Source organism: Callorhinchus milii, unplaced genomic scaffold, assembly GCF_018977255.1.
Source record: "Callorhinchus milii isolate IMCB2004 unplaced genomic scaffold, IMCB_Cmil_1.0 Scaffold2, whole genome shotgun sequence".
Taxonomy (NCBI): domain Eukaryota; kingdom Metazoa; phylum Chordata; class Chondrichthyes; order Chimaeriformes; family Callorhinchidae; genus Callorhinchus; species Callorhinchus milii.
In genome coordinates, this window is record NW_024704743.1 from 57,421,621 (window position 1) to 57,493,709 (window position 72,089).

The window sequence follows — 72,089 nt, forward strand, 5'->3', positions numbered from 1 at the left end:
TAATTTCCCACGATTCCATGCAGCCGGTAAGTACAGGAGTAATGGAGGGTAGGGGAGCAGCATTGCAGTGGTGTAGTAGTGCAAAGAAATCTAAGTGATTTTGTTGGGAAACCAAATGGGATCTGGGATTTGTACAACTTAAGCGATTATACGATTTAAAAGATAAGACTGTACTACAAAGCATATGTTTTGTGGGCAAAAGGGGCAGCTAATTTGTGCAAACTAATAACCCACAAACAGTAATGATCAAATTTGTCATAGCTGAATGATTGGACTGATTAAAAGATGGACACAAAAATAATGTAGACCGAGCTTTAAAATAATTTTAAAAGTAAATTCTGAAAGAATAAACAGTGTGTGATATTTGGCTGCCGCATTTTCTCACAAAAACGTTAACAAAAATTCTCTTGGCAAAATTAGAAAAGAACAACTGTTTTGTAGCAGTATGAGATAATCCACATGTACTGTGTGAAATGAAAGTTTTTTTTCAGATGCAGTTTACATACTGCAGCGTGTTAATAGAAGGATTGATTGAAAGATGGGCCAGAAGAAAATACTTTTGGGCAACTAAACTATTTTCATGCTCATCTTTAAATTAGTCCATTTATTAAATTCACAGTTTCGAGTTGACTGCTCAGGATTTTAATATATTCTGCATTGGGAAAATCTTGCTGGTTTTGCCCATGGCTCAGTTGGAAGCTTTGGTCTTCCTTCTGGCAGCTACAGTTTTAATCATCATAAAAACAATCCTTGCATTTGATATATTACTTTTCACATCAGGAGGACGTCTCAAAGCACTTAACAGGATTTACTGTAAAGAATAATGTATTTTGTGAATGAATGCAGCAGCCAATTTGCAAACAACGTCACTTAAACAGTCATGAAGTGAATGCTTAATTTTATTTCTGGGATTGGTGGCCAGGACACTGGGAGAAATCCCCTTCACTTTTCAAGTAGTGCCATGAGATCTTTATCATTCACCTGAACAGCCAGGCAGGACCTCAGGTTAACGTTTAATTTGAAACAATGCATCTCAAGTGATGCTGTATTCCCCCAGAACCGTACTGGAATATTAGCCTGCACTGTGAGTTCAGAGTCCAGATGTTGGCCTTGAATCCATAACCCTTTGACTCCAAGGTGAGAATCTTACCAATCCTTACCCGGCTCCACTGGCTCCCCATCCCCCATTTCCAGAGGATTAAATTCAAGATCCTCTCCTCACTTTTAAATCCCTCCATGTTCTTGCCCCACTCTAGCTCCGCTACCTTCTTAACTCTACCAATCCGCCCATTTATTACCAACTCACTCCATGAGGCAGGCACTGGCCCTGCTTGCCCCACCATTGACGGTTGGCCTTTCAGTTTATCTGTTCCACCCTCTGGAACTCCATCACGTCCCTCCACCTCACCCCCTCCATTGCTTCCTTCAAGGCCCATCTCAGGACCTTGCTCTTCAACCATGCCTTCGATCATAGAATCATACAGCACAGAAAGAAGCCATTCGGCCCATCGTGTCTGCGCTGGCTCCGAAAAGAGCAATCGAACTTAATCCCAATGGCACGCTTTCTCTCCATAGCCCTGCAATCTTATCCTCCCAAAATACCCATCTAGTTCTCTCTTAAAAGTTGTTATTGAATCGGTTTCCACTACCCTTTCAGGTATTCCAGATCCGAACAACTTGCTGGGTCAAAAAACATTTCCTAACCTCCCTTCTGTTTCTTTTAACAACTAAATCAGTGTCCTCGGGTTACTGACCTACATGGCAGTGGAAAGTTTTTCCCGGTTCAACCTATCAAGTCCTCTCATGATCTTGAAAACCTCTATTAAATCCCCTTTTAATCTTCTCTGCTCCAGGGAGAATAATTCTAGTTTCGGTAACCTCTCCTCATAACTTAGGTCCTTCATTCCTGGTACCATCCTGGTAAACCTCCTTTGCACCCTCTCCAATGCCCTAACATCTTTCTTAAAGTGCGGTGCCCAGAACTGAACGCAGTACTCCAACTGAGGCCTAACCGGCATTTTATAAATATTCTCCTGAATTCTATGGCCCTATTTATGAAACCTAGTATCCCGTATGCTTTTCAACAGCTTTATTTACTTGTCTTGCCACCTTCATTCTGTTCATTTGTCCCCTTTAAGATTGTACCATCTAGCTTATAATGCCACTCCTCATTCTTCCTACCAAAATGCAACACTTCGCATTTCTCCACATTAAACCTCATCTGCAGCGTTTCTGCCCATTTTACCAATCTGTCTAAGTCCTCTTGGAGTCTGGGCTATCCTTGTCACCGTTAACCACTTTCCTAGCTTAGTATTGTCTGCAAATTTGGAAATTGTGCTCCCTATATCCAGGTCCAGATCATTAATATGATCAGAAACAGCAGTGGTTCCAATACTGATCCCTGAGGGGCACCACTACACAGCTCCCTCCAGTCAGAAAAGCAACCATTTACTACCACTCTCTGTTTTCTGTCTCCTAGCCAGCTGGATCCATGTTGCCACAGTCCTTTTAATACCGTGGGCTTCTATTAAGTCTCTTATGTGGCACTTTGTCAAATGCCTTTTGAAAATCTAGATAAACTATGTTTACTGCACTACCTTCATCCACCCTCTCAGTCACTTCATCAAAAAATTCTATTAGGATTGTCAGACACGATCTGCCTTTAACAAATCTGTATTGACTGTCCTTTATTAAACCATATTTTTCTAAGTGAGAATTTATATTATAATAATAATAATAATAATCCTTGCATTTGATATAGCGCTTTTCACGTCGGGAGGACATCCCAAAGCGCTTCACAGAAGTGAAGTGCAAAGTGAATTGACTGTATATTTGTATATTTGTATATTTGTGGGCGAACGCGGCAGCCAATTGCGCACAGCAATGTCCCACAAACAGTTGTAGATTGAAAATGACCAATTTATTATTGCTTTTTGTTTTGGAGGGATTATTATTTGGTGTGTGGAGTAAGGAAACTTGCCTAAGGTTTCGCCCTGCCTGGAATTGAACTCAGGTCTCTCACTTGCAAAGCGAGTGCTCTAACCACTGAGCTACAGGATTATAGTATCCATAAGTTTCCCTACAACTGATGTTAGGCTGATTGGCCTGTAGTTCTCAGGTTTATCTTTCTACCCCTTTTTATACAGGGGAGTAACATTTGCACTACTCCAGTGTCCAAAGAGGATTGAAAGATTGTGGCCAGAGCCTCTGCTATTTCCACCCATGCTTCCCTCAGTAACCTAGGTTGCATCCTGTCCGGACCAGGTGACTTATCTATTTTGAGCAGCGACATTCTTTTTAGTACCTCCTCTCCAAATGTACTTTTATCATATCCAATTTCTGTTCAAGCCCTGCGATATTGTGGTATTGATTGCATCATCTTCCCACCTCCATCCCCCTTGCCCGGTACCCATCTTCATTCCCAACAATCAACTGAAGTGCAAACCCTTCATTGTCCAGGCCTTGTGACATCCTTCTGATGTGAAAGGCGTTATATAAATGTAATTTATTGTTGTTATAATATTACAAAAGGCTGTGGTCTTCTCTTTGTCAAAGGGTTTGTAGTGTGCTATTTGCTAGCTGTAGCAACATATTTATTGTGCCTTTATAACAACAACAAAATTACATTTTTTAAAGGACCTTTCACGTCGGGTGGACGTCCCATAAATGAAATTTGTTTACATAGCAGGAAGCTGCTAAAATGTTATCTATTGGTGGTGGTGTTTCATAAAGAGAGTATCAGAATCAGCATAAAGCTCCATCTGTCCGGAAAAAAGCTGGCCTGCAAACCATCATCCGTCTTATTCTCCAACTTTTGTTTTCAGACTTTCTAGTTATTCAAAATTCACAATTAGTTAGTAAGCATATCTCTCAATTCAATATTTATAAAACAGACATTGCAATGAATGTATTGAATCTGGTTTGTGAAGATTGTAAAATAGACAGTGTAATTATACCATAGCGTGATTGATAGTTTTCTCCCTTTTATCTCCTGACAGAGAAGCAGGCTGAATCGTTCAGGGTGAATAACTGCAGCTTTATCCTTTGATGGCTGCTTCTATCTTAGAGTCTGTTGTGGGTCACCAGCCTAAGTCTTTCCTATAATACCCTGGTTACTCTCATGGTCAAGATCAATAGTCTTCTCAAAAGATACATGTGCCTTCAAAAGATGAAAGGATTGTTAAAGAATAGTCAGCTCCAAAGTGCTGTGATCTTGATTGAGGTTGAAATCCTGGTCAAATTTCAGTGCTATTTTCTGGTAGGAAAAGGTATTAGGGTAAAATCGCATCTGAAGAAGAACAGTGAATTATTCCAGCGTCCTGGTCGATATTCCTCCCTCATTCAAGTTCAGTGTAATACAGATTGAATTTGGTCACTTGTCTCATTGCTGTTGAAGGACATTGCTGCTGAAGATTAGCTGTCTTCTTTTGCCTATATAGCAACAACAACAAGATTACATTTGTATAACGCCTTTCACGTCGGGAGGACATCCCAAGGCGCTGGACAGAGTACAGCATTTCAGACCCGAGCTGGGATCAGGGGAAGGGAGGGCAGGGGAAGGGGGGTGGCCGATGGCACGATCGAAGAGGTGGGTCTTGAGGCAGGACTTGAAGGAGGCTAAGGAGGGGGCGAGGCAGATGGGATGGAATTCCAGAGGTTGGGGGTAGAGTGGCTGAAGGCTCTCCCACCAATGGTGGGGCGGGTGGGTCAGGGGACGTGGAGCAGGCCAGAGTCGGCTGAGCGGAGGGAGCAGGTGGGTTGGTAGGAATTAGGAGGTCGCAGTGGTAAGGTGGGGTGAAGCTATGGAGGGCTTTGTAGGTGAGGACCAGGATCTTGAACTGGATCCTCTGAAGGATAGGGAGCCAGTAGAGTTGGGCGAGAGTGGGGGTGATGGGGTCACGGAGTTTGGTGCGGGAGAGGACATGGGCTGCAGATTTCTGGATTATCTGCAGTCTGTGGAGGGAGGAGTTGGGAAGGCCGACAAGCAGAGAGTTTGAATAGTCGAGCCTGGAGGTGATGAAGCATGAACAAGTGTTTCAGCGGCCTGAGGGGTGAGGTAGTGGCGGAGTCGAGCGATGTTACGGAGGTGAGGGAAGGCAGAGCGGGTCATGGCTTGAATGTGGGGGAGAAAAGACAGTTGAGGGTTGAACAAGACACCTAGGTTCCTGACTGGCTTGGTGGGTTGTAGTGTGCAATCATGGAGGTTGCAATATCATTAATTTCAAAGTAACTTATTATGTGAGGCAATTTAGGTGTTTTGACATGGCACACCTATATTAAATGCTACTGCTGCAAAATTAGTATTATTAAAGATTGGTGAATTGTGTTTCTCTTTGTTGTATGTAGAGTTGTGAAGACTTGATGATCGGTACATATGGGCTGAATTTCTGGTTAGTGTTATGTGTAGTGCCTTTGGCAATGCAAAATTATTACAGAGAAAATCCCATTTGTAGCCAACATTACCAAAGGTTCTATGTATAAGGCCAACCAGAATTTCAGCTCAAAATATTTTATCTCATATACAAAATGAGATTTCTGTAGCCACACATGTGCAAGAGCTTCTTTTACTTTTTTGTGTTATTTGGAGAATGAGAACCAAGAGCATCTGTATGAATAGACTCATGCTCGTAAATCCTGGTAATGCCTGCTCATGAATCTGAGAAGTGAAACATTAATCTGTAATCTGAGTAGACACACTAGTGTGAAGCAATGGGAGGTAAAGAGGTATAGAGAACCACAGCATTGAAACAATCCTTTATAAGTAATACAAGCCACTAAAGGGCTAATTCTCTAACTGTCAGTAAATTTACTAACCTTAGCGGGTGAACACATCTGATTCTCTATTCGTCTGTGCATTTGCAACCCTGGCAGTGGGATATTATAATGGGAAAATCCCATTAAATGTCTCTGGGGATTCAAGAATAATATCAATACAGGAACAGCAGCAGACAGCATATAAGATATTTCAAAGTAGCCAAGGTCCTGCAAGCAAAAGCACCAGTGTGCTTTCATGCCTTAATTTCTACCAGATGTCCTGAGTGCATTTCACATCTTGTCAAGCAGTGACACTCTGCGAGCGCACATTGTGAGGCAACTTTCTGTTTATTTTTTTGTTAAGCAGACTCCCGTTCAGCGAACAATTTAACTAGGATTCCTGAGTCTACAATTTAATTAAAATGATTGATAAGGGACTATTCAACACTCACTGAAGGGTCTGCACACATAAAAACATCAGAAAGTTAAAAAAAAGATGAAAAACATTCATTGATACAGGCTCCAAAGACACATGCTCTCTCACCTTTATGGTTCCACAGCACTGCAATGAGTAGATTGGAATCTATTCCTAGTTTCTTTCATCTTTCAAACAAAACCGAGCACTCCATTTGACAAGTGTCAAGACAAGTTAGAACAGACAGTGTTTTGTAACAAGGTCCTGGTAATTATAGAGCCTCCCAACAGGGAGCCACTCCAGTTGTCACCAAATGTGAAGTATTCTGTTTCTCAACAAATGGTTCAGGTTTTTCTGGCATTGTTCAGTTAGTGCATAGTGGTGCTGGTCCTTGTAATTAGAAGGCTTTGGTTGGTGACATATATGGGTCACTTGGCTTCATAAAGCTGGCTGAGAAGGTTAGTGATCCTTTTCACACAAGACTTTTCTGAGCTCCTTGTAGATTTAGTGAACGTTAAAATGTGAGATCTAGAAATCATAACAAAGTGTTGAGATACATTCCTTTATATACACAAGGAATTGATTGAAAGATTAACATGAATTCTGAATTTCTCAAAGCCTCAATTTGAAGAATTTAATTCCAAATACCTACTGCTGATTTACAAACACTTAGGCACCACAAATGCTATTTAAATCTTCTCCTGTTTCAGCACAAATATGACAAGGTGCCACTGTGCCCTTATTAGCGTACACAGAGGGTCCAGAGTCATTAAAGTGCTACAAATGAAAGCAGGAGAGAGTTGTACAATGTCTGATCTGTGCCTCAGTTATAGCTTCTTGCAGATATCATAGAGAAGAGCTTGTAAGTGTGGAATATTGCCAACATGAAGCTATTGATCCATAGTAAATATCCATAGAAAAACATTTAGAAGAGTAATCATCTAAAATCTTATACAATGCTTCCTTTCTTCTCATGGATTTTGTGACAATTTCTTTAAGATAAATTAGGCCTACAAATCTCAATAACTTCCCAACAAACAGATGGCTGTATATGGCAAAATATTATTCAAAAAGCTAAATACATTACAAATTTACAAATAAAGCACCTTTCATGTTGGATGGATGACACAAGGCACTCTACAGTCCAGGGTTTGCACCGAGCTGGGATGGAAGCCGGGGCTGGTGGTGGTGGGGGGAAGATGGCCGACAACACTGTCAAATAGGAATGTCTTGAGGCGGATCTTAATGGATGGAAGGGGCGAGTTGAAGAATGTAGATGCAGAGTGTTGGCAAATATGCTGAAAGTCTGATCACCAATGGTGGGGCAAGTGGAGCAGGGGAAGTGAATCAGGCCAGTGCTCACTGAGCAGAGGGAATGACTGGGTTGGAAGGGTTTCAGGAGGTCACAGAGGTTGGGTGGGGCAAGACGATATAGGTATTTAAAGGGTAGGATGAGGAGCTTGAACTCGATCTGCTGGGGGATGGGGAGCCAGTGGAGCTGGGTGAGGATCTATTCTATCAGGGATCTCTAAAATTGCATCAAGAAAACCGTGTATGAATTAAACCTAAATTGATAATATGTCAGTCAGTCAGTGAGTCATAAATTAACTATTAAACAAAAACACATAAAATCAGCCCATTTTAAAGACTGGACTAATGACAGTAATGTACTCCTCCCATTAAAGGTGATATGTTGATTAATTAATTGTGACAAGTGTAGAAAGATCACAATAAATTTCTATGTTCCCTTCCAGTTAACTAGAGTGAAATGCTCCCTCTTGGGTAATATTAATGAATGCTGAACCATTTATCACTCATGCAGAATGAAATAGAGATTAAGCCCATCAAAGTCTTTTTTAATTGGAAGGTGTAAGGTCAATGTGTGATTTTCTGCCTCCCTGAGGTGTCTTATTGTGGCTTCTGTTTGTAGTTTGTAACCATGTTTCTTATGTTGTATTTGAATTGCAATATAAATGTGTTATATAATGTGTTGCATGTTGTTTGAATGGCATTGTTGAGAGAAATGTTTACAGTAGTATAGGTGCTGTATCATATAGGGCTGGGATTCTGAACGAGTTGGCAGTGAGCATAGCCTATGCAGGCATTTCACTTGGTACAGATGGTAGCATTTGAGGCAGTATATGTGCTGATTGCGAAACACTTACCTGGAGTTGTCAGAGAAGCATTACTTGTATAGATTGAGCCTTAAGCAAGATACGATGCCTCAATGTGCCATTTATTTGGTCCCAACCTGGAGGGTATATTGTCAATCGTCTTGAGAATTTACATCATATTAAATAACTAGCCAACAGGGTAATACAAAGCACTATTACGAGATAATATTAAATATAATACTAATTCTTGTATTTGATATTAGCACTTTTTATGTCGGGAGCATGTCTCCAAGCATTCTCAAAGTCACTACATTACAGTAAAAGTGAAGTGAAGTGCTTTGAGATGTTCTACCAAATATCAAATGTAAGGATTCTTTTAAAAAAGTAACAGAACTCTAACAGAAAAGTGCTTATGTCCATTCATCAGGAGACAGGCCTGATAGTATAATGGATGGAGCTGCATCTTACAGACCAGGAGCTCTCTGGCTTGAATTCCGATCTTTGCTGAGTTTGCTGGTTCCAGCCAGCGCTGCATTGGGAGTTAAATTGGCCAAAATAGAGAGGAGGTCTTCTTTGGTCCCTCTACAATACCCTCTCTTCTTTGGTCCCTCTACAATACCCTCCACTGGGTTTATGGCAGTCAGGAGGGTACAGGTCAGGCTTGGCGTTGATGCTTTCTACAGACTAGTGCCGGCTGACAATCGTAAGGTTTAAACATGAAAAATGGCCACTTTGGTAATCCACTGGAGGACAACTAATGCCTTATGAACCATACCCCAGCAAGAGAAAGCCAGCAGCAGAAAGGCCGGTGGGGAGATAATTAGAAAACAAATTAGACTCTCTAAGTTTTTTTTGAAATAGTCAATTTGTATGTTTTAGCAGAACCCCTTTTTCCAAAGTTGCATAAGAACCATACAAATTTACAGCAGAGAAGGCCATTTGGCCCACTGTGTCTGTGCTTGTTCTTTTAAAAGCCATCATTTCAACAGCTTACGTTTCTATAGGACCTTTAACACAGGGTACCATCTCAGAACACAGTCCCATTTACTTTCACTTTACTGATGCATCTTACTTTTTTTTTAGATATTCATGTAGTTCCCTCTAGTAGCAGAAACCCACGCTATCTGCACCCTTACACTTCATACACCATCTGCAAAGTGTTTGCTAGGAACATTGCAATTTTGTTTTGGTGACGAGTGGGAAAATCGATTATCTGTGAAACTCTTATAAATACCAACTTTATTTATTGAGCCAGCCAAGGAACTAATGGTTCCTCTTTCCATAACAGGGACATAACAGATGCCATATGGAACAAACTTCCTCAAAAAGAAAACTAATTACTTAAACCCATAAATATTCTCATGGTGCACCATATGTTAGCACACCAGACTGACTGGTGAAAGGAATACATTCTGATCATTGTTGCTTGTAGTAACTTTGGCAATGCATGTCTATAATTGGGAAAATTCAATTAGAGGCCAAGATTATCAATGCTGTTACACGAGACAGCAGTTTCCAATATTTAGGCTTCTAATGGAATTTCCCCAATTATAGTCATGCATTGTCAAAGTCCCAGTGCTGATGTATTCAATGCAGATCAACTGAAATTAAAAGATAAAGATGGTTTAAGGTTATGGATGTGATAGTGCTTACAACATCCTACAGAGTGACTTAATACAAATGGAGGAAACATAAATGTGAAAAAGTAAATCAGCCTATTAAGCCTATACCATAGACAGCCACACAAAAGCTTGTAAAGGATAGAGATATAAAAATTTACAGCATAGAAGAAGGCCATTTGTCCCATCGAGTCTGCCCTTTGCTCTCAGTCACACTGTCATGCCATATCTCTTTAACACATCAAGCCTTTATCTTATATCTTTTATCTTTTATCACTGCCTTTGATCACAGCCTTGCTCCCTCCTACATCTCCGACCTACTATCCCCCTACCTACCTGCCCGTACCCTCCGTTCCTCTGGCTCCGGTCTGCTTCACATCCCCCGCCCCAACCGCCCTACCATCGGTGGCCGGGCCTTCAGCCTCTCAGTCCCTAGGCTCTGGAACTCTATCCCCCAGTGCCTTCGCCGCCTCCTCCCTTTCCTCCTTCAAGGCCGGTCTCGAGACCTTTCTCTTTGACCGTGCCTTCAGCTCCCCTCTCGACTCTCTACCCCCTCCTCGCTCCCTCCCTCCCTTCCCTCCCCTCACCCTGACTATTTCCCCCCTGCTCAGGTCCCGACCCAACTGTACAGCACCTTGGGACATCCTCCCGACGTGAAAGGCGCTCTATAAATGGAATCTTGTTGTTGTTTGATACCATTGAGCTCAATCCACCTCCTCTCACCTCAACCTTCATGGTTCTGTCCTTGAATGGTTCTGATCCTACCTCTCACACCATCTCCACTTCATCTCCACAAAATATTTCTCCTCTAGCCCCAGAACCATCTCATGCAGGATTCCGTCCTTCAATTTCTACATGCTCCCTCTTGGTGACATCTTCCATAGACATGGGGTCAACTTCCAAATGTATGCGGATGACACCCAACTCTACCTCTCTGCCTCCACCCTTGACTCCAGGACCACTGCTGTCCTGACAGAATGTCTGTCAGACATCAAGTCCTGGATGAGAGCTAACTTTCTTCAATTGAACATCAACAAGACTGAGGCTCTCCTGATTGGCTCCCGTCAGCGCCTCTACAACTCAGGTGCTGACAGCATCACCATCCATGGTTGCACACTGTACCTTGCTAAGCCAGTCCGGAACCTTGGGGTCTTGTTTGACCCTCAACTATCCTTTCTACCCCACATCCGCGCCATGACGCGCTCTGCCTTCCCCCGCCTCCGCAACCCTGCCCAGCTCCACCACTGTCTCACACCGCAGGCCGCCGAAACTCTCTTACACCCATTTGTGACATCCAGGATTGACTATGCAAACTCCCTGCTTGTCAGCCTACCCGACTCCTCCCTCCATAGGCTACAGATCATCCAGTACTCTGCAGCCCGCATCCTATCCAGCACCATGCTCTGCGACCCTATCACCCCCATCCTCGCCCGACTCCACTGGCTTCCCATCACAGAGAGGTTACAGTTCAAGATCCTGGTCCTCACATTCAAAGCCTCCATGGCCTTGCTCCCCCCTTCCTCTGCGACATCCTAACCTTCCCTTGCCCGTTCCCTTACCTCCTTCAAGACCAGCCTCAAGACACTCCTCTTCGACCATACTTTCGGTCACCCTCCTTCCCACCCCACTACCCTCCACGATCCCGACCCCCAGCTCGGGTCTGAAACACTGATTGTCCAGCCCTTTAGGACGTCCTCCCGATGTGAAAGGTGCTATACAAATGTAATTTGGTTGTTGTTGTTTATATAACTGTCTGGTTCCCTCTTGAAACCTATAATGAACTCTGCCTCTACCAAGTCCCCAGATTGCCAAACTGTACTGTTTTACAACAGTGAATTTGCATTATTAAAGTTCATTTATTAATGTTAATTGTGAGTTGTACTCTAATACTCCAGGAGCAGGGTGCAGTTCCTAATAAACGTGCAAGCCAATGCCCTTAAGAGTCGAAACTCTGGAACTGTCTGCCTCAATCCCTCCAGCTTGCCCCCTGCTTGCCCATCTTTAGATCACATCTGAAGATCTTCCTCTTTGACATTTCTATGGTCATCTCCCCTCTCTCTCCAGCTCATCATCAAGCTCCGTCATTTTGGAATGTCCCCAAGTTCTACCCCTCGTGAATACCTCTATATAAATGCAAGTAGATGTTGTTTAAATGATGGCTTTTAAGAGAGCCATCACAGACACGATGGGCTGAATGGCCTTCTTCTGTGCTGTAAATTTCTATGGTTCTATGTAACTAGTGGAAGAGGTTCTGCTAAAAGTAGACAAATTCTTCTGCACATGTTAACCAAAAAACCTAATACAAGAAACAAACTACATAATACAAAATCCTCAATGTTCTTGCCTTTCACTCCAGACATCAATGTTCTCTTTGTTGTCTGAGATTTTTTCATATCCTGTTGAGGCCAAGGTAGTGGAAGAACTCTTAGAAGGAAAGAAATACAAGAACACTATTTGTGCCTTACATTACCTGCAGTGGCGGTCACATCAAACGTTAAGTGCTACTTGTAAATAAATCAATCCAATAAGTCATCCAAATAATCTTAGTTATTGTATTTTAAAAATCTATCCAGGTAATCCTTTTCTCTTCATACAGCTCTTGACTTTGATTAAAAAAACAGAAAGGTAGCAAAACTTTGTGGTTTATTTTTGGTCATGCTAAAAACTTTTGTATATATTCTTACAAAAACATTGTATTTCCTTGTTTTTAAACATAAATTTACTTTTCTAACTTACTCCCCATTGACATATGGATCTGCTCCTGGTCTGGACTCCTGTTGCTGGGGTGCAGTTTTGCAAGCACTGGTTGCCTTGCCATACTAACAATTGTTCATTTGTGTGCCTTGGTATCAAGGGCTGACCTGGCCATTTGATTGTAGAAGGTATCACAGCTAATCCTGACCTTTCCACAACCAGCTGCCAAACACTTCCAGTCGAAGGTGCTGCAGAGGAACTGGAAGCTGGTTTCCCCCTCCCTAACTCTGGGAAGACCGGGAGCAATGTAACCTTCCCAATGAGACCAGCAAATTCAGCATGGGATAGGATTCAAACCAATGGGGTTCTAGACTCTAAGCTGCATCTTTATCCATTATACCATTGGGGCTGTTCAAACATTTAAACTTCTTTAGTGATAACAATAATAATCCTTAAATTTGGTATAAAGCTATTCACATTAGGGGGGTGTCTCAAAGTCCTTCACAGCATATGCTACAAAGTGTAATGACTGTATTTGTAAGCAAAATGTAGCAGCTAATTTGCACGCAGCACTCTTCCCCAAACAATGATAAAGTGATCGACCATTTATTTTTATTTGAGGGATTGTTGGCTTGGCCAGTGGAGGAACTCCCTTCTCTAAATTTCTTCCTTCTTCAGTAACCTTTGTTATATTACTGTGGATGTGGGAGAATGATCCCTCAACCAATAGGGAAAAACAACATGAAGAAAGATGGTCAGAGATGTGACATAGATCTGGAAAGCCACATCAAAATATAAGCTTTAAACTGCATTGGACTAAATACTTCCTAATCCAATCGATAGTTCTAGTCAAGCTCTCAAGGTACTGGATAATAGGTTATAATTTCCTCTGTAAATGGTTACATGTATTACCAGAATGCTAAATAACGAGAATGTTGTCTCATTGGAATAAAGATGTCTCGTTGATGTAGACAATGGACACAGAGAAAGAGGAAATAAAATACTGTTAGTATTTATATGGTCAAACCAAAATAATAAACCAAATATGGTTAAAAACCACACAATGAATATCCACACTTTCATAAACTCTGCAATTTTGCATTGAGAATCATCAGACGGGCAATCTATGAATTCTTATCTCAAATGTTAATTGACAACACAAGCTTAAAGGGATTTTGTTTTATCTCCTAGCACGAGTGAAGTAAATTGTGTCGGGGTGGGGGGAAGGGGTGCGGTTGATTGAAATTTTGAATTTGTGGTTAAAAATCACCTTCTCAAGCGTAACCTCCTGACATGAAAAGTGCTATACAAATGTAATTTATTGTTGTTGTAGCAAGAAAATTGGTTCTGAGTGCATCATTTTAAAGAGGTGGTTGACATTCTTTGATCTAATATAATGTTAAATGTGTTTACTTGCTGATCAGCAACATTCCAGTCAGTCCTTCCACAGTATTAGTACAAGATTTCCCCCATACCTACAGGAGTTGAATTCGAAAAACATAGTCTGTTCTTGGAATACGGATTAATATCTACTACAAATAGTGTTTGGCGTACATGTTAACTATAAGCAATTTCCTTCTAATTTGTGTTGATAACATGTAGGGGATAATCAATAGAAGTTGATGGCTTCCTTGACTGATTATTTTCCCCAGTGTTGTGTGGGAATGATTACTAAAGAACTGTAACCATCTCAATAAGCAGCACAATAAAGGAGAGGTTCCCCAAGGGTCATTAAATATGCAGAGTTTAACAGATGTGGAAATCTTATTCTAAGCTGCCTGTATAATCACAGACCTTGTTGGTGTCAATATTTTTGTGCTGTTTTTAAATTCACTTGCAAACCACCAGCAATATATTGCAGCAAATGTTATTTTCCTCCCGCCTCCACTCCGTTATACTGAACTATCGTGACTTGGTTTTGTATTGTTTTTCCCCCCTGAAAAACATAGAAAATACATACAACATGGTCAATAGACTATTGGGGAGAAATTCCATCTGGGTCTACATTGACTCTATTTATATAGTATTTCAGAATGTTTAGAATTTAGCAAGTTCGTAAAAACAGCATTAACTGTTTTTCTGTAAGTTCTTTTAAAAAAAACCTCAGAATGCCAATTTCAAAGTTAAAACCAAAGTCAATAATTTGCTCAATTCGGGGTGGAATTTCTCCCCATATTCTTGTTAAAATACATGTAAGCATTGTAGGAGCAATATAACGATCTGAAAATAATTACTTAAATCAGTGACATTTTTAATTAATCTGCCTAAATCTGCAAACCTAATTTTGTATTGTATCTTTCACGAAAGAATATAGTTTATCATAATTACAAACAAATGTACCTCACCTCTGCTTCCCATTACATACAATGATGAAGGACTTTCAGAACTACATTAAACCCATAATTACCCCTGGGTTAAGTACAGGATGTATTACACTAAAGAATGTTTTGGTCTCGGAGGTCCTAAACTGTGTTCTTTCATGACTTCTGAAGCCAGAGCCTGACAGTGCTAATGCAGAGAAGTGGGACAACTTCAGAGAACATGAAAGCTCCTCCTAACTGGATTGACACAGAATATAGATTCACACTCCGTTTCAAATATTGGGGAAAATCAATGTGGAAAATCAATAAATCATCAGGAATCAGCTGCAGTCACCAAGGGTGGTCTGGCCTTGTATTGCACAAGGTCCAGGAGAACAGAGGCAGCCAACAGTGCATGTGTCAATCACTAGGAAAATGACCAATATAATTAACTTGAAACTTAGTTGCTTGTGAGATATTGTTGGCCTTACGGCATAACCCTCATGTCAGCCCGGCTCAGTTGGTAGCATTCTCACCTCTCAGTCAGAAAGCTGTAGATTCAAGTCCTGAGATTGGGACTTGGGGTTGAATATCTAGGCTGACATTCTAGTGCAGTGTTGGTGAAATTGTCATCTTTTGAATAAAATATTAAACCAAAGTCTCATCTGCTTGTATAGGAGATGTTAAATTTCCATGGCATAAATGGCATTATTCAAAAAAGAGGTAAATTCTTCTGGTTTCTTGGCCTAAAGTTAAATTGATCATTGACCTCCTGGCTATTTGTAGACATTGCTGTGTGCAAATTGGCTACCATGTTCACCTACAAATACACAGTTACTACACTTTACTGAAAACTTTGTGAAGAATTTTGAGACATTTCAAGGTAATAAGGAGCTATATCAAATGCAAGAATTATTACACGTATGCAACCATTGTGTTATCCCCTAACCACCTATGAGAAGAAAGATTCTTTGGGGATCAGTTGGGTGTCTGACACATGCGGAAACCCATCATCCAGAGTGCCAAACCAAGCCTGGAATTCCATGAATCCCGGCTACACACGGAAACTCTAGAACTAGATTGTTGAAATGGAATGCACATTCTCTCCCTGGAGGGACGCATCCGGCTTACCTAACTCCGGAAAGTATTCGGTGCAGTTTAGCAAGAGCTTTGTGTGCATTGGAGTCCAACCTACTAAAACCGCATAGCTTGCCCATTGAGACCACTCTCTGGCAAGCTGTCCACTGCTTGTCCAGCTAAGACCACCCTACTTGTTAGGGCTCTGTCTTGCAGGGTTAACAGGAGCTGAGTGGGATGATTCCCAGCCCCCAGTGACTGGTCTCCCCTTCCAAGTCCTGCCGGTGATGCTGTGTCCAAGATGGGGATAGGGCAGGAAATTAGAGCTAGGTCAGAAGATCAGCCATGATCTTATTGAATGGCGGGGCAGGCTCGAGGGGCCAAATGGCCTACTCCTGCTCCTAATTCATATTTTTATGTTCTTGTGCTACCCTGCATGGTTGCAAGTTGGTATCTGTTTGTGCTGGTCTAAAATGGCGGTCAGGTTTGTCTACACAATCAGTTACTAGACTTGGCACTAGTTATGTGTGAAACACTTTGATGAGGATTGATAAAAATGCAAGTTCTTTCTAGTCTAGGATATAATTTGTCATCACAAAGTTACAGGTCTAGAAATAATACAACACCACCACCTGGTGGACATATAACAGCACATCTTTTGGTAGAATGAAATCGTGATAGTTTGGTTTGAAATGCCTCACTTACAACTTGCATTTGCTTGCTCTTCATATTGGATATGTCAGAATAATATAATTGTAAGATAATATCTTCACAACAATGAAGTCAGACCCAAATAAGGGAGAAGGGAAGGGAGACAATAACCATAGGAATGGCCAAAGAGGAAAGTTTTTAGCTGGGATTTAGAGACAGGTAGAGAGAAGGGAACTAGATAACAACAACAAAATTACATTTCTATAGCACCTTTCATGTCGGGAGGATGTCCCAAAGTGCTGGACAATCAATGTTTCGGACAACAACAACTTACATTCATATAGCGCCCTTCACACGAGTTAGGGTCCCGGAGTACGAGAGGGTGAGTATGGAGTTGTGGAAGGCTGATGGTGGGGTGGAGGAGCCAGGGAATGCACAGCAAGCTTGAATTCAGCTGAGTATCTAACACAAGCAGAAACTTATCACCCTGAGGTGAATAGATATTTGTTAGGTCAGGGTATTAAGGGATACAGGGCAAGGGCGGTAATTGGATTTGAGGCACAGATTAGCCATATCTTATAGAATGGCAGAACAGGCTCGAGAGACTGAATGGCCCTGTCTCTACATTTCTGATTAAGAGTGTCTAAACCACACAGAGATCTATATATGTAACCAATTGTATGATACCCATCACCACGCTTAAAAGTACATTTAGTCACAGGAACTTGTCAACCTTAGGCCAACTAACGTGTGAAATATGCCGTCAGCTTGATTTTAGAATCTGACTTAAAAGTGGAAAGTGGTTGCATATTTAAACTGTTATGATTATGAGATTGACAATGTACTTTGATGAACCTGACCTGATTACTTTAGCTTTCATCAAACTGTCAGTGACATTGAACACATTGTATTTCAATAATAATCCTTGCATTTGATATAGCACCATATTATGTCTTTGAGACGTCTCAAAGTGCTTCACAGAATATGCTGTAAAGTGAATTCACTGTATATTTTGTGGGCAAAACACAGCAGCCAATTGCGCACAGCAGTGACCCACAAACATGGATTGAGTGACCATTTTTTTAAAGGGATTATTACCCCTGAAAAAGCAATTTGCCAATCGACTAACAACCAGGTTCCTACTTACTACGAGGTAAACAGAGGCATGTGGAGTAAGGAAACTTGCCCAACATTTCACCCTGCCCGGGATTTAGTAATATAATCCAGCATCCTGTTTTCCTTGTTATCGTTGCCACAAACTATTTTGACATGGTGAGCAATGAGTCAACTAACTCAGATCTCTCAGCTTTTCCCTTGGTAAGTTCTCTCCCATCCACGGAGCACACGTTTGCTCTTCTAGTCATAATGTGGTGTCTGTCAGCTTGAATGCAGAATGGCACAAGGCCATCTTGCTGAGTGCTCAAAGGTGTTAGAATATTATAATACTGGTCTCAAACCTCAGATGCAGTCGTGCATTGTTCAACTAATGGCCAGAGGAGGGCAGCTTCATACAGTAGTGATTTTTTTTCACAAAAGCCATCTTCTATCCAAAACAGCCACTGATTAAGGGGAGAATTTCACATTATTTGGCAACAACAAAGACGCAAAATATCAAATTGCACATAGAAGTGTCCCACAAACAGTCGAGGATTGAGTGACCATTTTTTTTTGGTATTATTACCCCCGGAAAACAAATCTGCCAATCAACTAAGCACCAGGTTCGTACTTACTACTAGGTAAACGGAAGAGTGTGGAATAAGGAAACTTGCCTAATGTTTTGCCACACATTTTTTTTTGTTTCTTGGCTAAGCAAGGATTCATTAAAGGAGATTGTGTGAAGCACAGGGAATAGAGCAACTCGGTGTCATTGTGTAAAGATAACTGGAGGCAATGTGGTAAGTAACTAATCCCCAAAATTTACCTCAGTTAGAATGAAAAGAAATGAGCACAGGATGGCAACAGGGAGCAAAGCACAAGTCGAGAGATAACCATGCAAACAAATTTAAAGATATTTCTCTTTTAGAGTTAAAAATGAAGACATTTCAGAATAAAGGAGAAAATGTTTAAATGGGAATTACAAGTAAAGGCAGCATTCTAATTATAAATTAATTCCTCAATATCCATTACCAATGCTATTAGTTTTAAAACATGTTTAAAGGGGAAAGTAAGTCTGAGGAATGGGAGGAAAATGTTTCCCACTTTAAGGAAGCAGGTTTTTCTTCAGAAAAGCCAGGCTTTTCTTCAGATCAACCTGGGGCCAATCTAAATCTAACCCTGTCGGAAAAAGACAAGTTTACAGCCAACCTCAGTTGAGCTCTACTGTATCTAGCTGATAGGTGATGCTGGATTGGCCCAAGGTCATTTGGAATCACTGCCTACTGTTAATATTAATTAGACCACGCCAGGTTAAAATAACCCTTGTATTTAATCTTGCCTCTGTCTTGTCAGGAGGAAGTCTTGAAGCCCTTCACAGGATTTACTGTAAAGGGTAGCGACTGTATTTTGTTGGTAAACGCAGCAGACGATTTGTACACAATACGTCCCAAAGCCAGCCATGAAGTGAATGAGCAATTTTATCCAGGAGTTGCTGGTCACTACACCTGGAGTAACCCACTTCTCTTTAAATAGTGCCATGGGACCTTCAAAGTCTACCTGATCAGACAGACAGGTCCTCGGTTTATTATCTCAACCAAAGGACAGCAATGCTCCACTAGGACGACAATGAAATATCTGCCTAGACTGTGAGTTTGAAGTGCCAAAGTCAGACTGGACAGGATGCATACAGGCCAGCCCCACAACCCTCTGTAAGAGCAGACACAAAACATTCTAATGAAAGTTAAAATCAGTTATTCAGTACCAGCGAGTTTTTTCCCTTTAATAAACCAAAGTTGGGGAGCTGCTTTGTACAGAAAGTACTGGAATTCTTACACACACCCTTGTACTTTCCCTTTTCTTTAGAGAATTAATCAAACACACCAACAAGGAGCAATGAGGTAATCACATGTAGCAATCATTGCAGTGCCAGACTATAGGTGGAAAGTTCAACATGACACGTTTTCCTGCTTAAGTATCATCTTTAAATGACTAGCAACAGCAGAGTAACATTTACTGGAGTCATTGAATGATAGAAAATAATGAGATCAAAGTGCATGATATAGGATATACTGCACATAAATGCAGAGCACCCCAGGGTGTGTTTATTTTATTAAGAATGTCAGGGTTAAAATACTTATCTTGCTTTGATTCCATGTTCCAATGCAATGAGTAACTGGATTGAGCCATTCAAGTTAAATGGCAATGCATATTATATGATGAAAAGAATATTTTAATTATGTATATACATATTTTAATTATGTAAATACTGGTGTTAATTATAGTAATCCTGGTGATTACATTCATAAAAGGATTTTAATGTAGTTACAAGCATCAAAATGCTTAGATGTAACTAGAGTCTGAGACACTACCTTGTGTGGAGGGCGCTATCTAAGTTGTTGTCGAGCCCACAATGCAACTCCAAACAAGGGAGTTTCTTCCACTCTCCTGGCCAACAATTCTCCAGAAGAGGAACATGCATGAAAAGATCACCAACATTATAGAGAAGATTTAACTGGCAAATATAAAATGCGACAGTAAATGTATGCCCAAACTTACTTTAATTCAATGGGGAAGGAGAAATTAAGTACACAGAGCGAATAAAATCAAACAAAGAATTTTAAAGATATTATTTATTCATCATGCACATGAGAACTACATTTAAATCACAAATCAGGTTATTGCATTACAAGAAATGCCTATGAATTAGACAAGATATCTGGTTGTCTAATTACATAAAGTAATTCTATTTGCATTCTACTGTATTAGAAACTTTCTACTATATTAGAAACTTGACGGTTCACACCCTTGAATTCCATTTTATCCCCCGGTAATTGCACTCACACTCATTAATAAAAACTCAGGTTACAGCAGAGAAATGATTGTAAAAACAGCTGTGTTGGAGTCAGGAGCACAAGGACAAAGATGCACGCTGGCTTTACAGACAGATGCTCTTTTCTCAATCTTGGATCTTTCTTGAAATGCATTTCCCCCATTTCTGAATAATTGCTCTGGGATTAGTAACTGCTTCTCCAGATATCAGGGAGAAACAAAATGGGAAAAACATGACAGATTCAAGCACACAATGGGGGGAGGAAGTGAGAAAAAGATGGCAAACAAAGAGGAAGTATAGAACAAGGTGTGCGCGCACACATATTCGAGTTTCAAAATTCGTGTTCTGAATACCATACAATTTTAATGTCAGAACACTATTGTTTGACTTAACACTAAAAGTTGCATTTTGCAATGAGAATTAAGGTTCCGATGAAAAAAAGTGTAAATGTTCAGTTCTTAGGTAGTATTGTGACAAAAAAAATCTATTCAGTTTGACCAGAATTACATTTAGTAAAATGTAAATACTTATTTACTTAAATACTAATTTACATTGACAATTTGTCCCTTTTTAATATAATATTTTGTTATGTTATAGGAATACCAGAATATCCAAACAAATGAAAACATTTAACATTTATTGGAGGAAAATAAAACCACCTAAAAACTCAAGCACAAGTTATTAAGGATCCCAGTTGTTAAAAAATATTTAATGACAGAAGCAAGTCAAATATCCATTTTCAAAACTTCACTTGGAACTTAAAAGCCAACCACTGCCATGTAAAGTGTACTGACAAATATATAGGCTGCAATACATGATTGTTGTGAGAGTTTTAAACTATTTGCTTGATGAAAAGTTGCCAGCTATACACAAAAACAACCTCTGTGCAATGAACCATTGATGCGTGAATTGGCAATTGTATTCCTCAAAAATTAAAATATGAATTAGTGTGTTAATAGGTCTTTTCTTGAACTATGAAAATAAATTTCTGAGTTTAGTTGAAGCTTTTCATAAACAAATTAGTGTTTTCAGTTTGCAAAAGTAAATAAGCAATGACAAAATATGACACGTTTACTTTTAACATACAAAAGATTACAAAATAGTTTGTGAAGTTGAATACAAAACTACAACTAGCGAACAGAGTTTTAAACACTTATATCTTGAAACAGAAATGTTTCACTCATTTCCATTAAGCAAAATAGCACAAAGTGGAGAAAGCAAACACAGAATTGGTTTCAAGTAAGAAAACCACCTCAACATAGCAAAAAAACAAGCCATTGAATAAACTCATTGCCATACTCTTCAGTACTATTACACTTAACCATCTACAACTAAATCCACCAAAATTATTAAGGCTGGTTTAATTTATTTTGCAGTTCACTAATTTGCAATGCAATCAGTTTTGTTCAGTTTCATTGGAGATGGGATTTACCAATGGGATATGACTTTTCCACTTCTAGGATCCCACAACTTAAATTCATACTTTAAAGTGCAAAATAGCCAAATGTTTTTGAATATTGAATTATATAGGGTGTTACCCACACAAACAGAATTCAGTGACCAGTTCCTGCAGTCCACCTCTAATCAGAGTATCGAAACAAGGTTAATTTTCAGAACAAAAACATTTTAACACATTTAGTAGAAATCACAATTTCCCATCCCTTAGTTGCACTCAATGACTGTTGAATAAATTAGTTACATAAAGCTAGATAAGAGTCCAGCTACTATAATATTGCACATTTTTCTACTTTTAGCAAATGTTAACTGAATAGTGGAATGCAGGGCATGTTTTTAAACCTGTTTTCTGATGCTTAAACAATCATATCAACTCCAATGCTGTACTGCATTAATATTACTTTAGCACAAAAAACAATTTCCAGCATATACAGGTAGAACCAACAGGCTTGGATAAATTGCAACGTTTTTGACAAACTGAGCTCAGGGACCACAGTGTGAACATTTGGATTGTAATTATTTTAATTTTCATCAGTTAGTTCAGGGTGTCAAATAAGAATTTGTGGCAAATTGCTACAAATAGTTAGTTAGGGACCTGTAATTCAGACAACAGAATATCTAGACAATATTATGCAGATTACTATTGCATGGAATCCATGCATTAAGACATTACCACACTCTTAAAAGCGCCCAAAAATGTACAAGGATGTCTCAACCTTAAAATTGAAAGCTAATTCTTCAGTCAGACTTAAAATGTAACCTCTGGTTAACAATTGGTGATCCCATGCTTCATGTGCATTGAACTAATACACCCCAATAGCTGTTCAATTTTACGGTTCCATTAATACTTAAGAGTTCTAGTCAAAACATCTATTATGCCAAATAGATTTTTTTCAGCAGGTGAAGGATTAATACAAAAAAGCCCAGCTCACCCAATAAGAATCTGATCTGTTGTCCACTTGAAATCTACCTGTTCAGGTTAACTTTCATCAGAACATGGGGTAAAGTAACCATTGGTTGACTACTACCTTGAAATCATCCCGGGACATTGAATGTCTGTACAATTACAGTAGTGGTTATTCCAATACATTTTTACATGTACCATTTGTCATTTCTTGCAAGACCTTCATATCAATGGTTTGTCAGTTACTAACTGCTCTAGTGCTCAGCATTGACAGGAGAGTGATGCAGCTGTCCAAGGTTTAGAAATTCTGATCTTCCAAAATGGTAGGTTGTGTTTCCTCCACAATCCACATACTGGTATCTTTCAAGGGAAACTTGCTCTGTATGTCCAAAGTAAGTTGATGTTACAGTTGCTCTGAAAAGGAAAAGTAATAATTGGTGCACAAAAAAGTTATTGTTCAAAGATAAAAATGAGTTCTGCACTAATTTTAGTTTTCATAAATTTAAGATTGTAAGGACAATTAAAGCAATCCATTAGATTTGCAGACCTCATGTTGTACTCAGCTGGCAAGTATCAGTTCAAGACTTTATAATTGAATGAGATAGTAAGGCCAAGTACCATCATGAATTCAATCAATGATTGAAACAATAACATTCTAAATGACTGACCGCTGTACTTCAAATACACTACAAATATACAGCATACCAGATACAGAGCTGTGAAGTGAACGAGCAATAATTCATGAGTTTCTGAATATTTAACAATCATACAGCCTATGACTTTTATATCTAGCTAGTAAATTGCTCAATATTGCACTTATAACCTCACATACTTACTGCATCATAATCACAATGTTATGCACTTTGATAGATGTCAATGTACAGAAGTCACTGTAATAATGAAAAAAAATCAAAAGTTTAGGACTTGATGAACCAAAACTTTGTTAATATCTTTGCAAAACATTAATTAAGTCAATTGGTCATAAACACATTACATTCAAAACCGATGCATGGACAGTTCTTCTTCAGAGATCCAATTAAACGACATTGCCTTCAAATTAGTGGGCCAACATAAAACCTAAATTAGCTTAGATTTCCAACTTGTGTTTGAATCCGAGACCATGTCATTTAAACTCACTCACTTTATCAGAGCAAGTTCCATTAGTTTTATAGTGTGAAGTCTTATAGCTTAAGATATTTGCACTGGAATGATGTGCTAAGTGTTAACTGATTTGAAGGGAGTAATGCAGTACATTATGCGTTAAGAGAGAGTGTAAAGGCAATTTCCATTTGGCAGTATTGTGAGTACGGACTTTAAATTATTTATTTTACCCAAATGTACTTTACTATACAAGAAACACCAATGTATCTACAGTCCACCAAGTTAATTCAGTATGCTGCAGAAATATTGCAAATCCATAGGACACATAGGTACAGAAAACTGACTGACTGCAGAGACCAGTGGGGTCTCCAGCAACTGCCATTGCCTGAGAGGAGAGGCTGACTAGCCAATTTTCTACACACAGTGCAACTGGACTTGCTGACTTATGGGGGACTAAACACTGGGAATGCTGACACCAGCCACAACACAGGGTTTCATTTTGTCCACCAAACTGTCAGGCCAGACTATCCAAGTAATATGCAACTAATCACTCAACCAGTTCTGTACACTGCAAGCCTTGAAGTATTAAAAGCTACTTACTTTATTAGTTAGCTTTAGATAAACATAATGGTGGATATAAGACTTGAGGAACTTTGTGTGCCTCATACAAGATATTTTCTTTCACGATTGCAGAATGTACATCTAATTGCAGAAATATCCTGTTCAAATTCACTGTCAAGATGGGAAAATGCACAAAAAGATTTTAAAGAACATGAAATGCTACTCACTACATGTAGTTCATTTGATCCCCAATGACTGTATGAACAGAGTAGTCAATCTGCAGAGAAGACATTTTAATCAGGAGATCACAAAGCAATTGCAAAAAAATGTAACAGAATTCTAAATCAGGAAAAACTGTTTAAGTTTGTGATTAATCACCTTTGCAATTTGTCTCAACAATAAGCTTAAATGAACGGTTTCTAGTACCTGTTTCAGAGAATTATATTGGATGCTTCAACAACAAAATTACATTTATAGAGCGCCTTTCACGTCGGGAGGACTTCCCAAGGTGCTGAAGCACTGTCCAAGAGCAGAACCACTATCCTTTAACCTCTGTATTGCCTAGATGGCCCACCACCAAATGAAACAATTCCTGAACAGACACTCACATTCCTTATTTAAAGAAAATCATTTGTGCATTACTGATGTGGCCCCGTATTCTGGAAATGTTATTGGGACCCTCACTTCAAGGATGCATTTGGAAGCCATTCAAGAAGTACACTGACGGTTCAGAATGGGGATAGAATGACATTTTGATAGAGTTTCAATAAGGAAGGAAAATCATTCAGTCCATTGTGCTCATGCTGCACTAACCTACTCATTAATGCTGCACTAACCTACTCATTAATACCTACTCAAACTGCTCATTAATTAATTTTCCCCTTTCCTAATAATATCCTCTGATTTTTAAGCAATTTATGTTCTGCCAATATTTATAGTAACAATTTTAACAAAATCTACACTAGCTTTTGTTCAACGATGATTTGAATCTCTGCTGACATGAAAGATCCTTCAAACTGAGTTTCCAATCATCCAGAGGTATATTCCTAAAAATCAAAATTACCTGTTTCATATCTAGCGGTCTAATATTTGTGATGTTGCTGAGGCGAGTCTTTCCAATAACAGTTTTTGAAAACTGTACTTGAGCACTGATATTTGCCACATCAACAGAGTAGAAGTTGTTGTTTGTAATGTTTAAAGTGCTCTGCAAAAGACAGTAGTGGGAATAATAAAATACATTAAAATACAACATTTCCAGAAAAGCTTGCAATTGTTGCAACAGAATTCTGCACTGTTAACAAAACACTTGAATTAGATAAGACATCTTTTCAAAATGTTAACCATTTTGTAATGCAGTTTGCCAAACACAAAAAAATAAAACTTCCAAAGTTTACAAGACAGCACCCTCTGCATGATTTGACATAGCACAAAAAGTAATAGAACTTAAACGTAAATGTCAACAGCCACTACGTCCTATAAGCAGGGTCTTCTTGGAGCTGAACTGGCACCAAGGCAACATGCCTGGCAAAGGAATGTCAGAATTGAGCCAGCCCTCTGTGGCAGTCTCAGCAGTGTGGTTCCTGAGCCAGGTGGGTCCGCAATATTCCAGGGCTTTGCTGAAGACAGCACTGCCACCCTGGTTCATCGGCAGGACCTGGAAGGAAGGGCAGACCAGTCACTGGGGGCAGGAAGTCATCCCACTCAGCTCCTGTTGACCCTGCAAGCCAAAGCCATAAAGGGTAGGGTGATCCTAGCTGGACAAGCAGCAGGAAAGCTTGCCAGACAGCAGTCAATGGCAATCAATGCGGTTTTAGCTGGTTTGACTCCAGCAGTACCCCAACGCGCACTCTGGGGTCCCCAAGCCTTGGCTTCAGCCAATCTGCACCTAATACTTTCCAGAATTAGGTAAGCAGGAGGTATATCCCTCCAGGGAGAGAGAGTATGCATTCCATTCCAATAATTTATCTCTGGAATTTCCACGTGTAGGTGGGATGCATGAAAATCTCATCTTGGTTAAGCACGGTGATGGGTTTCTGCTGGCGTCAGATATCCGGCTGACCAAAAAAAAGCCCTGAAGGTTTGAAACTCTCTCCCTCAATTCCTCTGCCTTGCCTCCTCCTCCTTCCCCTCTTTTAGATCACGATTGAAGATCTTCCACTTTGATTGGTCATCACCACCCCCCACTGCTCCAAGTAGTAAGCCCTCAAGGGGTCCTGTGGTTAAAGCACTCGCCTCGCAAGTGAGAGACCTGGGTTTGATTCCCAGGCAGTGCGAAATGTTGGGCAAGTTTCCTTACTCCACACAACTCTGTTTACCTAGCATTAAGTAGGAACACTGAAATAGTAGTTTTCTTCAGACTTGAAACAGTCATGAATGGAAGCCACATCAGCAGGGACTACTGCTCATGACTTGCTAATTCAACCCAAGAGCCTGAAGCCCGAGGATAGTGAAGCAAGCAGGAAACAGGGATTGTCCCCTCAGTTTGTTTATCATAAATGAATTTTTATTAATTAATAATTATTAATCTGTTGTGTTATGTTACACAAACAATCAACGTGTACGAAAGTTTTTAAACAAAGATTTGAACCACCCACCATTGTTAGGCTACATTATTTACAAAACCACTTATTCGACAATTTGCAGAGCTTACCGTGATATTGAGATAAACCACCCGATTAATCTGGTCATAACTGACATAAACTGACTTTACACCAACGTAGCTCACATCAATGGAACGTGGGAACAGAAAGAATACAGCCAGTCCACAAAGCAGCAAACAAAGAATGACCGATGAAGTCACATATAGTTTCCTAGAAAAAGAAATTGAGAACACGGTTAACCCTGTAAAATATTTGAAGTCATATTAAACAAAGCTATCAGGCTACCACATACTAATCTCTAGTAAAGGTATTTATAAAATGCATGCTGGAAATCAATGTTGGTACAGCAATCAATTCAAATCTGAATTGAAACCACAGCACTTTTCATGCTGAATAGTGAATCTCCAGTAAGTGTCAGTTCTCCAATGATGGATGTTGCATACACAATTTCTGTTATTTGTATGTCTGTAAGGAACAATAGTTTCTGGGCAACTAAAAAATAAATGATCAAATGAGATTTAACAAAGAGGATTGCTACAAAGTAGTTGACAAACTATGATAAATTCAAAGTAATTTCTGCATTTTATAATCATCTGCACACTTAAAGCAATTTTAGAAAACAATAGTATACACTTTCAAAAGTAAAAGCCCTCTGGCATCTACCCCAAAACTGACATGTGAAGATTTCAATTTTCTTTCAAGCATACATGGTGGGACATGATTAGCTTCGAGGTCAAATACATAAGACAGTATAGTATTCTATAGGTCTGGGGCTCAAAGTACGGCACACAATTAGCTGTGGTACTCATTCCCCCAAGGCTCAGCAGCCAAGACTTGAAAGCACAAGAGTTGCCAACAGTTTTAGAACTGCTTGCAGTAAAAATAAACCAGCTAATGATACACGATAAACTCAAAATATGGATCCCTCACGTCTATTAACTAGATGTGCAGAGAACTGATTAAACATTTAATGCCTCATTATTCCCTTCTCTACAATCCTACAGCACTATCTTTCTGCCTCAGCTGGTTTTAAAACTGGTCTCCAGCTGATGGACAAGAGAATAAATGAAAATAATTTCTTGGCACTCAGTCGCAGGCAACACAAATCAGTGGTAAATACAGCTACAGAGAATAGCAATGCATGAACTCCCTCTCCCTCACTTGTTCAACAGTGAAAATCTAACCTAAAACTTGCATTTACATAACACCCCTAACACAGAGCAACACATTACAATGACAGTGCTGCACTGGTGGCGGGGAAAGAGGAGAGAAAGAGTAAACCAAGTGGATAATTCAGAGATAACAATCAGAAGAGTGAGGCTGGAGAGGGTCAGAGATAGGGAGGAGTAAGGCATAAAAGAATTTGTAAGAGAATGTCATGTCCACCTGCCGTTAAGAGTCAGTAAAACCTGGAGAAGTTTGTGCAGATAGTGATCCAGGCAGCAGAGTTTTGAACGAGCTGGAAATTGCGATACTATCAAGGAGCCAATTCAAAAAGTGGAGTCTAAAGGTGACAAAGGCTGGAATGCAGATTTTGGCAGTACTGGGGGTGAGATAGGAAAATTACTGGAAACATAAGGTGGATCAACATCCCTTCAAATGTAGTTAATTATATGGTTGTTTTAATGAATAGAATGGAAGATTAGATGGTCAACCAAACATTAAAAAATTTTTAAAAGAGAAATCAAGCCTCAAAGCAATTTTTTTTGTAAAAGTGTAGCGCATATTTGTAGGAAAACCTGGCAGCTAATTTCTGGCACAGCAATGTACCATAAAACATCCATAAAGTGACTGAACTTTTTTTTCTCTCTGGAGGATTGTTGTTCATGACATTGGGAGAAACATTTTGAATAGTACCATGGGATCTTTAACATTTACCTGAACAGGAAGATGGCATGTCTCATCCGAAGGACATGGCGATAATGTTATCAACTGAACCAAGCTAACGTCGCAGGTTAAATAAATTGGAATAAATTTGTTCTAACCTTAACTACTGGGAAATGCACTGCAGCTCAAAGCCATTGCATTTGTAAAGCAATGCACTGGCTCAAAGGTCATCTGGTTATGTTTCTTAATGCGACAGTGACAGCAAGGCTCCAGTCACCGATAGAACAAGGACTTCTCAAAACACAATGCCTTCAATTAATACCTTTTAAGAGTCAAAAATTAAAGGATTATGCTTAATTTTCTTCTGGTTTTCTCGCTTTGTCGTGGCTAACTAATCTTTGCTTAAAAGTAGTGCACCGATGTGAGAATAGGCTTATAAACTTTTCCCAGTTTGATGCAACACAATTAACATATAAGCTTATAAAATGTTGAATTACCATCTCTATTGATGTTTAATTTAGCTCTCACACAGTTGAGCTCAATCTCTCATACAAACCAGATGCCCCAATGAGATCATTAGCATTTACTATCATTAGCAAGACTGCCTGGTGAACCCAATGTGAAAAGATAGTGAAGTTATCTGACACATTAGAATAAAGAACAATCTGATTTAATATTCTTGATATTATATTTCACATTCCCCAACAAGGTTCATGCCACAATGTTTCATCGTGCAAAGCCAATTTAATTTAGCCATAACAAACATAACTAGGTCTGCAAAATCAATCATTCAAATAAATTCGCTCCTTGACCATTTGAATAATCTTACAAACCATGTAAATTAACTGCCAAATCTAACATACTAAAACAATCACTATATTTAGCAGCAATTACCTATGAAGTGTTTTAAGATTTTTTGAAATGGACACTATAGCACAAACACAATTTGCCAAAACGGCTTTAAAAAGTGAATTAAACAAATACTTGAAAAATATAAAAAGGTTAAGTGGAAAGGGCAGGGGAGGAAGACTAAATAAATTTACTTCTTTTAGAAAGGCCCAGTGGACACAAGGATCAAACGGCTGTGTGGGCTGCACAATTCTATGCTTTATTGCTTGTTATCAACTACTATAATAGACACTGCCAAGAGGAACAAAAGTGCAAATGGTTAAAAAACAATTGTGGAATCTTGTTACAACTCTGGCTTCACGCGCTCAGAGGCTAACCTATAAACAAAGCCAGAAAGCTGTCTGATTTCTAGTTCCCCAGGTCGTCAGTAACATATCCTGTGCACAATGCACACAAAGCCCCAATGATGTAATTTGTGGCATCAGTGGCATTCCCATTATGCTTAAGTCAGCCATCTTACAGTCCCAGAAACCGGGAGTGCCGAACTTCTGTTTAACACGATTCATTGGTCTCCAGCATTATAAGCGAGGCAGGACTATCCTGGGGCTGGTGGTGAGGAGTGTGTGTGTGTGGGGGGAGAAAAGAGATTTAATGTGCTTCTATAAGCACAGGAACAAGTTTCCGGGTTCACTTGACAGCAATGAAATGCCTGAGCTCAGTGAGATCAGAGTACAGTAAACCCTAGCATAATAAAAATGACTCAAACGTTAGGAAAAATATTCATCCCTACTTATGGAAATATACGACTATAACTAGGACATAGCTAATGCCTAATCTCTTTCCAGCCTATCTCTAATACTCTCCAAAACAGGGTAAGCAAGACACATCTTTCCAGAGAGAGAATCCACATTTCATTACAAACGTGGGAATATCCATATGAAACATGCATGGAACTCAGTCTTGTTTGGAGACTCTTAAACAAGACACAGAGCAGAACCCAAAAATCAAAATCTTCTACAGGTTACAACATTATATTTGTATAGCGCCTTTCATGTTAAAAGGATGTCCCAAGGCACTGGACAATCAATGTTTCGGACTCGAGCTGGGGGTCAGGATCAAGGAGGGTGGAGGGGGGGAAGCAGGGAGATCGAAGGCATGGTCGAAGGTGGGTCTTGAGATGGGTCTTGAAGGAAGCAAGGGAGAGGGTGAGATGGAGGGATTGTGGGATGAAGTTCCAGAGGGTGGGGGCAGAGTGGAAGAATGCCCACCCGCCAATGCTGGGGCAGGCAAGGCGGGGAATGTGAAGCAGGCCGGAGCACACTAAGCTGAGGGCAGGTTCATAGGGGGATAGAAGGTCGTAAAAGTAGGGGGGAGCAAGGCCATGAAGAGTTTTGAAGGCGAGGACCACGATCTTGAACTGTATCCTCTGTGTGATGGGAAGCCAGTGCAGTCAGGCAAGGATGGGGGTGATAGGGTTGTGGAGCCTGGTGTGGGAGAGGACACGGGCTGCAGAGTTCTGGATGATCTGCAGCTACGAAGGAAGGAGTTGGGGAGGTCGACAAGCAGGGAGTTTGCATAGTCAAACTTGGTTGTTATGAATGAGGATCTCTGTGGATTGCGGTGAGAGACAGCGGCGGAGGCTTCATCTGCACACAGTGGGAAATTGACCCCATGTCTTTGAGTGAATTATTGATGAAGTGCTTTGGACATGAACTTAGTCCTGTTTCTACTCACTGAGTCACCATGATTAATACAATTTCAAGGTGTGTGGGGACAGCAGGAGAATAGTAAAACACAGGGAAAAAATGTTTAGAGACTCATCATGAAATATTTCACAGACAATTACAGACTATGTGGTGACTATTTGTAGTAACAGGAGCAGTTTCAAGGTCGATTCCTCTCTCTGTCATACCTGCCAAAAATAGCAGGTTAGACAAGTTACTGGAGGATCAGCTTAATGCTTAAGACAGTGCCCCAGCTCTAGTTGGTGCCTTTAGAATAAGACAAAAATAAATGAAGTTGAGAAAGTGTTTCTTTTTAAAACACTGTATGTCAGTTTATAATAGCCCACATTAATCCATAACATTATTGAAATCTACACAGAACTTACGTTCGTCTTGGTTTCAGCCTCTGATCACTGTAAGGAATCAGAGCAACAAGATGGTTTTCCTGACCTAAGTAAAGAATTAAAAGCACATCATTAACAAGGAAAACAAAATTACATCATTAATTCTTTTAAAAGGGAAGGTAAGCATTTTCAGCAAAATACGCTTGCATTTCAATAACAAAGATAGCAACTATCCATTACACAATATCTTTAATTCAACCATAGTGACATGAATCCAGGGGAAGTCAATATATATTCCTTATTGTACATTTCAAAGGAGATAACTGTGCAGAAGATGTTATGCTGGGATTAAATTTTTTCTATCATTTGCTAAAACTGGAGTTGCCAATTTACCATAGTGTGAAAAATGCTCTTGCATAGACTTTTTGCAATATACTATATTCAGTAGAGGCGTATAATATTAAAATACAATATTTAAAAAAACACATGTCTACGTCAAAAATGCAAAAAACACTATCCAACACACCTCTGGGAATTCTTCCTGTTCCTTGACATGTGGGACAGGTAACACTGTCTCGACCAGTGAATTCCACATATGGAAACTGTGAAACGTCTCCATTGCGACTCGCATCTTCACTCTGGTTGTCTGAATTATCAAATTTATCCTTTTCCATTGTTGATGTGCAGCACTCACGACTTGAGCTCAGGGGTTTTTGCAATGTTAAACGAGATAGATTTTTCCCCATAGTTCAACAGTCACCTTAGAAGAAAAATTCCAAAGGTTACAAATTACAAAGTTACGCTTGTATTTAAAATCCTGAAGCAGCCTACATAAAAGTCTCTAAATCAAGCCTGAGACATCCAAAAGAGGAACCAACTAGTAAACTTAAAACAACAAGATTACATTCGATGGCAAGGTCAAAGAGGAGGGTTTTGAGGCGGGACTTGAAGGAGGCTAAGGAGGGGGTGAGGCGGAGTGAGTGGGCGATGGAGTTCCGGAGGTTGGGGGCAGAGTGGCTGAAGGCTCTCCCGCCAATGGTGGGGCGGGGGGGTCGGGTGACACGGAGCAGTCCGGAGCCGGCTGAGCGGAGGGAGCGGGCGGGTTGGTAGGGGGTTAGGAGGTCGCAGGGGTAGGGTGGATGAGGCCATCGAGGGCTTTGTAGGTGAGGACCAGGATCTTGAACTGGATCCTCTGAAGGACAGGGAGCCAATGGAGTCAGTAAAAATCCTGAATGTACACTAAATACATTCTATTATGTTGACCATAATCACATCAGCAATTTAGTTACTATACCAATCAGTCAGCATTCCACTAAAGTATCAAACTGGTGATCATCAATTTGATTCATAGAGCACCTCTCACTTGCACGTGGGTTTACCACGATTGTTTATTCACAAGTCTACTTTCCAATTAAACCAAACATTTCTTTGTTAACATGGAGCTGTGTTGTCATGCAATGATTCATGTTTTCAAACAAATAACAAAACAGGAATACATTAAGTGATTAACACAAACATAAGGTTGACAGTTGAGACCATATTCTCAGATGCTTTGAGAAAATCAAAGATTTAACTTCAACAGCATTATAAAAGCAGTACATTTAATATAACCCTTGCATTTGATGTAGTAGCACTTTATCAATCTTGAATATATCTCAAAGCTATTCATAGGATTTACTGCAAAGTGTAGTGAGTGACTATTCTGTAAGTAAACAAAGCAATTTTACACTCAGCAAAGACCCTTATTTCACAATACTGTGCCAGGACATCAAAAGAAACTAATTTCTTTTTGAATGCAACAAGAACTTTAGCATCCATCTTAACAGGCAGATTGTGCCTTGGTTTAACATCTATTTATAAGGAGAGCATCTCCAACAATGTAGTGCAAAGTGCAGAAGCATAAAAATTATCACATGCTTGGACGCAATTTCTAGATTTTACTTGGTAAACAAACACTGCATATATCAACTAAAAATGTAGTTTAGCTTTCCTTTTAATAATTCAAGATAAACAAACATTTGCAAGCAAGATTTTGCAATCATGTAAGTCAGTGTGAGATGAACATTTAGAAGTTAATTCTGAAAACAATCAACCAATCATCCTTGCATTTGATATATGTATATATGTGTGTGTATATATATATATATAGTGTCTATAACATCAAAAGACTTTACAGGGAATTAATGTCAAGTATACTGACTATTATGTAGGTAGACCACAGCCAAGTTGTCACAACAAGCCATATATACATACACACACACATATATATATATATATATATATATAAAAAACCTATCTGGAAGATTATTAGCCAGAGCATTGAAGGAATATCCCTCATCTTTCTAATCAAAAATACCAATACAGTCCTACCCACTTATCTTGAACCCGCTTAAATCAATATCCGTCTTATGTAGAGAAAAAGAAGTCCCAGTCGCTTCTCCTCATAGAAACACATTAAGCTGACCATGTATGTACATGTCGACAAACTTCAGCAGACTTACATCAACAGATTTTTCAAGTCCCAACAGTACAATACAAAATGGCATTTATAAATAGTCTTTCATGTCATGAGGACATTCCAAAGCGCTGAACAGTCAGGGATTAGGACCCAAGCAGAGGTGGTTGGAACAAGGAGGGTGGAGGGCAGAGAGGATAGCTGAAGGTACAGTCGAAGAGGAGGCATGCCTTGAAAGAGGCATGGGAGAGAGCAAGGTGAAGGAAATGTGGGATAGAGTGCCAGGGGGTGGGGACAGAAACGTTGAAGGCCTGACCCCTGATGGTGAGGCTTGCCGGGCGAGGGACATGGAGCAGGGTAGAGCCTGCTGAGCTGAGATGTTGATAAGGGTTACCAGGCCGGAGAGGTAGAGGGGGCAAGGTCGTGGAGAGCATTGTAGGTGATACAAATTTTCAAATCGATTCTCTGAGGGATGGGGAGCTAGTGAAGCCAGGTGACAGTGGGTGTGATGGGGGCACAGAGCCTGGTGCAGGCGAGGACATGAGCTGCAGAGTTCTGGATGATCTGCAGCTTATGGAGGGAAGAGTTGGGAAGGCCGGCAAGCGGGGCGTTGGCATAATTGAGCCTGGATGTAATGAAGGCATGTATGAGGGTTTCGGCGGCCTAAGGGGTAAAGTAATTGTGGAGTCACGCAATGTCGCAGAGGTGGGGGAAGCAGAGCGCGTCATGGTATGAACTTGGGTGAGAAAGGACAGTTGAGGGTCGAACAAGATGCCTAGGTTCCTGACTGGCTTGGTTAGGTGGAGTGTGCATCCGTGGATGCTGATGCTGCCAGTGCCTGAGGTGCAGAGCTTCGATCTTGCTGATGTTCAACTGTAGAAAGTTGACTCTCATCCAGGACTTGATGTCTGTCAGGCAGTCTGTCAGGACCTCAGTGGTCCAAGAGTTGAGGGTGGAGGCAAAAAGATATGGGTTGGATGTCATCCACATAACATGTGGAAGTTAACCCCATGTCTGCAGATGATGTCACCAAGAGGGAGCATGTACAGGTTGAAGAGGAGAGGATCGAGGACAGAGCCCTGAGGAACACCGCACAAGACAGTGCAGGGGGTAGAGGAGAAGCCGTTTGTGGAGACAAAGTGGAATCGGTATGAGATAGGGTCCGAACCATTCAAGGACAGAATCTTGAAGATTAAGGTGAGAGAGGCGGTGGAGGAGGATAGAGTGGTTCACAGTATCGAAGGCAGCAGAGAGGTCGAGGAGTCAGAGGCGGCCCTCATTTGACAGAACCTTGACCAGGGCATTGTGTCAAAATCGCTCATGTCAAGTCCTTTATGTAATGAAGGCATATATGAGGGTTTTGGCAACCTAAGGGGTGAAGTAGTTGGAGGAGTCAGGTAATATGTGACAGTGATTGCAGGCAAATGTGTGTCACGTGGGTGTGTGGCACATTAGCCAAATTACACCTATAAAAACAGGCGTGTTGTGAGTGCTGTTTGTATTGCTTGTACCACGATGGATACCACACCTTGAATGAAACATGTTTGAAAATGTTTGAGGATAACAACAACAAAATTATATTTAAATGGCGCCTTTCACGTTGGGAGGATGTCCCAAGGCACTGGATAGACAGAGTTTCGGACTCGAGCTGAGGGTGGGTGGGGGGGAAGCAGGGAGATTGTAAGTACGGTCGAAGAGGAGGTTCTTGAGGTGGGTCTTGAAGGTGGCGAGATGGAGGTACTGCAGGATGGAGTTCTAGAGGGTGGGTGCAGAGTAGCGATAGTGGGGCAAGCAAGGCGGGGGACGTGAAGCAGGCCAGAGCCTGCTGAGCGGGGAGATCGAACAGGATGGTAGGGGATTAGGAGATCGCAGAGGTAGGGGGGAGCAAGACCATGGAGGATTTTGAAGGTGAGGACCAGGATCTTGAACCGTATCCTCTTTGTGATGGGAAGCCAGTGGAGTTGGGCAAGGATGGGGGTGATAGGGTCATGGAGCCTAGTGTGGGAGAGGACATGGGCCGCAGAGTTCTGGATGATCTGCAACGTGTGGAGGGAGGAGTTGGGGAGGCCGACAAGCAGTGAGTTTGCAAAGTCGAGGATAAATAGCGCACAGTCATAGCAATTGAGAGTGGAAAGTCATGAAGTCTGCGAAACCTTCTCTGTGAAGCATAGCACCCTACATGGTTAGCTGAAATCTGTGAAACGCATAAAGGCCAATTACGAAGCAGGGATGAAGGAAAACTGCAAAATATGAAGATCTTGAGAATGTATTAGTTATGCGGTTTAATGAAAAACTCATCAAAAATCCCACCAACACAAGTGCTCAGGACACGCTCATTGAGAAGGCCAAGGCTTTTGCCGATCGGTTACACGTTGAAAATTTCTGCTGACAAACCAAGCTAGACAAACAAACCTTTCGCAACAGTCACTTAAGAGTACTGCAAACCCACAAAATATACACTCAATTCACTTTACAATACATTCTGTGAAGCACTTTGAGATGTCGAAGATGTGATAAGCTGCTATATCAAATGCAAGGATTATTATTAGACCCACAACATTTCCAGAGGAGAATGCTCATAAGCCAAGCTATATCTTTAATACCCGGGAACAGCCTTGATCTTATTAAATGGCAGGGCAGCCTTGAGTGGCCAAATGGCCTACTCCTGCTCCTATTTCTTATGTTCTTAGGGCAAGCTTCCCTCTGCTTGTTCAGCCTAGACCACCCTTCTTGTTAGGCCTTTGGCTTGCAGTTAGCAAGATCCAAGTGGAAAGGAGCCACTGCTAACAGTGACTTATCTACCCAACCGGGTTCTGCTGACAAACCAAGCTAGCTGGTCCTTTCGCAAGTCACTTAAGAGTCCTACAAACCCACCCAGCTCAGGAACAGACTGTAGAGATCACCCAGAGATTTGAGACATTTCATTGCCAACCTTAGCTCCAAGGAGATTATTTACCACAAATTAAGTCATTTGGCATCCAACAAGCACAAGTTTGAGCCCTTGCTCGGTGGATGGCAGGAACTTCCTGCAAGCTTCTTGGTGGCCAGTACTGTACAGCTCAGGAAATAAACAGAAGCTGCATTCACCTACAAAACACACTAACTGGTGTCACTACTCTACATTGCAAAATTTTGTGAAGCACTTTTGAGACATCCTCCCAACGTGAAAGGGTCAACTGTATATCAAACACGAAGATTATTAATCAATGCAATTCATTCCACATCCCCATAACAGTTAGATACACACAACATGAATCCCATGAACACCATCAATAATTGAAACCACAGAGGCACTCGATTCTCTTACACCCATCGCCACCACCCGGGGCTGGGAACCTGCCTGACCCTCTCCCCCTGGCCTGGAAACACGAAACACGACAGCTGCTCGAGTGCAATCGGGCGACAGGATCAACAACAAAGTGCATTTATAGAGCATATAGAGCCTTTATAGAGCCTTTCACTGCCCCGGGGACGTGCCAACTGCACCCGAGTGACCAGCCCGGTCTCACACACAGGCCACAGGGGCCCCGTCTGACACACAGGCCACAGGGGCCCCGTCTGACACACAGGCCACAGGGGCCCCGTCTCACACACACAGGGGCCCGGTCTCACACACAGGCCACAGGGGCCCGGTCTCACACACAGGCCACAGGGGCCCTGTCTCACACACAGGCCACAGGGGCCCCGGTCCTCACACACAGGGGCCCGTCACTCACACAGGGGCCCGTCACTCACACACAGGCCACAGGGGCCCCGTCTCACACACAGGGCTCACACACAGGGGCCCGTACTCACACACAGGCCACAGGGGCCCCGTCTCACACACAGGACACAGGGGCCCGTCACTCACACACAGGACACAGGGGCCCGTCCTCACACACAGGCCACAGGGGCCCCGTCTGACACACAGGCCACAGGGGCCCGGTCTGACACACAGGCCACAGGGGCCCGGTCTGACACACAGGCCACAGGGGCCCGGTCTGACACACAGGCCACAGGGGCCCGGTCTGACACACAGGCCACAGGGGCCCGTCTCACACACAGGCCACAGGGGCCCGTCTCACACACAGGCCACAGGGGCCCGTCTACACACAGGCCACAGGGCCCGTCACCACACACAGGGGCCCGGTCTCACACACACAGGGGCCCGGTCTCACACACAGGCCACAGGGGCCCTGTCACTCACACACAGGGGCCCCGTCACTCACACACAGGCCACAGGGGCCCCGTCACTCACACACAGGCCACAGGGGCCCCGTCACTCACACACAGGCCACAGGGGCCCCGTCACTCACACACAGGGGCCCCGTCACTCACACACAGGCCACAGGGGCCCCGTCACTCACACACAGGCCACAGGGGCCCCGTCACTCACACACAGGCCACAGGGGCCCCGTCACTCACACACAGGCCACAGGGCCCCGTCACTCACACACAGGGGCCCCGTCACTCACACACAGGCCACAGGGCCCCGTCACTCACACACAGGCCACAGGGCCCGGTCTCACACACAGGCCACGGGCTGACACCCCCCCCCCCCCAGGCCAGGCCGAGAAACCCAGAGCTTGTCCCAGCTCAGACCTGTGGTTGGGCCTCGGCCACTCGTTGCTTCCTCCCCGGTGTCAGTGACGGGAGTCCGGGCGGCGCGGCTCTCACCTGCCTCCTGGGCTCTCCCGGTCACAGGGCCACTGCTTCCTTCTTTCTTTCTCACTCACTCCCTCGCGCGCGACGCGACCGTTATTCTATTTAAGCGTCCGCACGGGGACTGACGATAAACACTGCACTCCGCGCACGCGCAGTCGTCTCCCTCCCTCCCTGACTGACCACGTCAGCAGGTGCCGCAGCGGGGCGTCACGGGATGACATCACAGCCCCGATGTAAACAACACCTCTCCCCCTTCACAACGTGGCGTGCTGCGTCACGCCGTCGGTCTCTCCGCTCCGCCCCGCCCCCTCACGTGCCTGAAGCTCACCCGCCCACAGAGCAGGAGGTGGGGAGGGAGGGAGGGGGGGGGGTGGGCTGACGCTCTCTGGTGTTGTGCAATCCCTCTCATGGTTTGGTAACCAGCCTCGGGTGGTGGGGTCCGATTCCCCGCGGGCAGGGAGGGAGGGAGGGCAAAATGTTTCCTTGCTCCGCAGTCAGTCAGTCAGTCAGTAGCCGGTTGTTAGTTGATTGACGGATATAATAATAATAATAATAATTATCCTCGCATTTGATGCAGCGCTTTTCACGTCGGGAGGACGTCCGAAAGCTCCTCCGGGGAAAATAATTCCTTCAAAAATGACTCCACGACTGTTTGTAGGGCACTGGCTGCTGTGCGCGGTTGGGCTGCCGCGTGTCGCCCGCAGCACATACAGTCAATCCACTTTTGACAGTATGTCCCGTGAAGCGCTTTGAGACGTCCTGAAGACGTGATAGGGCGCTACATCAAATGCAAGGATTATTATCGTTATCTATTGAAATAACGATTCGCCCCTACGCTGCAGTACACCTTTAGTTTTATATATCACTCTTATTTTTCAATTACAAATTTATGTTTACATAGCGCTCTTCACATGGGGTAACATCTCGGAGAACTTCGCAAAGGCACTTTTGGTTACAGAGCAGAACACCCCCCCCCCCCCCCCACCCCCGGGCCAGGCTGAGAACCCCCCACAAACTCAGAACTCGTCCTAAGGTGTGTGGACGAGGGTGTGGACGAGGCGCAGTCAGAAATATGAGATGTTTAGGTGGGATTCAAAGTGGGAGCGAGGGGGATAAAGGGAGGGATCTCCAGAGATTGGGGTGTAGTTTCAAGACAAAATATCTTAAACTGTCCCATCAAATCCAAACCCTGAGAAAAGCTAATGATCTGAAACCTGGGAGGTTCAGGCTCTTCTGGCTTCTCTGATTCTCTTTCCTCTTGTTTCAGCCTATAACTCCTCCACTAGATGATGCTCCCAGCTGTCTAGTTACTCAAGAGCTGGGATGCCTACATAACAATGCTGCCACTGCAGTCATGATCACGGACTGCAAGGGTCTCATCAGGCAGGGCACATTTCACATGCCCAGATTCATCATTGAAGATAATAATAAACCTCGCATTTGATATAGCGCCTTATCACATCTTCAAGATGTCTCAATGCGCTTCACAGAATATACTGCAAAGTGAATTGACTGTATATTTTGTGGGCAAAACGCAGCAGCCAATTGTACATTGATTGAGTGACCAAATTATTATTATTATTTTTGAACAACAACAACAAAATTACATTTGTAAGGGCCTTTCACGTCGGGAGAGCAAGGTGCTGGATAGCCAGTATTTCGGACACGAGCTGGGGATCAGGATGGTGGAGGGCAGGCGGAAAAGGAGGGTCACTGAAGCCATGGTCGAAGAGGAGGGTCTTGAAATGGGTTTTGAAGGAGGCAAGGGAGGGCCGAAGCAGAGGCACTGCGGGATGAAGTTCCAGAGCATGGGGGCAGAGTGGTTGAAGGTACGCCAGGCAATAGTTGGGCGGGCAAGGCGGTGGACATGAAGCAGGACAGAACCCACTGAGTGGAGAGTTGGACATGATGGTAGAGGTTTAAGAGATCATAGGGTAGGAAGGAACAAGGCCATGGAGAGCTCTGAAAGTGAGGACCAGGATCTTGAACTGTATCCCTTCTGAGTGATGGCCCAGGGAACCAGCGGAGCCGGGTGAGGATGGGTGTAATGGGGTCTGCAGAGTTCTGGATGATCTGCAGCCTGTGGAGGGAGGAATTGGGGAGGCCAACAAACGGAATTTGCGTAGTCGAGCCTCGATGTGATGAATGCGTGGATGTGGGTCTTCGTAGCCTGCAGTGAGAGATAGTGGTGTGCAGTGTTGTGGAGGTGGGGAAAAGCAGAGCGGGGTCATGGCATGGATGTGGGAAATGAAGAAGGATTGAGGGTCAAACAAGACGCCAAGGTTCCATGAGGTGTAGGGTGATGCTGTCCACGCCCAAGGTATGGAGGTGCTGATGAGGGCCTTGGTCACTTTTAAGTTAAAATATTTGGCCAAACTAAGTTACATTACATTGAAACCTGTTGATATTTCATGTTGTTAAACTACAGTATTTTCCAAAGTTGTTCCTCATATATTCCTTGAGGATTATGTGCATCGTTTTGTCATTATTTATGTTATATGTTAATGAGGCTTTGCAAAAACACAGCATCTGTTGTTTCTTTATTTCACATTAAAATCTGCCATTCATTGCTTGATAACATTTGCCTGATGCTTGAATCCTGGTTTCTATAATAACGGCACCAATTATAACTCAGCATGCCAGAGAGGTACCTCATAATAGTCTAATTTAAGTTCATTTGTTTCCCAGATAAGTAGTTTATAATAATTAGCCTTTCGTAACATTCAGAAATACTCTGTGGACATGCTGTTTGTGGATTGCTTACCAGATACATTAGCAGCTGGCATAATTTGTATTGAAAGATTATCAATTCCAAGTGTAAAAATAAAACATAAACGCTTGAATTGCACAGCAGGTCTATCAGCATCTGAAAGAGAAAGTGGATTAATGATCTGGCTGTGATCACTTTAATCACTGCTCAATGTTATTCAGAGTCTGTGAACTTTAGAGATGTTGGAGGAAAGCCCATTATTTACAATGGAGAGAGGACAACAATTTATACTTCTAGATTGCCCTCAGGTTGGAAGAACATTTTACTTTACAAAGACTAAGAGTGAGCCTGAGCTGGGATGAAGCTAAGGGTGGGGAGGGGAGGGGGGCAACACTCCTTCTGGAAGGAGGTAGCAAAATGGATGTAGGCACACCCACTAATTATGGGGGCAGAACTGGTGGGTGGCATGAAGCAGTCTGGAGTTGGCAGAATGAAGAGAGAACCCAGGAGAGTAAAGTCACAGGAGATCAGAATGATAGGGTGGTGGAAGGTCATGGAGGCCTTTGAAGTTGATCTATTGGAGGAAGGAGAGCCAGTGGAACCAGGTGAGTTGATAGCCTGGTGCAGGAGCGTATATGAGCTGCAAAGATCTTTATGGAGGGTGCAGCTGAGGAGGATGGCAATCTGTCACTGGAAAAATTGAGCGGGGACGTGACAAGGTGTGGATGAGGGTTTTGTCTATGTTGAGGTGAGTCAGTGGCAAAGGTTGTGATGTTACATTATTAATGAACTTCTCCAGATCAGAAAGGGAGCTGGAATCAGCAGTAATCTCAGGCACCAGTATAGCAGCGGAAGAGATCATGGATTGGATTAAAGTTGGATTTGCAGCAAGAAAGCAGACAAAATAATCCATCCAGGTTTCCATGGCAGCTTCCTTTATCTGAGCTAATCCCTAATACAATTCTTTTTCAGCCTCATTTACGTTTTCTATTTCTGTAACAATATATTCAAGTTCCTTCTCTTGTTATTTTTTCCTGATGCACTCCAACCTTTTTGCAAATACAGTATTGAGTGGGATGAGTGCAATATTTCTCAAAATACTCCTAGCATTTTATCTCTCGGGTAATTATTTATTGTAAAGTGGCTGTGTGTTTTGTAGGTGAACACAGTAGCCAATTTGCTCAGAGCAAGGTCCCACAAACAGCATGAAGTGAATCACCAATTGGCAACTGGACTCCAGGAGGGCATCCCTTCTCTTTTAGATGGCATCAGTAGTGCAACGACATCTTTAACATTCACCTGAACCGGCAGCGGGACCTTGGTTTAGCATTTCATCCGAAGGACCATTGCAACACACCATTGCATTAGAATATCAGCCTAGACTATGTGAGTTCAGGATTCTGATATCTGCATCTATAAGTCATAGCATTGAGCCAGATAAAAATGGTTGATCATCAAAGCTGCTGTGAATTTTCTCTTGACCTGCCTGGGTTTGCTAGGCATGTCTCATAGGCCAATTCGCCCACATACTTCCCTAAAAGCCTTCCCACCCCTTATTTTGTTATACCCTTTTCCCAAAGAACAATCTCACTACCTTCAATTATTCATCCTTATTACTTCTAAAAATATTTTATCACTTTTTTCACTAACCTTGGAACCCCATCAATTATTCAACACAGGTCTTTGTTAAGCTCTATCTATCATCCCAACGTTTTCCTTGCTATTCTTATACTGTATTCATATATGTGTTCTCTTCACTCGCATTCATCGCCAGCTCTGAATGTCAAAGGCAGATGGGGATAACCATTTTTGTCAGCAGTTTTGGTCACTTGCTAAAGCTTTCCTATTCAGACAGTCCCAGACTAGTGACTTAAAGCTGCCTTCTCCAGTGCAAATTGTTCCACCTCTTTCCTTGATGATTACTCAAACATGTGTGAAGAATTTATTTTTTTCCCTTTGTTAATATCTTATATATTGTATGTTTTTAAAAAATCCTAACCTTATTTTTCTCTCTGCATCTGTTAACATTGCATGCAGAATGCATACCATCAACCTTCACTCAGCACCTTGAAAAATATTTTAGTTTGTAGCAGCTATTGCTAAATCTGCTTCAGTCTTTTACACTTTCTCACCTTGCTCTTTCCTCCCTTTGTCGCTCACACACACACACACACAGATTCCGTGCAGATCCACACAATCCGCTATTGACCTTACATTCCTATCTCTATGACCCTATCACTCCACCCTCACCAGGTTCCACTGGCTCCCCATCCTTCAGTGGAGAAAGTTCAAAATCATTGTCCTAACCTACAAGGCCTCCATGGCCTTGCCCCTTCCTTCTTCTATGACCTGCTGATCCCTTATTAACCTGTCCGCTGCCTCCGCTCAGCAGGCTCTGGCCTGCTCCACATCCTCCACCGAGTCCGGCCCACCTTCAGCAGTCGGGCCTTCAGCCTCTCTGCCCCCACCCTTTGGAACTCCATCCCACATTCCCTTTGCTTCACTTCCTCCTTTCCCTCCTTCAATGCACATTTGCAGACCCTCCCTCATCTCAACTACCCCCCTCCCACCCCTTGCTCGGGTCCAAATCCCTGACTGTACAGCACCTTGGAACATCCTCCTGACATGAAAGACTCTACACAATTGTAATTTTGTATTGTATTGTATGTTGATGCAATATTTCTTGTGGAATTATCCTTCCACTTCTTCCACCATTCATGTGTCATATTGTCAGCAGTCAAGTTTCCATTTCCTTTTTTTCATTTTATGTCCCAAAGCTATTGATTCATCCTAGCTGACTCAACCTCATCACAACACGAGGTTCCTCAGGCACCAGTTTGCCTTTGCTGTTTTGCTCATTAATAATTATTTGTGCATGAGCCTGGTTAATGTTGACCACCACAACTGATCACTAAAAATAGTAACATTTTTGCATGTGTTTATGGTCATGCAATTTTATTGTTTAGAGATTTCATGCATTCACAGCTGGGCAGTGAAAGGGTTAAATCACAGATCATCAACTGATAGCGTGCAATAGATATCCCGGAATGCTGAAGATAAAAATAATAATAATCCTTGCATTTGATATAGCGCCTTATTATGTCTTTGAGATGTCTCAAGGTTTTCACAGCATGTACTATAAAGTGAATTGACGGTATATTTTGTGGGCGAAAAGCGGCAACCAATTGCGCACAGCGGTGCCCCACAAACAGTCGTTAATTGAGCGACCAAATTTTGGGGCAGGCAGGAGGGATTATTACCCCCGAAAAGCGATCTGCCAATCGACTAACAAGTGAGGTTCTACTTACTGCTAGGTAATCAGAGAAGTGTGGAGTAAAGAATCAAACCCAGGATGTCTCTTTTGTGAGGCAAGTGGTCTAACCACAAAACGCTCCAGAACCTGCCTAGGAGTAGGTTAGATAATCGACTAAAATCTGTCCCTAGTTTTACAGTATTATTGTTAAAATGCCGCATGTGATCAATAGATTTTGAACCATTTACAAGTACAATAATCAATTATATTTGGATTAGCCATTAAGAGGTTTTGGCTATGGACTCAGCTGCTTTATAATGAATATTGTGTTCTTCTGAACGATGGTAGCAGGCTACATAAATTTTTTGTGTGCTGACTAATATAAAGTGAGAAGCCTTCGCACCTGGAATTTTTTCTCTGTTTAACAGCTCAGCTTTAATTGCAAAAATTGCAAAATAGTATTTATCCTTACGTTCCATTTCATGAAGGATTGTGAGGAAAGACCAGATAGAAACAAAAGATGAATCCTGTGCCAAAATGTTAGAGTGACAGCAGGACTTTTCACATCAACTGGAAATACTGAGTTTTTCATCCTGGGGCCTGAAATATCTCATGTTTTTAGGATTAAGACTATTGTCTTAAAATTGAAGATCATGCAGAAGTTTGGAAAACACTCTTAAATTCAGGTTTTATTTGGAAGCTGATTTTCCTCTGTGCCCAAAAAATAACTGCAAGCTTCTGAATTAAGATTAAATGTCAAAATGTAAAATCCACAGATATTACAATAGTTCACAATAAAGATATATTTGGATTGGTCTCTGTTCCTTGGTGTAATGCTCGTAGAAAAGTGCTTTATACGAAAATCATTCCCTGAAACCGTATTAAAGCTGCACTGCCCAAGCTAACCTTGGTTACTGTGTTATTGGCAATTTTTCGATTTAATGATTTTATGTTTATGACAACAAATTTGTTTCCCAGACTTAAGGCATATGTGTAAACCTCATGACTCCCATAAAATAAAATATATTCTTACAACCTATCTCCTTCCTACAAAATTAACTGACTTGACATGACTGTCCCCCTCTGCCCTCATCATTAAACGACTAAGCCTATTCTCTATGGTCATGAGTTCAAAGAGCAGCTGGTGTTGCTTTGAGTTTCTATCGCTTTCAGTCAGAAATAGCACTTTAGGGAATGGTTGATATATATTTCACATTTATTAGCAATTTAGAAACTAGAACCATAGAAATTTACAGCACAGAAGAAGGTCATTCGGCACATTTTAAGATCAAACCTTCCAGACCCATTTACTTGCCCTTTCCCCATAACCAAGGAGTCCACTCCTTTTTAGGCATTTGTCTAGTTCCCTTTTGAAAGCTAATATGGATTCTTCGTCCACAAAATACAATGTCACTACACTTTACAGTATATCCTGTGAAGCACTTTGAGAGGTCTTGATAACATGATAAGACGCTATGCCAAATACAAGGATTATAGGATTATTATTATAACCACCTCTCCCAGCAGAGCATTCCATATCCTATCTGCTCTGTGTGTGTAAAAAAAATCCTAATCTCCCCATTTGCTTGTTTGTTAACTATCTTCAATTGATGTCCATTTTATTGAAAAACATTGCTGTCAAACAGCAAAAAGCAATCTATGGCCCAAAGGCCAAACATCCAATATACTTAACATGTGCTGCTAAGCGCACACACCAATACATACATTTTGATACATTTTCTTATCATGTTCTAACATTTCAAAGCATTTCATGCAATGAGTTACGTAAAAGTGCAGTAACTGATGTTATGTAAGCCAATACCCTAGCAGATAAGCTGGAAAAACAGTAGGAAACTTGTATCAGACCAAAGGGAATATCCATGCATATGTGGAACTCTCATCTGGCTTTGATACTCTTAAACATGTTGATGGATTTCCATTTGTATTATCAGACCACTTGTTGACCCAAACTAATATTTGGCAAATGAACCGAAAAGCTTTCTTCATCCAAACCTCTTTTATGAAGCTAATTGAAGTTAGCAATGTGTCATGTCTCAAGAGTTCCTAGATGCGACCCTACATGAAGGGCGGTACATAAATTCAAGTTGTTGCTGTAGTAATGCTTCCTGAACAGAAATGGAATGAGTTGACCCAATGGCACTATTACTCCAAGCATATTGGCCAATATTTCTTCCTCATTGAAATTCATCCCCAAAACATGACAAATCCATTTTATGATGCTGGGAGAAATAGTCTTATGGGATCGTTAATGTGTAATGGACCCATCTGACAGGATATTTGTTTAACATAATCTGAAGGACAACACTTCCACCGATGCAGCACTCACTCAACAACAAGTATCCAGAGATGTTCATATGATGAATGGCACCTTCAAAATTCTTCTTTATTGTAAAGGTCACGTGTGACTGGTGCTGAACTAAAACAATCACTCTACCAACACCTTGGATTTTCTGAGCTGTTGCAACCACAGTATAATCACATTTTCTTTGCAGTTTGACAAAGCACCTTTCTGTATTGCTTTTCTCAGCTGATACATCAGAAGTTTGATGATGTGAGCTTGATTTATTTATGAAGACTTAATAAGGTAGAACATGGAAGTGGGGGAGACTATATCGAAATTTAGTTTTCTTGACTTATCTTGTCTCCTCTCCTACACTTTCAACCTTGATCATGTCCTCTAATGTGGGCCGAAATTCTGAACAATAAACAATGGTAACAATTGAAGCAACCTTATGCATGCAGAAAAGATTAATGAACCATGTGAAATGGTGATGTCTTGGAGACTAATAGAGGATTATTCCTAGAGACTCGTGCAAAATAATTAGTTTGGGAGCAATGAACCATTATAAACACACACGACATGGTGAAGGCAGATACCTGTCAAATCGCTCATAAGGAAACGCTAAAACCTAAAATGACAGCTGCTGGAAGGTGTTACCTGAAGTTCAGGTTTGTGAACATCTGTTCCTATATCTAAGGCTTGGAATGCACCTTGATTGATATGCAGAGAGGTAAGCAGCTGTTGTCCAAGTTTCGCACCTCCAACTCATGGAACCGTTGCTCAATGGATAGGGATATGTGTCCAAACTGTGTGCATGAAGATGGTGGTAATGCTCCCATGTATTTCATGTGCCATTCTTCTGGAAGCTCGCAGGGAGTCTCTGGTGCCTGCCATCCTCATCATGAAGGCTCAAACCCACACTTGTTAGCTGCAAATCACCAACTATTGACTGTCCTCCTGGAGAGAGGATATTGTACGGTCTTCTTGGTGCTGAACTGGCTGCAAAGTGGCAAACTTGACAATGGAACTTTAAATTGAATCAATCCTCTGTGATAGTGTCAGTAGTCCGGTTCCTGATCTGGGTGGATTTGTAATCCTCCAGGGCAATGCCAATGACAGATCAGTCAGTCTAGTTCATTTGCAGGACTTGAAGGTGCAGGAGGAAGGATTCGTCCCACTCAACTCCTGTTAACCCTACAAGCAAAGCCCTAAGAGAAAATGGTGATCTGAGCTAAACAAGCAGGAGGAAGCTTGCTGGACCAAGTGCCTGCTGGTGTGTGTGAATCAGGTGGTTGAACTGAGCACTTGGGCAGTGAATAATGTACACACACAATCTTGTTGTAACCAAACCAGCTATTATAAAGCTATTATATTTACAATGGGACTTCACTGCCAAGGTTGGAAAATCTACAACTAGTGTTGCCGAACCCAGATTTGCACTGAGCCACATGAGTGGCACATGAACAATGTGAGCCACACCAGTCAAAAAATGTTACACCAGAGATGCATGTGTAAGTATCCAATTATGTACAACAAGAATTAAAGACATAAGCAGCACCAGCTTAGTCATAATGGAATTACTACAACAAAGACATTGCATTATGTATGTATGCGTACGTCTCACACTGGCCGTTTTAGAATATTCCATACTCAATTCAAATTTGCAGCAATTACGCAATAATTTGCTAATTTTCAAATGTAACTTTGTAAACAACAACAACAAATCACATTTGTATAGCGACTTTCATGTTGGGAGGACATCCCGAGCCATTAATGCTTGTACAGTCACACATGCAAGTTGCTAGTATTTAACTGACATTCATTTACATACGAAGAGAGTAGAGACATCATAAGGTGCAAGTTATGTTCATTTTAATACAACAACAACAAACAACAACAAAATTACATTTATATAGCGCCTTTCATTTCAGGAGGATGTCCCATAAAATATATAAAAACAGTTTGTGGGAATTATGTGTTTAATATACACAATATTATATTTTCACTCAAAAAAACATGTATTAATTGAGTAAAAGGTACTCGTTTTGCTTGATTAATCAGACAAGTATTATTTTAGCTGATTATTTCAATGGAATATTCAAAAAGTCTGACTAGAGAAATTATTACCGCACAGATATAACGCATTTAAATAGTGTTGATCACGTCTCTGTAGGCAAATTATCAGCGGGAATTATCTGAGACACCTGGTTTCTGCTGAAGCTGAGGTGACTTGAGCCATACTGAGACACATGGCTTGTGGCTCTATGGTATGACATTGTTGAAGTGAACCTTGAAAGAGAGCAGGCTCTTGCTGGATATTGATGACACTGATTTCAGTTGTCCCAGCCACCTGACTTCTTACAATTAGCCCCCTCCTGCAAAAATAAACATGAATTACATTTATAAAGCTTTTCGGAGTTATAACTTATTTATAATGATTTGCAATGGCTCTATAAATTACAGTGGTAATACAGGAGCAGCAATATACATCCATTTTTAGAGTATATTTTCTTGGCACCATTTCAAAATCCACTTCCAGTGTAGAGGAAAGAGCCTTGAAAGGGCCCTCTCACAAGGACAAACCAGCTTTAATGAATGATGTACAATGGGACTGCACAGTCAAATTTGGAAAATCTACAGATGAAGGAATAACCTTCATGGTTTCCAGGTGTAGCTCTTGAATAATGCAATTATATTGGATTCTTTCCAATCCTCAAGAATCTTTCATGAATTTCATGAGAGAACATGAATATGAGAGGCTAGTGCCTCTTATTAACATTAAAAAAAGAAATGTAAGTCACCAAATAATACATGTAAGTTTCATTTTTTTCTTTAGAGTTTGGCTTGAAATCTAGCCACACTAATTTGGGTAACCATGTTGCATACTCATGCTTCTACAGAGCTGGTTGAATCCTACCTCCCCCACCCACAGATGTTTTAGATATGGTACTAATGTTATTGACCTTCAAGGGGTATAAGGCTAAATGGATCCACCAAGACTCATACTGAAACCCTTTCAAAGAAGCGCAAATCCGAACTGAACAGTCAACCTCATAGGCTCTGGCAGCATCACATGAGTCACCCAGCGCTCAATGCACTTCCACAGCTATATGATCCAGTGTGCCTTCTGCCTGCATTGATGGTGTTGCTGTATCCTGAAGGGTTGATGTACAGGGGCACCTGTCTTGTAGTCCAGATGCTACTTTTCCCAGACAGGCAGTCTTCTATTGCCGTATTAGAATCTGAGAAACACACAGAGAAGGATAAACGTGCAAACGTATAAACACTGGCATGGACTAGTTGGGCCGATTGGTCTGTTTCTGTGCTGTACAGTCTATGTAAATATACTCCCCAAACCATAATCCATTCTTTTGAAGAACTTTGAGACATTTTCCTATGTAAAAATCACCATATAAGTGCAAGTTGTGGGATAAATGGAACAGCTCTGGGGTCTTAGACTCATTGCTGTACATTGTTCATTGATTTTGGTAAGTGGTGACAATAGATAAATAGATGATGTCACATAAAGAAGGAGCAGCCCACTGCATGTTATGAACAAAGCAATTGTATTAAAGCCAAACATTGCCATAATTTTTAAAATCTTATTTGGTGCAGCAAGTCACCTAACCAAAATAATAATAATAATAATCCTTGCATTTGATATAGCATCTTATCGAGACATCTCAAAACGCTTTTCACATAGGAAAATGTGTTTTCGCATAGGAAAACATTACCACCAGCATTGTAATGCAGTGTCAGCTTAGACCATGTGATTCCAAGTCTTGACGTGGGGCTTGAACCAACATCCTTCTGACTGAGAGGCATAGATTCTTAGGTGGATTTGAAAGAAGAGAGGGAAGGGCCAAGGCAGAAGGATTTCAGGAAAGGGCTCCAGTGACTCTGCCAGACACTATGAGGCTGACTGTTCAGTTGCACTTCCTTGAAAGGGTTTCAGTATGAGTCTTGGTGGATCCATTTAGCCTTATACCCATTAAAGGTTAATAACATTAGTACCATATCTAAAACATCCAGCTGTGGGGGAGGTAGGATTCAACCAGCTCTGTAGAAGCATGGTTCCAGAGAGATGGAGCAAATTAGTTGAGCCTTATCTGCTGATGTGGGGCAGAACAGGCAGGTGCTAAGCAACAGGCTGGAATTGGCAGAGTGGCCAGTTGAGTAAAGTCATAAGGTGGTGCAAGACCATGGAGCCATTTTAAAGTGAGGTCAACCATCTTAAATCTGACCTACTGGGGGATAGAAAGCCACTGGAGTCTGCGAGGATGGGGGTAATGGGCTTGCAGAACATGGTGTGGGAAAAGATAAAGACAGCAGAGTACTGCACTTTGTGGAGGATTGTGCTGGAACTTTACATAACTGGCTCCTCCATCGAATAATGAGAACGTTGAGCTCTTTGTTGAGCTATTATGACTCTATTATTTGCACATTTCCCCATTGGCAGTATTTTACTGCTCTTTGTGATGGTTGCATGACTGTGAAATACAGGCATGCTCACTAGGTGGCACTAAAGTTTTACAGTTAATGTTTAATTTACTTCTTGACCGGATCGTGCTGAATTGCAGTGGGAATGTATGGTACCATGAAGAAAATTGAGGAGAAAGTGGGATATTTAAACATATATCTGCAAATCACATTCAGTGCAATAAAGCCTGCCCTTTGTTGGAAGCAGGGAGGAAATATTTTTAAAAGACAGAGATTTACAGACTATGGGGTGTAAGCTACACTGATTACACTGAGTGAGTGAGATCCCTGTATGTTATGAGAAATTTTGAAAGGATGAATAGTATTTTGAAAAGTCTTCTTTATTGTAAAGTTCATGTGTGACTTGTACTGAACTTAAACAATAGCTTGGGTCTTTTCCAAGCTGCTATAACCTCAGTGCAATTGCATTTTCTCTCTGCAGTTTGACAAAGTAGCTCTGTGTTTTTATGGTTTTGCTCTTGTCAGCTGATATGTATGATCTTGTGAGCTTGATTCATTTATAAAAATGTAACAATAACAATCCTTACATTTGATATAGCGCCTCTCACGCCAGGAGGAACTCTCAGAGGGAGAGCTTCACAGAGTATTTTGTAATGAGGAGTGACTTTGTGGGCAAAATAATAAAACAAATGAACTAATAAGACAAAGTATGGAAATGAGGATGAAGATATAGAACTACGGCTCTCAATTTTACCATCCTCACCTCTGCAACGTGACCTACTTCTACCACTACCTCTCCTAGGCTGCTGAGCCCCTCATCCATCCCTTCATCATTTCCAGGCTCAGTTATTCCAATGCTCTGCTCCCCAGTCTCTTCAGTTCCTCCCAACACTAGCCGCAGACTATCCAGAACACTGCTGCCATGTCCGCTCCCACACCTAGATCTTTGAGCCTATCACCCCCATCCTTGCTTGCTTCCATTGACTCCCCATTCCTTAGTGGATTCAATTCAAGATCCCTAGTTCCCTTCATTCCAATATCAGACTCCAAGACAGCTGTGTGAAGCACATTGTCCATCCGATGTGAAAAGAGCTTTGTAAATGTAAATTGTTCTTCTAATAGACTTACTATCTTCTGTCCTACAATTTGATCCCTTCATACACAAGGAACCCAAGTTTCAGAATAAGTACAATGTAACAATTGAAAGAACCTGGTAGTACAGAACAACATAATGCATCACCTCACATCACTACGAAGTCCACCAGTCTAGGAAGGTTCCTTCCTAAGAATATACATTTTACCAAGCTTTGAATAACATACTTGACTCTTCTCTCTATCAGAGCTGCCTATCATAATTGATAAGCGAGTTAAATGTTTATGAAATTCATTAAATATATGCACCCTGTTCCATTTTTAATTTCAAGTCTTTGCTGAATTTACCATTGGGTGTGTGACTATTGGTTTGCATCCACTGCTAAGGGGAGGGGAAGAAATGGCTATTCCCGTTTAGTATCCAGTAACTCTGGTACAAAGAGGAGATTCATGGACTCTAAGTGAGAAGAAACACAGGCTCAGCTTTGATGCCTCAAACAGCATGGCCAAACAGCCCATTGTCATGAAAATATTGGGCAAAGTATTGAAGGATTGCTCACACCAATGGAAGTATAGTGCCTCATGAAGCATTTCTCTAAAGCCTAAAGATTGAAGAAATAAAGTTGGAAAAGAAAATGTATATTAGAGCAGCAGGATTTGAGAGTGACAATAATTTCAATTTAGTCCTGTGAACTGAAGGGTTATCCTAAAAATGTGATCATGAAAGCTTAATTTATGCATTGTAAGTAATGGATTGATGAGAATGCCAAGATCTGGACTACAGATGTTTGAAGATACAAAGTGAACTTTACTGATTACCACAGGATCCTGGGATCAAACCTGTTACTTAAATCTCCTTAATCCATAGGCATGAAAACAAAGGATCATAAGAACTATATTCACACTCAATTTCAAAGAGCAGTATTCATACATTGGAGTGATTGATAGGATTCATTCTCAGTGGAGTTTCTACCATAGACATAGATTAAGCTGGGTATTGATCAAGTCTTATGTTTTTTACTCAAGTTTTTGCTTTCAAGTTTTAGCTCTGTTCAATAATGTCAAGTGAACATCACATTCATTCCAAATTATCTAAAATGTAACTTGTTTAGTGGTATGGATTGTCCGATTCAATGAATCCCAACCCGTATGTTCCAAATCCCTGACTGTCCAGCTCCTTGGGACGTCCTCCTGACATGAAAGGCGCTATACAAATGTAATTTGTTGTTGTTATTGTATTAATCTACAGAGTAGGTCAATGACGATACTCCCCTCTACCAATATTGACTGAGTTTCTCTCCTACAAACTGATACATTTCACCTCTTCTATGCAGAAGTGGAATTTTCTAATGTGGATTCAGTTGTCGAGCTTGCATTACAGGCCTGAATCTCATCATAAATATAAGCTTTTGGGATATTGTAGCTATTTCAATTCTGCCTCGCAGTACTTAGAGCATTTTACTTAAGCATAGAAAAATGTTACAGTATTTTACAAATATTTTTCGGAAAGGTGTGTTACACTATATGCTTTGTCCCAGGTTATGCTCAAATTATAGTTTAGTTTCTACCAAAGGGAATATCTAGATTTCTATTTATTTTAAGACATGGAATTTCTCAATATGTTGGCTGATCCATTATGAGAGGTGGGATCTTCATTCCAATACCTGCTCAATTTTCTGTGTTGTGGGGTTTTTGGAGATGCTGTACTGTATATTAAAGTGAAAAGTGCACAAGTGTAATAAACTATGAAACCAGAAGCAACATTGACAATGTATGTTAACACTCAGCATTTCACCTCTGTGCATAACCATCAATCCGGCTATATTTGGTGACATGAGGGATTACAGCACTGTACTGTAAATATTCATCGAATATTTACAGCAAACACATGAATTTTGCAGCATTATATGCTTCAAGATGGTACTTTTTAAATGTTTCCATTAAACTACATTGCTTTAAATACGATGGAACAGAAATGGACAAGGGAATAATGTGCAAAGCATGGTTTTGTGGGGATTGCAAAACGCAAGGTTCACTTTACTGAATCCTTTTATTTTCCTGTTTCTGAATTCAAGCAAAGACAAACCTTAAATTAGAAATGATGGGGTGAAAACAACAACAACAACAAAATTGCATTTATAGAGCGCCTTTCACGTCGGGAGGACGTCCCAAGGTGCTGCACAGTTGGCTCGGGACCCGAGCAGGGAAATGGTCAGGGTGAGGGAGGGAAGGAAGGGAGTGAGGAGGGGGTAAAGAGTCGAGAGGTGAGCTGAAGCCATGGTCGAAGAGAAAGGCCTTGAGACCGGCCTTGAAGGAGGAAAGGGAGGAGGCAAGGCGAAGGCACTGGGGGATGGAGTTCCAGAGCCTAGGGGTTGAGAGGCTGAAAGCCCGGCCACCGATGGTAGGACGGTTAGGTAGGGGGATGTGGAGCAGACCGGAGCCAGAGGAACAGAGGGTACGGGCAGGTAAGTAGGGGGATAGTAGGTTGGAGAGATAGGAGGGAGCAAAGCCATGAATGGCCTTGTAGGTGAGGATGAGGATCTTGAATTTGATCCTCTGGGGGATGGGGAGTCAGTGGAGGTGAGCGAGGGTGGGAGTGATGTGATCGCGAAGCCTGGTGCGGGACAGTACACGAGCTGCAGAGTTCTGAATGACCTGCAGCTTGTGGAGGGAGGTGCCGGGAAGGCCGACGGGGAGAGAGTTCGCGTAGTCCAACCTTGAGGTGATAAAGGTGTGGAACAGTGTTTCAGCAGGGTGAGGGGTAAGGTAGTGCCGTAGTCTGGCGATGTTTCGGAAGGCGGTGCCAGTTGTGGCGCGGATGTGGGGAAGAAAGGACAGCTCAGGGTCGAACAGAACACCGAGGCTTCTGACTGGCTTTGAGAGGTGGAGAGTGCAGCCTTGGATGCTGATGCTGTCAGCGCCTGAGGTGCGGAGGCGCTGACGTGAGCCAATCAGGAGGGCCTCAGTTTTGTGCACATTGAGCTGAAGAAAGTTATCTCTCGTCCAGGACTCGATGTCAGTGTCAGACAGGCTGTCAGGACATCGGTGGTCGTAGAGTTGAGGGTAGAGGAGGAAAGGTGGAGTTGGGTGTTATCCGCATACATGTGGAAGTTAACCCCATGTCTGAGGATGATGTCACCAAGGGGAGCATATAGAGCGTGAAGAGGAGGGGAAAAATATAGTGCTTCAACATAAAACATTGCAAATTGGACCCCTATTGCTATATTGTATTACAAGCCACTATTACATTGTTAGGTGGCATATAATACACTGTTGGTTGGTGTTTAAATCAAGCTTCATACGTGTATACATTGTACAATATTGTTACTTTTATACAGTCAATTGGAAGGTTGAATGTATAATTTTCAAAATTACTTGGAAAAGAGTGGAATTGGTAGATCAGAATTTGAAGATCAGAAGACTACAAGAAAAAGTTCAGATGAAGGCGCCCCTGCAGCCCATTTGAACTCATCTGTCCAGAATATAATAATAATCCTTACATTTGATATAGCACTTTATCATATGGTTGAGACCTCATCCTACCATTCTTGTAGTATAGCATCAACCCGTTTTTTAAATGAGTCCAGTGTCCTGGCCTCAACCACCTTTCCTGGAAAACTGTTCCACTTGTTAATTATTCTCTGGGTATAGAAAGCCTTCCTGGTGTCTGTCCCGAAATTGCTCTTTGCAACCTTGAACCCTGTACCGTCTTATTCTGCTGCCTTGATGCATTTGAAAATAGCTATCAGTTTGCTTTCTGAATCCCAATTTCTCTTTGCTGATAAGATAATGATAATGTAGGGCTGCTTTTTTTTGCTGAGTAAGAAATGTTTATCAGTTGGCACAGCTTCTCTGGTGCCTTCTATTTACAAACCACTATTCTGGATATTTAACCTTTTTGAACTTATCGTGCTTTTTTTTCATTTTCAAGTCACACAGATCCTTCAACATCCTTGAATTACTTATTTAATTGTTATGTGGATATTTCCAAGACTTTTGAAGCGCACTCACTATAAATGGATGACATTATACAGCCCATAATTTCCTCCTTTCAGTCACATCAAATTTGATTTCACTAAAATGTGAGGCTGGTATTTCTGTAAGAAGGTTGAATATGCCTTAATGAGGTTTAGTAAAAGCTATTTCAGTTTAGTTGCTATCAGTGCAAAATAAGATGACTGGCAGCAGAGGTCAACTGGTTTATTTCCGGTTGTTAAGGTGTTGATTTGCATTATTCAATCTAATTTTCCATTAAACGGCTTTAAGGAATACTCCAGGGAAGAATTGCAAAAATCCCATTTATGAGCACTTTCCCAGTGGCTGTGCTATTTGACTTTAACCATTTTAAAGTACATTGCTGTGTGTTATTTGTTTTTGCTCAAATACATATAGTGGAACCTTAACTACCTGTCCCACCATTATTGGCCCTGGGTTATTTATAAATCAGAAAACTGGATATTTTGCTTGTCTCAGATCTCAATCCCACCTCCATTAGTTTGTCCAACCTCCTCTCCTCACCGATCCCAGCCTCCCATCTACTCTCCTCCCTGACCTCAGTCACCCTCCACTAGGCTCTTCCTTTACTGGCCTCCCTGATGTCAGTTCCCCTCTACTACTCTCCTTGACCTCAGGCTCCTCTCTTTTAGCTTCTAATCTCAGACCCCTCTTCACCTGGTGACATAATGGCTGTATATCGCTCAGGCCCAGGACGTATACTTTGCAACTGGTTGAAAGAAGTCTCTGTCCATCCATGTAGCAGGGCCAGTGACAACAAGGAAATCTGAGGCTACATGGACAGGACAAGGCTGTTGTGGAGAAGACACTGCATCTGTTCAGCATGGTGCTTGAGAGACCATGAAATTGTGAATGCCCAAGCAAGGTGGGAAACGTGTATGAAAGCAAGGAATAGAAAGGGTAACAGGGAACTAACTGTGATATTAAATTCCTGCAACCCTCTGGCACTGATAGAGGGAGAAAGCATTGTCAGTCCATATCAGAGATGTTGAAGGATGCTGAAGGTTTTTCTGTAAATAAGTAAAACAGTAATTTTTAAGTCTGTCTTGGTGTATATTCAGTATCTGTCTGGCTCTGCTGGTCTGCTGGCAGGGTTACAATATATTTTCTTTCAGACAATATTTAATTTAACAGCCAATCTTTTTTCTTCATTAGACTCCTCAACATACCATTTATGCTCTTTGAGGCGAGTGATATCGGTGCACTTTTGTCACCTGGTGTCAAGCAATTCCAGGTTAGGTCAAATGCAGTCTAGAGCTCCCTTTCTCCAATAATAGACCTGCAGTTCCACTGTCATTTTGCCTTAACTTTTATAAAAGCACATAATTGTCGAATGTTCTCAAAATCCTCTTTGATATGGGAATTGTTATTTCTCAGTTCTTAAAAAGAACCGGTTTCCAAATGAATTCAAGATTTTTCCACAATCCTGTGCAAACTTAAATGTTAAAACAAAATGGTTTTAATATCAAAGAATTCCAGAAACAAAATTTCCCTTAAATCTAAACTCGGAGGAGGTCACTGCTACTGAACCAATGTGACATTTCTTGCTTTTCACTGTCATCACTCAACCTTTGAGTGAGCTTTTCAGTTTATTACCAAAACAAGAATAATTTTGTCCTATGTATCCAAGCATACTTGGATATCAGTTATGGGTTATGGGCTATATGTACTCAGCCTTCTTTTTAAATTATTGTACTCAGGTTTTTTTTAATTTTCTCCCCTTTGGTATATGATTTGCTACTCTTAGTCTGCCCTCCTCTTGGGGACACAATACAATACACAATACAAATGTGGTTTACCCTCCTCTAGTCTACCCAACAAGCCATTGTCATTCTTCATAGGTGAGCTTTGGCAGTGAGTGTCCAGGTCCCTTGACTGTGGAGAGGGTATCACAGTCAACAACAACAACAGTAACAACAAGATTCCATTTATAGAGCGCCTTTCACGTCGGGAGGACGTCCCAAGGCGCTATACAGTTGGGTCAGGACCCGAGCAGGGAGGAAATGGTCAGGGTGAGTGGAGGGAAGGGAGGGAGCGAGGAGGGGGTAGAGAGTCGAGAGGGGAGTTGAAGGCACGGTCAAAGAGAAAGGTCTTGAGACCGGCCTTGAAGGAGGAAAGGGAGGAAGCGGCGAAAGCACTGGGGATAGAGTTCCAGAGTCTAGGGGCTGAGAGGCTGAAGGCCCGGCCTTGTAGGTGAGGATGAGGATCTTGAAATCAATCGTCTGGGGGATGGGGAGCCAGTGGAGGCGAGCGAGGGTGGGAGTGATGTGGTCGCGAAGCCTGGTGCGGGACAGTACACGAGCTGCAGAGTTCTGAATGACCTGCAGCTTGTGGAGGGAGGTGCCGGGAAGGCCGGCGAGGAGAGAGTTCCCATAGTCCAGCCTTGAGGTGACAAAGGCGTGGACCAGAGTTTCAGCAGCGTGAGGGGTGAGGTAGTGCCGTAGTCTGGCGATATTCCGGAGGTGATGGAAGATGGTGCCAGTTGTGGCGCGGATATGAGGGAGAAAGGACAGCTCAGGGTCGAACAGAACCCCGAGGTTCCTGACTGGCTTTGAGAGGTGGAGAGTGCAGCCTTGGATGCTGATGCTGTCAGCGCCTGAGGTGCGGAGGCGCTGACGTGAGCCAATCAGGAGGGCCTCAGTTTTACGCACGTTGAGCTGAAGAAAGTTGTCTCTCGTCCAGGACTCGATGTCGGACAGGCAGCTGTCAGGACATCGGTGGTCGTGGAGTTGAGGGTAGAGGAGGAAAGGTAGAGTTGGGTGTCATCCGCATACATGTGGAAGTTAACCCCATGTCTGCGGATGATGTCACCACAGGGGGAGCATATAGAGGGTGAAGAGGAGGGGACCGAGGACAGAGCCCTGAGGGACACCGCACGAGACAGTGCGGGGGCTGGAGGAAAAGCCATTCGTGGAAACAAAGTGAAGACGGTGGGAGAGGTACGACCTAAACCACTCAAGGACAGGGCCTTGAAGGTTGAGGTGGGAGGACAAGCGGTGGAGGAGGATAGCGTGGTCGACCGTATCGAATGCTGCCGATAGGTCGAGGAGGACGAGGAGGCAGAGGGAGCCCTGGTCACAGATGGTCAGGATGTCATTGGTGACCTTGACCAGGGCAGTTTCTGTGCTATGGGCAGCACGGAAACCTGACTGAAGGGGTTCGAATAATGAATGGGTGGAGAGGAAAGAGCGCAGCTGGGAGGCGACAACTCGTTCCAGGACCTTGGACAGGAAGGGGAGGTTGGAGATGGGCCGGTAGCTTGATAGCTGCGACGCATCAAGGGAGGGTTTTTTCAAGGTGGGAGTGATGGTGGCAGTTTTTAAGGGAATGGGAACAGAGCCAGAGGAGAGGGACAGGTTGACGATGTCTGTGATATGTGGGGCAAGGAGGTGGAGCTGGGAGATAAGGAGTGGAGTGGGGATGGGGTCAAGGGAGCAGGTGGTGGGTTTCAGGGATAGGATGAGTTTGGTGACAGAGGGTGGGGAAACGGGTACGAAATGTGTAGGGGAGGATGGGTAGGAGTCGGAGTGTGGGAGGGAGGGGGTGGGGGGTGGGTGGATGTTTGAGGTGAAGTGACCGCGGAGCGAATTCCCTTGATTTTAGATTCAAGGAAATCCAGCATCTCCTCGCAGTGAAGGTTGGAGGAGATGACCTGCGCGGGGTGGTGGTGGGGAACGGAGGAGTCGGGATTTGGTAGAAAACAGTAGACTGGGGTTGTTCTTCGCCTCCAGGATTATCCTGGAGTAGAAGGATGACTTGGCCGAGGCTAGAGTGGAGCGGTAGATTTTGAGTAGGTCCAGCCAGATTTGTCGGTGGTCCGTTAGGCCAGATTTGACTTAGGTGTGTTCAGCGGCTCTTCAGTGAGCGGAGGTGGGTGGTGAACCAGGGGGAGGAGCGAGAGTAGGAGACAGTATGGGAGGTGATGGGGGCAAGAGTATCGAGTGTGGAGGAGAGGGTGTTGTGGAGGAGGGTGAGAGGAGAAGAGGGGTCAGTGAGGGTTGAAGGCCAGAGGGAGAGGAGTTCAGAGGACTCCAAGGCAGCGGTTAGGGATTGTGGGGGTAACTTCTTCCAGGGGGGTAGAAGATGGTGGTGGGTCTGGTGGAGGTGGGGAGGGGGGTGGAGGTGGTGAAGGAGATGAAGTGGTGGTCGGAGACGGCCTTGTCGGTGATAGTGACATCCGAGACACTGAGGCCCCGGGTGATCACCAAGTCGAGTGGGTGGCCGTGACTGTGAGTGGGGGAGTTGATATGGAGGGAGAGGTTGAGCGAGGAGAGCAGGGAAGAGAAGTCTGAGGAGATGGAGCAGGAGGGGGTGAAGTGCAGGTTAAAGTCGCCCAGGATGATGAGGCGATCAGAGCAGAGGCAGAGAGATGTAAGAAGTGTCGAAATATCGGAGATGAAGGTGGGAGAGGTTTTAGGGGGCCGGTAGAGGAGGAGGATTTTGAGTGAGAGGAAGGAGGAGTGGGAGAGGGTGAGGTGCTCGAAAGAGGGGAAAGAGCCAGAGGTGTAGGGGAATAGGGCAAGTGGTGTCCTTGAGATAAGGGCTACACCACCGCCACGGCGGTTGGGGCGAGGGATGTGGTGGGAGGTGTAGCCGGGTGGTGTGGCCTCCGTGAGGGGGAAGGTGTCGCCTGGGGTGAGCCAGGTTTCCGTTAAGGCCATGATGTCAACGCTCTCATCAAGGATGAGATCGTTGATGACCAGGGCCTTGTTACAGAGGGAGCGGACGTTTTGCAGTCCGATGTGGAGGGAGCGGTTGACAGAAGGGTGTGTGGGAGGGGAGGGGGTCCAGGTTGTGAGGCAGGGGTGGGGGAAATGGGGATAAGGGAGGAGAGGTTGGCTCCCCGGGTCTGTGTCCGGGGTGGCTGGCGAGTGTGGTGGGGAATGGGGCAGTCGGTGTGGCTGCTGCTGGACAGCCAACGCCGAGTGCCACGGTGAGCCCGGCGGAGGATTCCCAGGCTGGAACAGAGGGAGGTTGTGGGAGGGTCAATTGGGGATAGAAGGCGAGAGGGACGGAGAGAGGGGAGGACAGAGTGGGAGAGATGCAGAGGGGAGAGGGTTTGGGGGTAGAGAGGAGGGAGAAGGGTGAGGGGGCTCGGGTCAAAGAGGCAACTGTAGTGCGCACGCGGGGACCGGGAGCGAGCGGTCAGGTGGATGGCATTAGCCCATAGGCTGGGGCTGGGGCAGCCAACCCAACAGGACCACGGTGGGCCCTGATGTGAGCCCTGGGGGGGGCGCAGAGGGTTTTTCTTTTTGCGCGCGCACACTCCTGAAAACTATAACTATGACGTCAGCGGTTCCCCCGCTCTGCACCCACCCCATCCCTCCTCAGCCCCACAGCCCCCACAGCCCACCTCCCCTGGCTGCACTCCCTGCCGCCGCTCCCCGTCGAGCTTGAGCTCTTCCCACGCAGCTGCTGCACATGCATACAACCAGTAGAGGGTGCTGACAAGGGTTGAGTCTTCTCCCTCCTAATCCTGGGAATACAAGGGGCAATTTAACCTCCGCAGAACCCTCAACAATGGACCAGGATTGAAACCAGTGAGCTCTTGGCTGCAGCTTTATCCACTACACCTGCATTAACCATATTTATTTCACCCCAATCTCCGGCATCCACGAAAAAGACACAGGAAACTCATCCACAGGTTCCAGAGGTAAAAGAGAGGAGTACGACCCCCCCTATGTCACCTAACTCTTATTTATTGGGTGTTTCAACAAAAATAATAGAATAAAACAACACAAATACATCAGTTCAAATCCAATATATTTAGAGATGTCAAGCTTTCCAATGGAGTCGTCTCCCTGATATTTTTCAAATCTATCCATTTCTTATCTATACATTGTAGAGACCAGATGATGAGAAAGAAGCAGCAGAGCAGCAGGAGTAAATTGATTTATTAAGGGAGGGTACACCAATTCCAGGGACTGGGAGGAGCCCATATTCCCCTGAAGGAAGGGAAGATGATATTCTTACATTGCATCTTTTATTCAGTAGAGCCATAACGAATGAAGCACGATTGCACAGCACAGCTTAAAATAAAATCAGAGGGACTTTATTGTACAGCTGCCAGTTTGGATTCTCAGTGATTTTAGCCTCAAGTCTTTCAGCAAATCTCACTGCTAAACTGTTAATCTGCCAAGACACTTGGCTTTATGTAAACTGCAGGAGCTTCCTGGCATTTGCCACATCTATAGACATCAAACTTTATTCTGGTTATCTGTGCTATGATAAATTATATAAATAAGATTTTTGTGCATTTAAATGAGTAGCATTTATAAATATTGGAGAAAAATGTGTGGTTTTGTTTAACATGTTAATTGTGCTAATTATCATAATCCTTGCATTTGATATAGCGCCTAATCAAGTCCTCAAGGCATCTGAAAGTGCTTCACAGGATATACTGTACAGTGGTTTTAACTCTGTATATTATGGGCGAATTGCGGCAGCCAGCTGTGCACAGCAATGTCCCATGAACAGCCATGAAGTGAGTGACCAGTTGTATTTGGGGAATTATTGGTTAGGAAACCGGGAGAAACTCCCTTCTGCTTTTGAATAGTGCCATGAGATTTTTAACGTCCACCTGAACAGGCAGACGGGAACTTAGTTTAACATCTCATCCGAAGGACAGCACCTCCGACAATGCAGCACCCCCAACCACTGCATTGGAGTATCAGTTTAGACAATGTGATTCAATATCTCGATGTGGGGCTTGAACCCATAACCTTATGACTCAGAGGAGAGTAAGACAAGTTACGCATCAAATAATAAAAATAATAATCTTTGATATTTAGCTCATGCCAACCTATGCCTAATGTTTTGTGGAATTAGGTGTGTCCCTCTGGGGAGAGAAACAACAACAACAACAAAATTACATTTGTAAAGTGCCTTTCACATTGGGAGGATGTCCCAAGGCCCTGATCAGTCAGGGATTAGGATCCGAGCGGAGGTGGGGCAGGGGCGGGAGGGGGGGGTTGGGAACAGAAAGGGTGGAGAGCAGAGAGGGTAGGATGGTGGCCGAAGTCACAGTTGAAGAAGAGGTTCTTGAGGTGTGCCTTGAAGGAGGCAAGGGAGGGAGAGAGCAGAACGTAATGTGGAATGGAGTTCCAGAGGCTGGATGCAGAAAGTCACTGCATTCCAGATACAGGAAAATTGCCATGGGAAATGTAAAACTCTCCACAATTGGTGAGAGCCGAGCATTAAAGAATACCTGAATTAGTATAAAGCATTCTTCATTTTTACCTATTTACCTCTTTCCCTGATCTGGGCTCTGGGAATGCTAGTCTGAATGGAGTGCACATAATTTCCTCAGGGTAGTGCATCCTGTCAGCTAATTCCAGAAACTATTAGACACAGGCTTTCAAGAGCTAAAACTCGGGGACACGGGGTAGGTGTCTAACCAGCTAAAATTGCATAGATTGCCATTGCGATCATTGTTATGGCAAGCTTCCTTCAGTTGGTCCATCTGGGACCACACCATCCATGAAGGCTTTATTAATAGAAGGTAGGATTAATAGAAGTTGAGGAAGAATCCCCTGCCCGCATTGACTGGTCTATATCCCAAATCCTGTCAACCAACCAGCTCTGTCATAAGCAGTGGGATACTGGAAAATAGCTTAACTCATCTAGCATGAGTCAGAATCTTCAAGAAACGAGGGGAGAAAATTGAAGGGAAAGCACAGTAATCTCAAACAAGACTAACGTTTGAAGGAATCCTTATCTGACCTGAAACCCATTAAGGGAAGCATATCTATGGAATCCCACAATAGGAGTTGAACATCATGCAATATTATTTGAAGATTTTGAGTTGTATTTACATTCGTAACGCCATAACTACAATATAAAAATTCCAATATAGAGGCAATGAATCCAAACTAATTCTGACACTGGAATACTGCCAACTTGAAAGCTAACTATGGCAGTGATCTGGTGATGGAGTAACATTCTGTGAGTTCCAGTCCAGGAATAGGAGCCAGCACAGTACTTTATAATCATATAATGGAGCCATCTGGTGCAAATCTGATCCCTTGGATTTTGAACAATGTATTGCCTGGTAGTTGCAATATGCACGTGTACACTTTATCCTGGATTTTTTCTGAAACCTGAAGCATAAATGCACAGGCATGTATTCTATGTTCACCTACAAATACAGATACTGTGTTTTACAGTAAATCCTGTGAAACATTTTGCGTCTTTTTAACACTGTGATAAGGTGCTTTGTCAAATACAAGGATTATAATAATAATCACTCACTCGCTCGATCACTAAATAAATCAATAAATAATAATAATGTGGTCACTCAATCCATGACTGTTTGTGGGATACTGCTGTATGCAATTGGCTTCTGCGTTTCGCCCACAAAACACACAGTCACTACACTCTACAGTGTATCCTGCAGTTATTATAGCGCCTTTCACAATTTGAGAATGTTTCAAAACACTTCCCAGATTTACCGTAAATTTTAGTGACTGTGTATTTGTAGGCAAAGACTGCAGCCAATTTGCACACAGCAATATTAATGTGGATTTTTAATGTGGCAGGTCTGCAGTCCTGCTCTGAGAATTTCAAAGTCAACCGCATTGCTTATATCATTGTCCATGGATAAAAAAAAACCCTGGTGAATATGACAGAGATATTCGGTGCCTAATTCGGGAGTTAACAACTCATATCTTGTGTGTTGGGTTAACCACATACAAGAACATACAGATGTCATTAATAACCAATATAAAGATTTACAGAAAACATCTGGAATCCTTTCATTGCTAGATAATTAAAGTTCCCTCGAAACATGCATTTGTACATGGTTAACTTAACCACGGTTGCCAAACCAACCCTCAGATTAAACTCCAATGTTAAATGTAATTGAGTCACACTGCAGAATAACTATAACCAGAGCTGAAAGGACATTCTCCATACTGAGATAGCTTATCATTCACCCAGGGTCTTGCACTGTAGGAATGCAAGAATTCACACATACAGGAAGCAAAAAGGGAAGCAAAATCTCAGCCCTTTGAATTATTTTTCTTGTATCATTTTAGAATGGAACATCGTTTGTTTAATTAAAAATAATGAACACTGACAGTTTGGGGATTAACTGGTCAAATGATTAAAAAGAGAGAATTCAATAGTTGCTCCATTCATTCAATAAAAGTACTCATTGGTTCATTTTTAGCTAACATTTGAAAGGATTTGGAAATAGATTTGCTTGAAAGTTAATCTGATTATTTGATACTTACTAACCGGAGACTTCTGAGCTTTCGCTTTTTGCCCCAAGCTCGCAAATGATTCATTGGTCTCCATAGTCTGCTTTAGATACAGATTTTTTTTTAAAAATCAAGTTCCGGTTCCACAACATTATGGGATATGGAAAGGATGCATAACCCAAGCACCAGTTATTACCTGATGAAACAAGTGTTCCAACATTTAATGGGAAACATTTTAAATAGTGAGTTCCTTGTACTTTAGTAATAGTTATAAAATTATGCCTGTCTCACAATTTCATCGATAATATCTTTAACTGCAGTTAAAGTCTCAAGTGATTTTTTTGTCCAAAGGCGGTCCTTGTCATAGGTTTAGCATTCCGGGGTTTGGACATGGTCTTATCCTGCATATCAGCCCCAAATGACCTATTTTGGCTCAAATCCCAGCAAGACATAAATGTTTAATCAGCCCTTCTCAAAGTAAGCTTGAGCCATAGCACAACTGCATCTCTGTGAGTGTGCTTATTTCACTAAAACTCCAGCAGTATAAAGATCTCTGTTAAATCTTCTTAGCCTCAGTTTATAAATCTAATGATGAATAGGGATGTCATTATTACAATGTAATGCATAGTCGGCTTACAGTAACATACACTGTAAACGTAGTTTAATAATGATTGTTTAAACAGGTTTTGGTCTCTATCATGTTCAAATGTTGTTTCATTTGCAGAGGTAGCATTGCATTGGCAGATTGTGTGATGTTAATGCACCAATTGCTTCTTATGACACCCTCGTGTTTTCCTTTCATTGGGTGGAACAGATCCAGAATTACATTTGTGGAGTGTTCATTGTTTTAGGTCTGCGATCCTGATCAGATGCCTTCAGAAAAAAACGCAGCTGCATTGCAGATACAGTGAGGACTGGAAGTCACTATGCAAATAAGCAAGTGCTGCCGGTTCCAGTTACCACGGAAAGATACAAGAATGGCACCAGGGCTGATATGAGAACCACTAACAACTGAAAGAAGCAGCTTCTCTACTGTAGTCATTCACTGCGAAACGGTAAGGATCATATTTCTGATGTGATTTAAAAGGAGCTACAGTACTATTGACTGCAGCACTGTGCAGCACTCCTAGGATCGCACACATGAACCGCAGATACTGCTAACCATTCAGGCTTCAATGCTACTGCAGTTTACAACATTTGTTTTATCCTTTTAACAACAATTCAAAATATATGTTTTGAATAAATACATTCTGTGCAGAGTGCTGTTCTTAACAGTGAGTTAGGCCCCTCTAATTGCTGATAATGAAGCTGTTAAGAGACCTTTTAGCACTGTAGGAAATGTTCTTTAATGCATGATGCATGAATTGTGAATGTCATAATGAGCATCTCTCGGCTGCCGGTGGCAGACTGTTATGGTAACATGATTGAAGTATTATCATTCCACTCAGCCCTGGCTGTTTTTATACTTTCCTCTTTTCAGTACTGCAGAAACCAAACACAATTAGGACAAAACAACTCTTGCATTGGTTGAAAGAAATGCATTTAAGCAATTGAAAGAATTAAATGCGAGATGGTGAACTTGGGATGAGCCAGCACACGTAAGGTAAATGAGCCTGAATTTAAGACACCCCATAGAGCTGCACTTAACAGAGTGCTTATGATTGACAATAAGAATGATAATAAGAATAAATGGAATCTTGTTGTTGTTGTTGCTGTTGCTGTTGCTTTGATTCTGCTTTTTTGTTTTTGTTTCTTGTTTGTTTCTGCTGACTGATGCTGGTGGTTTGTATTCCCTTTCTTACTGTTGTTTGGGAGCAGCTGTTTAGGACGTAGCTTTGTTGTCAATGCTCAATGGGGATCATGCTGCTCAGATTGGGACACAGGAAGCTGTTACTGCAGCTAATGGTTGTGTGACATAACTTCAATGAAAGGATTTTGCCAAGGTTTACGTTTAAAAATAATCGCCAGTCAAGAATACAAAGCAAGCCTAATTATTTCAGACACTCGATTACAAAGTACAGTCACTACACTTTACAGTAAAATCCTGTGAAACACTTTGGGACGTCCTCCCAATGTGAAATATATGAAATGCAAGGACTATTATATCAAATGCAAGGATTATTATCATATAAAGTGAAATTCCACAGGAGAATGTCGAAGTTTCAGGTTTGCCCTTAAGTCCAAAAGTATGGCACAAGTCTGTCTTAGTTACAATTCTAGATAAGCAGAAAGATCACTTAATAATTACGAAAACAGTCTATCTGCATTAAACTGAGCAAATCTGCTGGTATTAGAAATTATAGTACTCTATTTCATTTTGACTTATAATAATTATAACTTGATATTGCACCTTTCAAGTCGTGTCACAAAATGCTTCACAGGCTGTTATGTGAAGTGCAGTGTCTCTGTACTTTTGTAGGCAAACACGACAACTAATTTTTGATTAACAATTTGTATAAACAACAAACATGATATGAATGCCCAATTTTATCTGGAGGATTGCTGGTCAGGTCACTGGGAGAGACTCCCTTCTAATGTTGAACAGCGCTGTGAGACCTATAACGTCCAACTGAACAGGAAGCTGGGACCAAAGGATGGCCTAGACTGTGAGCTGAAAATTTCAAAGTGGGGCTTTGAATGCACATCCTTCTGACTCAGAGGCAAAAATACTACCAATTTAGGAGGCTTATACTACTTCAGAGCTGCGGAATGGATGTTATCTTGAATTAATTCTGGATATCGTAGGGCAAATAGAACTAAATCTCTCCCCCAAAAATGTACATCCTGTTTATATTTTACTTTTTATGCAGAAACATGTAGTTTAAACTGGGCTTGATTTTTAAAGGGAAACAACTCAGTTTAATCATTTTTCTCCTATGATTACCTAAGTTTGTGAATTGAAACATGAATACAGAAGGAAAAGATTGCTATCGAGCTTTCTCTTTATCACAGGAGTTTGTCTAAAGACTATCTTCTAATGTCTAATGACTATCCTATTAAGGGATATTTGACAAGGCAGTTACCTGGACTTGAGTTATAGATCAGCCATGATCGTATAAAATGGCGGTACAGGCTTGAGGGGCTGATTAGCCTACTCCTGTTTCTATGTTTCTTGGGGCTGAGATGAGCTTTTCTGGTGCTGAGCTGACTCCAAGGTGACATGCCAGTCAATGAGATATTGGTATCACGTTGATCCTCTGTGGCAGTCTTGACTCTCTAATGCCTGAGCCAGGTGGACACACAATAATCCAGGGCACTGTTGATGACAGACCAGCCAGCCTATCTCATCGGCATGTCTTGTTGGGGCAGACCAGTCACTGGGCACAGGGATTCTTCCCACTTGGCTCTTGTTATTATTATTATTAATATTGTTAACCCTGAAAGCCAAAGCCATAATGGGTAAGATGGTCCTAGCTGGATGAGTAGTGGGAAGCTTGTTAGACAGGAAGTAAAAAAAAGTAACTGCTTGTTCACAAAACTGTAAAAGCAATTCAAAATATCTGCCTCTGTGTGATGAAAAAGTGATGCCCTCATAACTTTGAAAAATATTTATGGAAGGTTGGAGTGTCGTGCATGATTTTCTTCCTTTTATGAATGGAGTCGAGGACATTTAGCATAATAACTAAAATTGCAGTTTTGGGAAGAAAAAGAGAATGCTGGAAATCTACAGTGAGGTGCATCAGCATCTGAAAGAGGAAGATAGGTTCATGTCAGCTTTCATCAGAGGCAAGTGATATAATGATGATTTATTGTCTCACAATTTATGTCATTGACTCTTTTGCTTGGTAACAAAATAAAGATAACTTTCTTAAAGACTAATTCATGAAGATAATGTCATTTAATAAAATGCCAGTATCAAAGTCTGAAATGAAGGGGTCTAATGTGCAGTAATTTTAATGGAATTCCTGTTAAAATTCACATTGAGCTAAAGGACTTACCGAGGAACAATATCGTGTTTGGAACTGAGTTGCTACTGGTTTGCATCATGTACTGACAGTTCAGGAAGCAATCCCTTCCTGCTTACCTCAGATTTCCTATTAAGGAATATCATTATAAATAATGCAAGTTAGATCCCTATATTGTTAGCTAAAGATTGCTCTTACAATTGCTGCCACAATAAAGTAGGGTAAGCTTACACCATAACAGGGCAAGCGAAGTACTGCATTCAGTAACCGATGTATACAACAATAAACATGTAGTTGGTGACAGTGGCACATAGCCTTAGGATTGTTAGCAGAAAAATCAAAGGAGAAGTTAGAAGGAATTTCTTTACTCAGAAATTCAATATCTCGAAATGAAAGGCACTTTGTAAATGCAGTTTGTTGTTGTTGTTGAATTTCTTTCACATTGTTAAAATCACATTGTGGTATAAATCAGGACAGCTGGTTATTGAGGCTGGATCAATATTAACTGTTCAAAACAGAACTGAAAAAGCACCTGAGAAGTATAAACATTAAGGCATATGGATAGAGAAAGAGATGGTAAGAGGGGTTAATAAAATAGGCAATTAAAAAAAGGTGGCAGCAGCACAGATCTGATTTACAGAGTAATCACTTCAGTGCTGAAGTGTAAATTCAGTGTATTTCCATTATGAAAGTTATCATTTTTGTTGTTCCTTTGATTGTTTTGAGGGTAACATTCCTTCTTTTTCAAGATATTTTCCCGCGGATTCTGCTTATGCCCTATAACTTTTTTGGATCAACCGGGTGTCTGACGAATACAGCAAATCATTGCCTTGCTAAATCGAACTGAGAGTTGTACATATGTATGCCACCTATACATGGAAATTTTCCTGTGTCTGGAATAGAATGTGCATGTTCTCCATTGGAAAGAGAACATACACCCTGCTTACCTAATTTTGGAAAGTATTAGGCGCAAGTTGATATGAGCCATGGCTTGGGCACCCAAGAATGTGTGTTGGGGTACTACCAGGGTTTAACCGGCTAAAACCACATTACTTGCCACTGAGAGCACTGTCTGACAGGCTTCCGACTTTATGATCTCATAAAATGGTCAAACAGACACAATGGGCTGGATGGCCATCTCCTGTTCCTTTGTTCCTACTTCTATTAATAAAAACTGGTTTGTGCATCCAATAATAAAATTATAATGCTGACCTCATTTTGTTTAGTCTTGGTATAATTGTAAAATAATGTTAAAAGAAAGCATCCTATACCTAGATTGGTTGCAGCAGGCTCAATATTTGGATTGTCAATTTTAAAAAATACAGGTGAACGTCATAATGCACAACAATATCTCAGACAAATGGCATGATTTATAATAAATCATTCCAATATCATTAACATGAACATCGCTTCATGAAAAAAAAATATTCAATCATCTGAAAGCACTTTTGGATATTGCTGTAGTTTGATTCCTTTTGCAACTCGATGCACTAAAGCTATTTACACACTATGGATTTTTAGGGGCTCTTAGAGAAAATGACTTTTCTTATACTAGTTACTCAGAGGTAAATGTGGTATGTCCTAACTAAAACTCAAACAAAGAAAGAAGTTAGATCAAGAAAAATAGTGGAATCTAATATGCTATATTTCTTACTGTCATGGGACATGAAATTATGTTATGCCAATCTATGGGAACCTCTGATACAATGTAACAATAATCTCTGCATTCAATATAGCACTTATTGTCAAGATGTCTCAAAGGGCTTTACTGTGTAGTGCCCGTGGTTTTGTAAGTGAAATGTAGATAATTAAGAAATGTTGCAAATTACACCTGTGTTACAAGCATCCACAGATGTGTGCTTTGTGCAGTGAAATAATGTGTACTACATAATTTCAGGACATTGATGGCAATAGTTAAATCACTAACATTCTCAATGTAATTTCTAGACCATACTTGAACAATCTACTAAAATATTTTCTTTTTTAAAAGTAAAAACGTTGAAAAATTATAAAATAGATTTTATTTGACTTGTGCTATCACTATCATTGTGATTGATATCATATTCTACAGGGATCAAGCAGAAGGCGATCCCAATTTGAATTTGTAATAGCTTCAAGTAACACTTTTATTTCTAAAAGCATTTTAGAAGACGCAATGGA

The 72,089-nt window shown here is 41.9% G+C and overlaps 1 protein-coding gene across 2 annotated transcripts; it reads right to left on the bottom strand.

Moving 5' to 3' along the window:
* Window positions 1-20,334: 20,334 nt before the first annotated feature.
* tmem106ba (transmembrane protein 106Ba) lies at window positions 20,335-39,193 on the bottom strand. Of its 2 annotated transcripts, none has more exons than XM_007899720.2 (8): window positions 39,026-39,193; window positions 32,441-32,674; window positions 31,957-32,020; window positions 27,221-27,380; window positions 25,634-25,774; window positions 24,798-24,847; window positions 23,745-23,798; window positions 20,335-23,322 (listed from the first exon to the last, which is right to left on the bottom strand). In XM_007899720.2, exons 2-8 carry the CDS (start codon window positions 32,658-32,660, stop codon window positions 23,163-23,165), a joined length of 849 nt encoding a protein of 282 aa, XP_007897911.1. In that variant the 5' UTR covers window positions 32,661-32,674; window positions 39,026-39,193; the 3' UTR covers window positions 20,335-23,162. The 2 variants fall into 2 exon arrangements, with proteins under 2 accessions (XP_007897911.1, XP_007897912.1); XM_007899721.2 differs by lacking the exon at window positions 39,026-39,193 and adding an exon at window positions 38,951-39,013.
* Window positions 39,194-72,089: the final 32,896 nt, after the last annotated feature.

Bases quoted from the DNA above. Each gene is read 5' to 3' on its own strand.
- tmem106ba (XM_007899720.2), bottom strand. From the start codon at position 32,660: ATGGGGAAAAATCTATCTCGTTTAACATTGCAAAAACCCCTGAGCTCA. The intron at 32,021-32,440 runs GTGTGTTGGATA...TTCTTTACTTAG, and splicing joins AACAGGAAGAATTCCCAGAG to GTCAGGAAAACCATCTTGTT. The intron at 25,775-27,220 runs GTAAGCTCTGCA...TGTCTTTTGCAG, and splicing joins TGGTTTATCTCAATATCACG to AGCACTTTAAACATTACAAA.